Below are 72089 nucleotides of genomic sequence, written 5' to 3' on the forward strand. Positions count from 1 at the left end.
CTTGGCTTTTAAAACTCTTTACAACCTGATCCCTTCCTTCTTTCCTTTCAATCTTCCCATCCTGGACTCCCCGCCACTCTCTCTTTCAGTGACACTGGCCTTCTTCAATTTCCTGGTCCACGATACTCTGTCTCTTCTTATTGTCTTTTCTCACTGACCATATTTGATAGAATAAACTTTTTTTTTTAAACCTCAACTTCCTGGCTTTTCTGGCCTCCTTCATGACTTTACACTGAATATCTCTCGTATGGGGAGAGTGCTTTGGAAGTGTTCTTCCATTTGGTTGTGAATTTGCTGAGGGCAGGAACTGTTTTTGCCTTTTCCCGTATCCCTAGCGCCTGGCCCATAGTAAATGATCAGTCATGCTCACTGCTGGAATTTCTCAGGACTTAGTTTACTGTGTAATCCTCTCTGGGATACTCACGACGATGAAAAGACTGCAGCCTCAGATGAGCATTCGCTTCTTGTTTCTCCTGATGTCTACTCAGCTGAAGACATGACTGCGGTGATTCTGAGAATGTGAACCAATGGTCCTGCCCATTTTCTAGGATGGTGCTGTTTAATATTAGGCTACAGGGAGGCTCGTTACAATTCCTGAGGACTGGGTTGTGTTCTGAAGCATCAGTTTGCTTTAGCACTTGGGCCACATCTCCCGAGGGGAATTACGTTTTCCATGGTGGCCAAGGGCCCTGCCAGCCCTTGAATGCTTATTGGTTGATGCACCTGAGTGACTGCCTGCCAAGATGTGGGTCATGGGTCCCTGCCATCTCTATGTCATGATTCTGAAAGGGTCCTCTCCCACCCAACTCCCCTTTTCATATTCAATTATGCACATACTTCTATATTATGTACATACTATTATATGTATAATATCCTACATATGTGTCCTTTATTAGAACCCAGGCTTCCTCCCCCCTCACTTTGGAGACCCCCAACCCCTAGGTGATGGAGGATTATGATCACGATGAATTGGAAAGGATGGAGAAGGACAGTTAGTTGATGTGACTCTTCAATGACATCTGAATTCATGCTAGTTCCCTATCAGCCCCATTCTTTTCTTCTGGGCCCCCCAAAATCAGACTGTCTACTTCCCTTTTTTTAAACCCCTTAGCTTCCACCCTAGAATCTATACTATGTATTGGTTCCAAGGCAGAAGGGCTAGATAATGGGAGTTAAATGACTTGCCCAGGGTCATACAGCTACGGAGTGTCTGAGGCCACATTTGAATCTCTCAGCCTGACTCTCAATCCACTGAGCCACCCAGCTGGCCCCTCTACTTTCGTTTCTATTATGGTTGACATTTATCTCTATGTCAGAGGATTTCCCACAGTTACTAAGCTCATTGGACATTTTTATTTTTTCTGGGAGGTTAAAAGAGTGAGTTTCCGAGGGAATAGCAGCTTCCAGCTTAGTGGAAGGGAGGATACTTAACCTTTCCACTCTCAATCCCAGCAGGTCCATCACAGTTACTCCATTCTAGTTTTACTGCCTTTGAGATGACCTGAGCAAAGTGATACCAACACTTGGGAGAGAGCTCCCAGACAGCAGGAGATGCTATTAAATGTGTATCAAATGGATCTGGGGGCCGGGGAGAAGATTCTTGTGTTCTACCTGCATTGTATTCTCCATCACTTTCTTAAGTTTAGACCACAAACAAAATAAGGAATCGAGTCCTGATTCATAGCATTTCCCAATTTAAATGCTCACACTGCACATTTAACAATCAGATGTCACGTTTTCGTAAGAGTTGGTTCCAGTATCCCACTGGGCCTATGGTAGTTGAGGAAGAGGAAAAGAAAGGAGGGGAAATCCCAAGTTACAGCATCAAGGGCAGCAGGGAGGAGCGAGAGTTCCTCTGGTTGTAGGGTCAAGCAGCCATGTTCCCATAAGGCACAGAGTTCAATGTGGGACTGCCTATAATTAGAATGCCACTCTTGAAATGTTGCTCTTGAAATAGGTGGCAATTTTCAAGTTTAGCATCATATAATTTTAAAAGCTATTATTGGTAGCCAATGTGGTAAGTTGGACTTGGAACCCAAGGACATTTCATTCTACAACCCAAGAGTTCAAATGTGCTATGCAACCTTGGGTGGGTCATTTGCTGCTTTGTGCCTCGGTTTCTATAAAAAAAAAGTAGAGGCTGGATAAGGTCTCTCTGAATTCCTGACCATATATCAGTCTAAGATTTGGGACCTGAGTCCATTTCATTTTTTTTAACCCTTACCTTCTGTCTTGGAATCAGTACTGGATATTGACTCCAAGGCAGAAGAGTGGTAAGGGCTAGGCAACGGGGGTTAAGTGACTTGTCCAAGGTCACACATCTGGGAAGTGTCTGAGGCTGGATTTGAACCTGGGATCTCCCGTCTCTGGGCTTGGCTCTCCATCCACTGAGCTACCCATCTGTCCCCTGAGTCCATTCATAATCACTTAGTAGTCACTTACTGTGGGTCAGGTGCTCTGCCGGATCCGGAGGAAGGGCTCCAAAAATGAAAAGTGAATAAATAATTCCTGCACTCAAGGAGCTCACAAATGAGCAAGCATTTACTTAGCATTTACCATGTGCCTGGAGCTGTGCTCAGTGCTGTGGATACCAAGAGAAGGGAAAAAAGTCTATTTTATTCGACGTGAGTGGAATCATATTTGTAGACGAGAAAATCTTTGTAAAGTGCTTAGCCCAGTGCCTGACAGTTGGCTGATGCACTATATACGCTTTTGTTGTTATTATTCTAGTCGAGGAATTCACAACATCTTGGGGTCATGGAGCCCATTGACAGTGTGGCAACCCCCTTTTTAGAACCTCTTAAAATCATCATTGAAGGAAGTGCTCCATTTTAGTCAGAGTTGAGTGGAAATGAAGATGTCATTTGTGTTTTTCCACCTGAAATCTGTCCATACACCATGGACACCAGGCTAAGAACTCTGGTCTGGTTTAACCTCATAAATTTCTAGATGAGGACATTGAGGCCTTGGGAGATGGAGCATCCTGCCCCAAGGTACACAGTCTGTTCAAACGAGAGCTCCCAGGAGAATCCAGGCTCCTGGACTCCCAGGCTGATGCTTTCTCTACCATGCCACAGGCTTCTTTCCATCTTGCATTCAGTTTCTTACCAACTGAGAAGGATAAAACCCTGTGATACAGGAAGTCGAAGTCACACAGTAAACTGTTTAAAGGTGGGAGAGTGTTCCTCGCCTAAGGAAACCAGGACAAACAGCATGTGGTCCTTCATCTGGGTGATTGGTCCTAGCTGTGAAATAGGCCTCTGGCAGCCCCCCTTCTCCCTCAGTAAGGCAACCCAGTAGCTCCAAGTGTTTTGATCATCCCAGTGACCTTGTTGCAGCTGGAGCCTGAGTCATTCTAATTAGGAATTTACACTTATGTGTGACCATTTACAGATGGATCAGCAGAACCCCTAACCCCAGAAGCAAATACATTCCCCCAGTGAAGACATGGATGAGTACATACCCTCAAGCACACGTAGACTCTCTCTGTGTCTGTCTCTCTCTCTCCATCCTCCCTTCCCCCGCCCCACCTTTCTTCTTCCAGAATTTCATACTCTCCAGCCCTCTAGGCAGCTCCAACCACAGTAGAAAGGAGAATTAGATGAAAGGAGGCCGCAGGGTGGAACTAGAGTCCAGGAGCATGACTGGACTCGAGCTGGCTCAGCCTGCTGTTTTCTTTCAAGTGAAAGAAAGAGTACCATAAAAGAGGGGGAAAGGTTAAAACCAGAAAGCTGAACAAACAGGGAGAGGCAGCAAGGAGCCACCATCTTGGAAGCATCAAGGCTCATCCAGGCCAGGCCTGCTGTGATGTTCATTTTGAGGGAGGCTTCTTCCTATTAGAAAACATTGGAGAGAAAAGAAAGAAAGAAAGAAAGAAAGAAAGAGAGAGAGAGAGAGAGAGAGAGAGAGAGAGAGAGAGAGAGAGAGAGAGAGAGAGAGAGAGAGAGAGAGAGAGGAAGGAAGGAAGGAAGGAAGGAAGGAAGGAAGGAAGGAAGGAAGGAAGGAAGGAAGGAAGGAAGGAAGGAAGGAAAGGAGAAAAAAGAAGAAAAGAAGGAAAGAAATAAATCCTTCTGCTCATCAAGGCCATCATAGAATGACAGGGTGAAAATGTTTCAGAACCTATCTGTAATTGTTGGAAATCTCTACCTTCTTCTTCTCTACTCCCAAAGGGCACAAGGGGAAAGCCCTATTTATTGACTGGCTTCACTAACTGTGCTACATCTTTGATCAATCATTGGCACCAAAGGAGGGCCCAGATTGGGAGGATCCAGGAGCCCAGTGGGGAAGATTAAGAATCCCCTGATCCACCTGTAGCAGAAAGGAAGGATGCTATGGAAAATCAAATGACTCCTTGAAATGTGCAAAAGGAAAGAGAAGCTACCTGACTCAAGATCTTTCTCTCATTTCACTTTTTTTTTTTACTTTTATTAACTTTATTTTTATTTATTTAATTTTTTAAATAATATTTTATTTGATCATTTCCAAGCATTATTCATTAAACACAAAGATCATTTTCTTTTCCTTCCCTCCACCCCCATAGCTGATGCGTGATTCCACTGGGTATCACATGTGTTCTTGATTCGAAACCATTGTCATGTTGTTAGTATTTGCATTAGAGTGTTCGTTTAGTCTCTCCTCTGTCATGTCCCCTCAACCACTGTAGTCAGGCTGTTGCTTTTCCTCGGTGTTTCTACTCCCACAGTTTGTCCTCTGCTTATGAATAGTGTTTTTTCTCCTAGATGCCTGCAGATTGTTCAGGGACATTACACCGCTACTAATGGAGAAGTCCATCACCTTTGATTGTACCACAGTGTATCAGTCTCTGTGTACAATGTTCTCCTGGTTCTGCTCCTCTCGCTCTGCATCACTTCCTGGAGGTCGTTCCAGTCTCCATGGAATTCTTCTACTTTATTATTCCTTTTTTCACAATAGTATTCCATCACTAACATATACCACAATTTGTTCAGCCATTCCCCAATTGAAGGGCAGCCCCTCATTTTCCAATTTTTGGCCACCACAAAGAGCACAGCTATGAATATTTTTGTACAAGTCTTTTTGTCCATTGTCTCTTTAGGGGTACAGACCTAGTAGTGCTATGGCTGGATCAAAGGGTAGATATTCTTTTGTTGCCCTTTGGGCATAGTTCCAAATTGCCCTCCAGAATGGTTGGATCAGTTCACAACTCCACCAACAGTGAATTAATGTCCCTACTTTGCCACATCCCCTCCAGCATTCATTACTTTCCATAGCTGTCATGTTAGCCAATCTGCTAGGTGTGAGGTGATACCTCAGAGTTGTTTTGATTTGCATTTCTCTGATTATAAGAGACTTAGAACACTTCTTCATGTGCTTATTAATAGTTTTGATTTCTTTATCTGAGAACTGCCTGTTCATGTCCCTTGCCCATTTATCAATTGGAGAATGGCTTGGATTTTTGTACAATAGATTTAGCTCTTTATAAATTTGAGTAAGTAAACCTTTGTCAGAGGTTTTTATGAAGATTTTTTCCCAATTTGTTGTTTCCCTTCTGATTTTAGTTACATTGGTTTTGTTTGTACAGAAGCTTTTTAATTTGATGTAATCGAAATTATTTATTTTACATTTTGTGACTCTTTCTATGTCTTGCTTGGTTTTAAAGTCTTTCCCCTCCCAAAGGTCTGACATGTATACTATTCTGTGTTTACCCAATTTACTTATGGTTTCCTTCTTTATGTTTAAGTCATTCACCCATTTTGAATTTATCTTGGTGTAGGGTGTGAGGTGTTGATCAATTCCTAATCTCTCCCACACTGTCTTCCAATTTTCCCAGCAGTTTTTATCAAATAGTGGATTTTTGTCCCCAAAGCTGGGATCTTTGGGTTTATCGTATACTGTCTTGCTGAGGTCGCTTTCCCCCAGTCTATTCCACTGATCCTCCTTTCTGTCTCTTAGCCAGTATCAAATTGTTTTGATGACTGCTGCTTTGTGATATAGTTTAAGGTCTGGGACTGCAAGGCCCCCATCATTTGTGTTTTTTTTTTTCATTATTTCCCTGGATATCCTTGATCTTTTGTTATTCCAAATGAACTTTTTTATGTTTTTTTCTAAATCAGTAAAAAAATTTTTTGGAAGTTCCATGGGTATGGCACTAAATAGATAGATGAGTTTGGGTAGGATGGTCATTTTTATTATATTGGCTTGTCCTACCCATGAGCAGTTAATGTTCTTCCAATTGTTCAAGTCTAGTTTTAGTTGTGTGGAAAGTGTTTTTGTAGTTGTGTTCATATAGTCCTGTGTTTGTCTCAGGAGATAGATTCCTAAGTATTTTATTTTGTCTAAGGTAATTTTGAATGGGATTTCTCTTTCTAGTTCTTGCTGCTGAGCTGTGTTGGAATTATATAGAAATGCTGATGACTTATGTGGGTTTATTTTGTATCCTGCAACTTTGCTAAAGTTGTTGATTATTTCAATTAGCTTTTTGGTTGAATCTCTAGGATTCTTTAAGTAGACCATCATGTCATCCGCAAAGAGTGATAACTTGGTCTCCTCCTTGCCTATTTTGATGCCTTCAATTTCTTTTTCTTCTCTAATTGCTACTGCTAGTGTTTCTAATACAATGTCAAATAATAGAGGTGATAATGGGCATCCTTGTTTCACTCCTGATCTTAATGGGAATGGATTTAGTTTATCCCCATTGCAGATGATATTAGCTGATGGTTTTAGATATATACTGTTTATTATTTTTAGGAATGGCCCTTCTATTCCTATGCTTTCTAGTGTTTTTAATAGGAATGGGTGTTGTATTTTATCAAAGGCTTTTTCTGCATCTATTGAGATAATCATGTGGTTCTTGTTGGTTTGCTTGTTGATGTGGTCAATTATGTGGATAGTTTTCCTAATGTTGAACCAGCCCTGCATCCCTGGTATGAATCCTACTTGATCATGGTGAATGATCCTTCTGATCACTTGCTGGAGTCTTTTTGCTAGTATCCTATTTAAGATTTTTGCATCTATATTCATTAAGGAGATTGGCCTATAGTTTTCTTTCTCTGTTTTTGACCTGCCTGGTTTTGGAATCAGTACCATGTTTGTGTCATAAAAGGAGTTTGGTAGAACTCCCTCTTTGCTTCTCTCACTTCTTAATAGGTGAGTTAGAAGAGCTCGCAATGGTCATATCTGTATCATGTTCCTAGTTTCAATTCATTCAACCAGTATATACTAATCACTTTCTATATACTAGGCACTAGATGATTGCACACCTGACCTTTACAAATTTCTTTTCCTAGTACTAATGATTTTTTGAAAATTTTATTTAATTAGTCAATTTAGAATATTTTTCCTTGTTTACGAGAATCACAGTATTTCCCTCCCTACCCTCACCCTACCCTTCCTGCAGCTGACATGCAATTCCACTGGGTTTGACATGTGTCCTTGATCAGAACCTATTTCCATGTTGTTGATGTTTGCACCTAGTATTAATGATTTTGGTGGAAGTAGAAGTGGTAAGGATAGGGACTTCATCCACGATTTTATTGGTTTAGAGACCTCCCCAATTCCTTTACCAATACAGAACTGGAACTTGTATTAGAGAGTTGTTTTCAGCTGAGGCTATTAAATGACAGATGATGAACTTGAACCCATGCCTTTGTGACTCTCAGATCAGGTATGTATGCATTATGCTATCCCATCTCCCTAGGAATTGGAGATATAAAGATAAAAACGAAAAAGGCCTTGACAATGAAAAATTGACATTCTACTTAGATGTTATGACATACACAGGTAAGTATATATATATATGCATATATATATACACATATACACACCCAATAATAAGGTCAAAGTAAGTTTGGTGTGCTATCCACATGTGTCTTCTTTAAATCAGAAGAGACACAGCATTGGGAAAAAAAAGATTTTAGAAATTATTTAAACACAGACTCAAAGATTTTAGAGTTGGAAGAGACCTGAGAAACTATTTCAATACAAATCATTTCTTTTTTTTTTAATTAAAACTCTTACCTTTTGTCTTAGAATCAATACTGTGTATTGGTTCCAAGGCAGAAGAGTGGTAAGGGCTAGGCAATGGGGGACAAGTGACTTGCCCAGGATCACACCGCTAGGAAGTTGCTGAGCCCTGATTTGAACCCAGGACCTCCTGTCTCTAGGCCTGACTCTCAATCCACTGAGCTACCCAGCTGCCCCATACAAATCATTACTAACAGAAATCTCAATAGTAATATACCCAACAAATGGTCATGCAGTCAGATTTGCCATCACAGCACCAGCTGCTCACCAAATGTAGTTGAACCTCTGAGTCCTGGTAGTCGCTCGCAGTATTCTCCAAACATGTTTACTTCCATTCCAGCCACTGCAGTCACCATCTGGGGGAACAACCCCTTGAAGAAGAGACTAGTCCTCCCCACCATCAACAGATATCCACTGATAGTGGAGGCAAATCAAGCTGGCTAAAGCAGTGAGGCACATGAGATAAGACATATCATGTTCCAGGCAAGTACAAAATACCTCCATTATCACCTCCCCATAAATCCTGAAAGAGACAATCCAGCACTCCGAACTCGTGTTCCTGTATAACAGTGCTCATCAGACCATTAGTCATAGACCCCAAGTCATCTTCCAGGGAGTCAGTCCTTGTGGGGATGGACTTGTCAAGTTTTTCAGGTTTTTAGTAATATTTTTACCTCTTTGGGAACCGCAATTGCTGAAGACGTAGAAGAGAAAGTTCTCACTACTAAAATACTTGTTATTGTCAAATAATTCAACACCAGAAATGGCTATATTTTTGCCAATGGCTATAATACTAAAATTACAATCTGCCTTCTAACTGCAGGTTGTTGCTGACACCTCCTTCATGTATTATCTTCCCTTTTAGAATGAAATCTCTTAGAGGAGGGACCTGTTTTTCCTCTTTGTTTCCTAACACTTAGCATGTGACTTGCACTTAACAAATGGTTTTCCATTCATTCATTCATTCATTGAAGATATCCAAGGAAGAGAGATCAGCAACCTCTTCTGGCAGCCCATTCTACTTTTGATTACTTTACATTTCAGGAAGTTTTCTTCATGAACCCTAATTCTACCTCTTTACAAAGTTGATGCAAATCCAATCCCTTTGTGTTGGAGGGAAAATGGCTTACCCAGTTCTCAAAATGAACTAGAGGCAGAGCCTGGGTTGGCAGGTTCTTCCTCCTCCTTTTCAGGACTTTTCTTGATATTGTTCTTTTGGGAGAGCTGCTTGAAGATCTTGAGTATGCTCAAGTGGAGCACAGAGGGAACATTTAGTGGCTGGATGGTGGTAGGGAAATTCCAGGGCTCCCTTCAGAATTCTGATATTTCCTGGAGGAGTTCACATCAACACTTTCTGAGGCCTCAATACCGTGTACTAAACTCAAGAAATCTTTCACGTGTCCTCCTTGTGGCTCATCTACTCACTAGGAAACAGGTGAAACAATGTGGGCTTTGTCCCATCAGTGAAAGCAGCTGACCTATCGAGTATCCTGGGTTCTTTCCCCATCTCTACTCCTGATTACTACTGTGTCATCTTGGTCCAAGCAAGTGACTTTTGTTGTACCTTAGAAAGTAGAATCCTGGAATAAAAATAACAGGAGGATCAAATAACTGGATTCTCCCCAGTCCCTACTATAATCTGCTCCATGGGGAGAAAAATGAACAATTTATTCAAAGAGCAACTTCAGTATGTATCTAAGGATGAAAACAATTTAGCCCCTTTCCCATTACCATCTATGTTTCCTGTACAATGAAAATCAGAATTCCCCTTGATGACCCTGAAGCCTCACCAAACCATTAAGTAACTTCTAAATCATTTAAGAAATAGATCATGTTATTAAATATAATTTTTCATTCCTATTTCTGTTGAGAATATTTTTTCGGTTCCCCATGTTTGCATCTTAGAGTAAATTCTATGTTCTTTCCTTTCCTTCATCCTGCCCTACCCCCATCCAATCAGTTGCCAAGTATTGACAATTCTGTCTTCACAGTATTTCTCACAGCTCTCAATTCATAAGGCCATGACATTAGCATATGCCTTCCTTTCTCCTGCCTGCCTCAGTGTCTTTAGGGATTTCCTACTGTAGACCTGTTCTCTTCTACCCTTCCTCAGTATCATAGCTGCCATAATATTCCTACAGAACATAGGATCACAAGCTCAAAAATTTGAAGTTCCAATGGACTTTGGAGACATCCTGGTCCATTTTATGGATGAGGAAATTGACCAAGGGAGCTGAAGTGGTTTGAGCAATGGCACAGAGAAAGGTGAGAATAGAACCCGTGTCTGACTCCCAATCCTTCACTTTGTTCTCTGTACACTTGTTATTGTTTCAGTGACTTGATTTCTTCTTGGATCAACTATAAAGCCCTCTGTCTGGGGGCGAAAACTCTCCAGAGACTTTTCCTGCCACATTTTTACACTCATTCCATGTTACTTCTCCACTCTTTATCTTCTAGCCAAACTGGTGAAGACTTTTTCTATTTACTCCCTCTGGACTTTGCAGAAATTTTCTATGCTTGAACACATTTCTTCCTCATTTCCATCTCATAGCCACTACTATTCCCCAAAGATCACCAAGAATTATCTTTTTTTTTTTAATCCTTAACTTCCATCTTAGAATCAACACTATGTATTGGTTACAAGGCAGAAGAGTGGTAAGGGCTAGGCAATGGAGGTTAAGAGACTTACCCAGGGTCACACAGCTAGGACATGTCTGAGGCCAGATATGAACTTGGGACCTCCCATCTCTGGGACTGGCTCTCAATCCACTGAGCTACGCAGCTGTCCCCAAAGTGCCACCTTTTTGATTGCCCTTCTCCCATCAGTAAGTAGTCCTCATGTGCCCCCAAACTATTACTTTTCATACACTGTGGATCTGGGTTCACTCCTCAAAGTTCTACTTCCACAGGCAGGTTGGGTTGCAAGATGGTACTTAATCATGTCTCAACCCAAGATTCTAGGTGTAACTTTCAGAGGTCTTGATTATTGTTGCTCAAGACCCCCCCTCCCCTTTTAGGGGATTCCTCACTGATTACTTGATAGACTTAATTAGCTTTCAGAAATGGGAGTTAACTAAGGTGGTGGAGTCAGAATAGTTAGTACAAAACATTTTCCCACACCAGGGACACAGTTTCCCACCAGAATAATGAAAGTCCAGGGAATGTGGGCTCAAGCTTGGAGAGGATCTAGGTCAAATTTATACATTCCCAGCTCCTGATTGTCTGAAGGCCATTTCCCCCTCCATGAAGTCCTCATGAAGCTTCCCTCAGGTAGACCTTTCTGTTGGGCTCCTTGTAGAGTCCTGACACTACGTTTCCTTGATTCATCTACTTACTTCATCCTTAGCTCTAGATATAGATTGTGGCATCAACCCTTGCCGTCCCTGGGATCCTCATGAAAAGCCCAAGCCTTCCAACCACTGAAAGTTCATAAGGTTAACCGTGGCCAAAGGTGGGGCTCTCTCTTACTCTTCTCCCCCCAAAGTGATTTGTTCTGATGTGTTCATGTCTTCCCCAATCCCTTCCTCATACACACACACACATACACACACACACACACACACACACACACACACACACACACACACAAGATTCTTTAGGGGATTAGTTGTTTCATTTTTCATTTGTATTCCCAGCCCTTAGCAGAGTGCCTGGTACACAGTAGGCACTTAATAATTATTTAATGTATTGAAATGAATTGAACTGAATTTTGGTAAATTCACAGGAACCCAGCTCCTTTTTCATATGGAGGTGTGTGCAAGTATATTTGACCTCATAATTCCTTGAAAATCCACTTTTGGCCTCTCTGGTAGCTTATTCAGTTAAGCAGATTCTCCAGCCAACTTGGCTAAACAAGTGTTCACTGTGTTAAACACTTCCTAGGTGGTTATCAAGGAGATTATAATTGCAATGTGCTCTGAGGCCTCCTTATGAATTATTCTTTGTGAGAACAAAATAATTGCAGAGCAGACCTTTATAATTTTTTCTGTTTATGTCACAGGCAATAAGGCTTTGTTTGCCAAGAGTCCAGATTCAGGGTGTGTTTTTGTTTGATTAATCTTTAATTTTAAAAGCTTAGTTAAAAAAAAAAGGAAATTTAATTTCAAAGTCTTATGTTGGGAATTAATGCTCGCTAGACTACAGAAGTAACAGGTTTATCTGGTATCCATCTCTCTGGTTACTAGTCTCCTGTTGTAAGCTGTAAGTGTTCCTTATGTAAAATGGTTTGGAAATGATCTTCCAAAAGAAAAAAGGCCAGCTGGAAGAGTAAATAGCAGCTGGAATTTGGAGGAGGCATCTGAAAAAGTGAATTTGCAAAGTCATTTGACTAAGGTGAGTAGACAGAAAAGAGAAGGTCCTTTGTAATTGTCTGCTTTGAAAGCGCAGAGTACACAGTTTCAATACAATAATGAAAATTGGCATAGACCGATGAAAGATAGAAATAGTCAATATTGAAGGACATGTCGTAAACAGGCAGAGGGAAGGCTGATGGTGTAAAGTGCTTTACCTGCTTGGGAAAATAATCTGGAATGGCAGGAAAAAGTCCTTAAACAATTCATGCCCTTTGACAAAGTATTCTTCCTTCTGGTAAAGAGTGACCTCTTGGATATAAAACTCTCTCTATATATATTAAAACCTCTACCTTCTGTCTTAGAATTAATACGGAGTGCCATTTCAAAGGCAGAAGGGCTAGGCAATCAGGGTTAAGTGACTTGCCCAGGGTCACACAGTTGTGAAGTGTCTTAGGACAGATTTGAGCCCATGTGCTCCCAACTCCAACCATGGTACTCTCTCCAAGGTGCTACCTAGCTTCTCCTAGAGCTATACTTTTAAAGTGGCAACAGAAACCAGGAAGCAAAGAATCTACTGATGGGGAAATGACAGAACAAATTTTGGTTGTGAATATAATAGAATATTATTGTGTCATTAGGAATAATGACTATGAAGACTTCTGGGAAATATGGGAAGATTTGTATGAACTGATATAGTGCAAAGAAAGAACATCCAGAAAAATAATAGAGATGAAATGAATGAAATTGTAAGTGTATAAATGAAACTAAAGCATTCTATTAATGAAAGATAACACTAAAAGGAGCTTTTCTTAGGCTGAATATCATGTCTGCTTTGGGTTCCAAAGGTCAGATGAGGAAATGGTCAAACACCCTCATCTTTGGAGCACAGAATTTTGCCTAGATTGACAAGTATTGACAAGTATCATTGTGGAGGTTGATCTGAACTGGTTTTCATTCATTCAAGGAAAGTTCCATCGAGTGGGGTTCTGATTATCATACTGATATTAACTAGTTCTTAAACAGAGCTTTAAGGCTCCTGTACTGCTTTACCTATTGTCTCATTTTACCCCACTAGATCAGACTATATTGGGAAGTAACAAGTAAAAGCAGCACACCTCAGTCATTTCAAAACTACAGTGATTATGATCCCATTTAAAAAAATCCTGATTGGAAATGAGAATGAAAGTTTACAGCAGAAGGTCTATGTGGCCTTTCTCTGTTTTTCTTGTTGTTAGGATGACCATTCAGAGAGTCTTGATTGAATTTTAAATGAGTCTTAAATTTTGGGCCCAGCAAAAGTGAATGTAGACCTCACTTCCTTTTCTGAATCATGGGAATCCCCTGAAGGGGGATGGTAAGACGTATGTCATCTGTTATGGACGTTAGTGTGGAAGGAACTGAAGGGAAGGTCTTTAGGTATCTCAGGCAAAATCTTTTTGCAAAATGGAAGCATTTCCTTCCTGGCTGAAGATAGGAAAAAAGTGTCTCTAAAACTCATTTGGAGCCTCAGAATTAGAGACTTTTGATTATGGGCAAAGTTGAAAACAGTTTGTTTTTTCCTCTTAAGAAAAAGCAAAAGCATAGACAGAAAACGTGGTCATGGAATGGAACAGAAAGAAGCATAAAGCTAGGAGACCTGATTTGCAAGTGAAGCTAGCATTGCTCTGAGGGCTCAAAATTCATATTATTATTTGGAGGTACAGAGTGCAAAGGAAACCAGATTTGGAGTTCAAAGGAACTAAATTTGACTAGCTGTGTGAGCATGGGCAAATTACTGAGCAAATCAGGTAAAGCTCTTTGAAATCATCTCTTCCTTTTCTTCACTCTCTCAGATGGGCCTCAGTTTCCTCATCTTTCAAATGAAGATGTTTGGCTAGATTGCCTCTCAGATCCCTTTTAGCTCTAAAGCCTCTGATCTGGGGATATTCTTTCCCATTTAGGAAACAGATGGCAGAAGCCAGTTTAGCATGGTAGCTTTTGAATTCTTAGAACAACAGTTTTTTTGGTGTTTTTATTTTTTCTCACATGCCTGGGACAAATGGTTCATTTAACTTAACTTTGAAGTGAGGTGTTTGTAATCCATGGAGGCAGGATCTAATTAAAGACCTCCCCACCTGAAGGTTTGTAACCAAGGTGTGAAAGTACTCAACACCACTTAAATAAAAGCCCTAACTCTCAGGAAGTGTGACCTGGGCAGGAAACCACTTGGATGAAGGCTTGAAGCCAGGCTCCTTAACATTCATTGTTCTGATCCCAAGTTTTCTTTCTTTAAAATAAAATGAATTTAAATTAATTTTTCATGAGTTTTCTTTCTTTAAAAAATGAATTAAATTTTTAAAATTTAGCAAACATTAAAAAAAGGAACAAACCCGTCCCTCTGTCTCCTCCTTCCCTTCCCTTTTTCCAGCAAGTTAAAAAAAAAAAAGATCTCAATATATGGTCTGGCAAAAGAAATCACCACATAAAACAAATGTCTCTGTATTTTAAGTTTATCACCTCTCTTTGAGGAGGTGAGTGATGTGTTTTCCATATTATTATTATTTTTTTGGTGTTACCTGTGGCATATTATTGATCAGATTTCTACAGTCTTTCAATGGTTTTCTTTATAATGTTATTATACTGAATAGATGGTTCTGATTGTTCTGCTCATTTTGTTTTTCAGAGATGGATTCTCTCTTTCATCCATGGTGGAAGTGCAGTAGTAAACGCAGCTGATCTCACCACGGATGGCCATGAAATTTTGACCTGCTCCATTTCTGTCCTGGGCTAGTTTCCTCTGTCTTCTGGTAGCCTGCAAGAACCCTTTCCCCAAGAGTTAATGATGTTGGTATTGGATTTTCTTTGGACCCCTGGCTCAGCTCAGATAGGAGAGGGTACAAGATTGCCGTCCCACTTCCACCTTCTCTCTGATTTGGTCCAGAGAAGTCTCCCTACTTTCTTTTTGAAATCGTCCATTTCATCATTTCTTATGGCAGAAACATATTCCATCACATTTCTTCAGCCATTCCCTTATCGAGAAAAGCCTCAGTTTCCAATTTTGAACTACCACCAAAAAAAGGCTGTTATACATATTCTGGCATATAGAGACTCTTTTCATCTTTCTTCAGTTTATTTAGCTTAGAGGACTAGTGGAAGTATTGGGGGGTTAAAGAATATTCCCGGTTTGATCGTTTTGTGGGGCATAATGACTTTTCAGAACGGATGGATTCACAAGCCCATCACCGGGGCTCTAATGTGCCTGCTTTCCCTCCACTCCAATAGCCTTTTTCCTTGTCTTCTTTCATCATCTTTTCCAGTCTTGTAGGCATAAGGAAGAAATTCAGAGTTGCTCTATTTGCATTTCTTTAATTATTAGTGATTTGGACCATTTTTTCACACAGTTGTTCATAGCTCATATTTTTTACTCTGCAAACTTGTGTTCATATCCTTTGGCTGCTTATTTGTTGGGGAACAGCTCTTAGTCTCATAACTTTGAATCAGTTCTTTATTCTTCTTGGATATGGGAACTATATCAGAGAAACTGGTAGCAAATAGTTCCCCCTAGTTCTTTCCTTTCTAATTTTTAGTACATTATATTTGACAAACCCAAATTCTCTATACATATTTACAGAGTTGAAATGAAATTTCACCAAAAGTTTATATATTAAAACACATAATATTATATATAGATAGGATAATTCTCCCTTTCCAGAAGGTTGAACGAATACTATTTGTATCAGTAAGCATGTATTAAGCACCGATTGTATGCCAGGTCCCTGGGATAGAAAGACAAAATTGAAAACAATCTCTGCCCTGAAAGAGTTTAATTCAATATTTAATTCAATAATTTAATTCAATAATTTAATTTAATTCAATAATTCAATATTTCATTAGAAAAAGGTAATGAAATGAATAATGCAATTTAATAGCTTTAATAGATTTATAGATAAATAGATTTAGAAATTTTGCTGTTTGGGAAGGAGAGAGGAAGACCTAATTTTGAGCTCTTTAAAGCCTTATGACATACCTGCCATGAATTAAATCATGCTTCCTAGGCTCATAGATTTGAGATCACAAAGGGACCTTGAAATTCTCTGGTCCAGCCTCATCATCAGTATCATTTTGAATTATCTGAATGATTTAAGGAAAAAGGTGCTAATAATGCCCTTGGCAATATTTCGACAAAGGTCTTTTAAAAGAATGTAATTTAATCTGATTTTTCTGTGACAGAATAGCAGGATTAATAATTTTGATAATGGATGTACATTATAATTTTTTAGGGGGAAGAAGGTGGAGGATTCAGGCAAAACTCTTGACAGGGAGACAGAATTTCAACTACTTTATCGATTATAGCTTTGTCATTAGTGAATGATAAATGGGACAATGAAATGTTGAGTGACTGTGACAAAGGCAGGACTCAGACTTCTTCAGGTCTTCTTGGCTCTGAGGTCAACCGTCTCCATAATACCACAAACTAATAATAGCTGGCATAATTGTAGGACTTTAATATTTCCTGATACGCATTGTTTAAGTAATGAGTTTCACAATGAAAGACTGGGAGCTAGATAGGATTCTTTTTTTATAGGTGAAGAAACCGAGGCTTACATATGCTCAAGATCCCAAACTCGTAAGTATTAGAAGACAAATTTGAGCCTGTCTTCTTGTTTCCACTCCCAGTACTCTGATGACCACTCTTCAGCACTGCCTTTGAAATACTTATTGACTTAAAACAACCACAACCACAACACAAGGAAACTTTACTTTCTGTCTTAGAATCAATAGCAAGCAGCAATTCCAAGAAAAATACTAGACGACAAGGCCTAGGATACTGCTTGGCCCTTCTTAGAGCCCTGTTACTAGTGGAGAGCTTGAAGCCTATGAAATAACCAATAAAATTATTGGCAAAAATGTGAAAGAGCCTGGCTCTAAAACCACTTAGTTGGGGGCAGCTGGGTGGTTCAGTGGATTAAGAGTCAGGCCCAGAGATGGGAGGTCCTGGGTTCAAATCTGACCTCAGACACTTCCTAGCTGTGTGACCCTGGGCAAGTCACTTGACTGCCATTGCCTAGCCCTTACCACTCTTCTGCCTTGGAACCAATACACAGAATTGATTCTAAGATGGAAGGTAAGGGTTTAAAAAAACCAAAACACTTAGTTCCATAGTTTGCTAAATCTTGTAATAGCCTTCACAGACAGAGCGTCCCATCCCACCATAAATAATTCCTATTCCAGCTACTTCTAATTGGACTTTCAAAATGAAGCTCGGGAGGCCCTTTGATTTGGGGAGTCAGAAGATGAGCCTCGGTCCTTTGAGCTGTACAAATGCGCAGCTATTCTTTATAATTACATGATCAGGAGAAAGCAGCTCCTTTGCCTACAGGATATTCCATAAATAGTCAGGATAGTGAAAAGTCCAGAGCTTTGAAACTCCAATCGGGAGGCTTGAGTCAAAGTCCTTGCCCTGTTCCTGTGTGGGACAGAACCCTGCTGTGGGGCATTAGGAAGCATGCTGGGAACCTGGCCTGAAATGGCTGCAGAAGCAGCAGGCCCTGGATGACTGGGACCCACAATGACTCATGATTGCTAAATCCACAAGGGAAGCCAGATTTCCTAGCAAGCCAAGTTTGCTGCTCTGCCAAGTGCAGGGGAGTTGGGATGGGGGTGGGAAGGAACGGACGCATCAGGCCTGGCCGGAGACCAGAATCCAAATCCGCAAGGATGGTACTAAGGAGAGATGACTAAACTGAACAGGGCAGATGGAAGGGGGACCTGGAACCCAAGCTACTTGGGTTAGAATCACTCTGCAGTTGGATGGGCTTCATCATGGCTGGCCATTGCTCTCAGGAGATATTGAGTGGCAGGTCGTGGCATTTTGCAGCCTGGGAGCTGTCCCTGCCTGACAGCTGAGAAAAGGGAAGCCCAGATAAAGTGATTTGACTTGTGTAAGCTTGAACAGATGGAGAGTGGACGATCTGGATCGTAAGTCCTCCAAGGTTCTGCTATGTGCCACCCATGTGCAGCCACTGTGAACTCTTCTATAACGGAAGGCAGCTCAGCCCTCTTTGCCTCTGAAGTCTATGTTGCTGCTATTTTCTCAAAGTGAGTGGTTAAAGGTATTAATGAAGACTGCAGCAGAGGCATGGCTAGGATGCAGTCTGCATCTGTAGAGGGAGTGACCAGATGGACCAGACCACTGGTCCTTGATGAGCTGAAGAGGTGGGCAAGCGTCTCAGAAAGGGCCATCATTGTCATAGAACCTTCTTGAGGTTTATGTGAGGCTAAGGGTACGAGAGGGGACACAAGCTGTATCTTCTGGAGGGACAAGGTGGGAAAGATGAGTAGGAGCATCCGGTCTGAAGAGTTCTTTTGTATGGCCTTGGTATACTGATGAACTCCTAGGCACATTGTCCTGAGTAATAACATTCTTCTTCTTCTTCTTCTTTTTTGAAATACTGTGTATTGGCTCCAAGGAAGAAGAGTGGTAAGGGCAATGGGGGTTAAGTGACTTGCCCAGGATCACACAGTTGGGAAGTGACTGAGGCCAGATTTGAACCTAGGACCTCCCATCTCTAGGCCTGACTCTCAATCCTCTGAGCCACCCAGCTGTCCTCCAGAGTAATAACATTCTTTTTTAAAAATTTTATAATATTTTATTTGATCATTTCCATGTATTATTCATTAAAAACAAAGATCATTTTCTTTTCCTCTCCCACCCCCCCCCCCATAACCGACGTGTGATTCCACTGGGTATCACACGTGTTCTTGATTTGAACCCATTGCCATGTTGTTAGTATTTGCATTAGAGTGTTCGTTTAGAGTCTCTCCTCTGTCATGTCCCCTCAACCGCTGTAGTTGGGCAGTTGCTTTTCCTCGGTGTTTCTCTGAGTAATAACATTCTTAAAGAACTTGACATTTAACTGAGAAAAGGGTGGCAGGGAGGTGGCAAAGGGTCAGTTGAATAGGACTTGATCCTCATTGGTGGAGATTGATTATTCAAATTCCTCCACTTGGGTTAAAAGTGGATGTAGTTGGTAAGAATAGGAGAGAAGAGATCCAAGCTATTCCTGCTTCCTGCATTGAGAATGAAGATGGGTAAATCCAACCTTTCTTCAGGACTCTGGAAAGAGAGACATTGGGAAGAAACTGGCATGTAGAGAACTTCTATCATGTCCATATTCTCATTCTTCTCTCCCAGAGACTTTGGGGGAAGTTTCTCCTTGGGAGATATCTGAAACTCTTGGCTGAGCTGAGTCATTTCATTCCCAATGGGAGAGTTCATGTACTCTGGGTACTGTCTAATGTACATTCTCTATTCGTTCTTTCTCTGATTTCTGTTTTTGTTTTGGCTTTTAATTTTTTTTAACCCTGACCTTCTGTCTTGGAATTGATACTGTGTATTGGTTCCAAGGCAGAAGAGTGGTAAGGACTAGGCAATGGGGTTAAGTGACTTGCCCAGGGTCACACAGCCAGGAAGTGTCTGTCTGATTTCTGTTTTGCTGCTGACTTGGATCAATATTTTTGTTCATGTTGGAGTTTTGTTTGTTTTGTTTCATTTTTGAATTTGCTATGTGTGTTTGTTATGGATCTTGCTTTTCTTAGGAAGGAAGTCAAGTCTTAGGAGCCTCTTTCCCCATTTATGTATAGCAATGAGGAGTTTAGCATGCACCTAAAAATGACTTCCTCTAGATTAATATTTGAGGAAAAAGCTATAATTCTTGTCTAGAACCCCACCATCCCCTTTCTGAGAAGAACTGAGTGGCCAGTCTTTGGACCAAAACTCCTACTTCCTGCCTTGGAAGGAATTCCAGTTTTCCTTGGAAAACGGTGGAACAGAAGATGTAGGGGAGACTATTAGGAGACCCTGGGCAAGTCATTTAACCTCCATTGCTTGGTTGTTACTGTTCTTCTGCCTTTAGAACCAATGCATAGTATTGACTTTAAGAGAGAAGGTAAGGGTTAAAAAAAAAAGCTACCAGCATGTAATGAAAACAATAGCTATGACTCCCAAGATGCTGATGTTCCTACATGTATTCAATATCAGTAGACAATCTAACCACCAGTCACAAAATCTCTTTAAGATTTTCCATCCCATTGCTCTAGTGCATCTTAAATTTGGTATCTCCCAGTTCCAAGATAAAGGAAGTCCTTCCTAACATGTAGTTCAAGCTTCATATCATTTGGAGAAGCCCTGAGTCAAAAAAATCCAAAGGAGAAGGCAGAAGGGTGCTAGTAAAATGCTTAGCTAGAGGAAGGAAGGGAATTAGCATGCAGTGTGCTAAGGCTTTTCTACAAATATTATCTCCTCTGATCCTTGCAACACTGAGATGGAGATGCTATTATGCTCATTTTACAGTTGGGGAAACCGAGGCAAACAGACGTTAAGTGATTGGCCTGGATCATATAGCTAGTAACTGAGGCCCAATTTGAATTCAGATCTTCCTGACATGAAGCCCTGTGCCCCATCCACTGTAGCACCAAAAATAAAAGCACACACATGTGGCCCACTTCTAAGTTTAATTTATACTAATAATGTTCTCTCAATCGCTCCCTTAAATTGAGGCAGTCAGCAAAATTTTAAGTCAAGCCCTGATTTTGTACTATTTTCTGATTTCTAAGGTGTATTTATGTATCTAAGAATCTATGCATCTATCTATGTATCTGTATCTATCTATGTATCCATCCATTCATTTATGTATCTATATATCTATCTATGTATCTCTCTCTTCCTTGTCTCTGTCTCCCTCCCTCTCTCTCTCTCTTCCTCTCCCTCTCTCTCTCTCTCTCTCTCTCTCTCTCTCTCTCTCTCTCTCTCTCTCTCTCTCTCTCTCCTCTCTCTGTCTCTGTCTCTCCCTCTATCTCTTCCTCCCCCCTTTCTCTATCTCCTTCCCTCTCCCTCTCTCTGTCTTTGTCTTTCTCTCTCCTCTCTGTCTCTCTCTCTGTCTCTCTCCCCCTATATCTCCCTCTTTCTCTCCCTCTCTCTCTCTCTTTTCCTCCCCCCTCTCTCTTCCTCCCTCTCTGTCTTTCTCTCTCTTCTCTCTGTCTCTCTCCCCATCCCTCTCCCTCTCTCTGTCTCTCTCTCTCTCTGTCTCTGTCTGTCTGTCTGTTTGTCTGTCTTTCTGTCTGTCTCTCTGACACTCATTTAGCAGAAAGCTCAGCAAGGGTGCTGCTTAAAAAAGGACCTACTGAAGGTACTGTTGTAACACTTGCTGGCATAATTTAGGGCCACAACCTGAGCAGCCACTGTAGAATGGAGCAGCTGGGACAGGACTGGAGATAAAAAGGAAGGACAAGAGAAGGGAGGCCATATTGAATAGTGGACAGGAGGAAGGAAAAAGTCATAGAGGACGTTGACATGGCAGGGGTTGCTGAACCTTAGCCCCAGACGAGGTGCTAGAGCTTGAGACCCAAACAGGGAAGCGCAGGAGTAGTGTGTGAATGGGCACTTCACACGGATATTTTGGCAGTCCAGGGGTTTTCAAGAAGGGATTCTTGTAAGCCAGAGTCAAGAAGAGAAGCAAACAAGTCAGGATTTTTTACTCCAAACGATCCACCCCCTCAAACCACTGGCTCCCTGGTCAGCTGAGTCTCCTCCCTTGCAGTAATTATATTTGGCACTTTCCTTCTCTTAAATGTTACTGTGTTGTGTATGTGTTTTTAAGTAAGAGCAGAGGAACTAGAAGTAACTAGAACCTCCCAGTGACATTATCTATATCTTATATGTATAGAATTGGTTAGAGAGTCAGCTAGATAGTGCAGTGGATAGAGCTTTATCCTTGGACTCAAGAAGATCTAACTTAAAATCAGAGTTCAGAAACTTACTACCGGTGAGACCCAGGGCAAACCACTTACCCTCTGCTGGCCTCAATTTTCTCCACTATAAAATGAGGGTAATACTAGCACCTCCCTCCCAGGATTGTTGTGAAGATCAAAAGGGAGAATGGTTATGAAGCACTTATGTGTGCACATAGTAGGTCCTATACAAACGTTAGCTAATATTATCATTATTATTTTATTATTATCCCCATCTGACTATTTTCCTTTGAAGTCCATCACTTCCACCCTTTTTTTTCTTCCCAACTTTTTTCTATAAGATTGTAAACTTGAGATTAGAGAAAATGCAAATTAAAACAACTCTGAGGTACTACCTCAGACCTACCTGCCTGATGAATAGGACCAACAAATGAAAATAATAAATATTGAAGGGCATATGAAGAAATTAGCACATTAATACACTATCAGGGGAACTGTGAACTGATAAATCCATCTGGAAAACATTCTGGAACCACGCCCAAAGGGTCATAAAACTTTGCATATCCTTTGACTCAGCAATACCACCACTGGGTCTGTATCCAAAAGAGATCAGAGATAGGGGGAAGGTTCCTACTTGCACAAAAATATTTTTAGCAGTTTTCCTCATAGTGTCAAAGAATTGGAGACTGAAAGGATGTGCATCAATTGGGGAATGGATGAACAAGTTGTGGTATACGGTTGTAATGGAATACTATCGCACCATAAGAAATGCTGATGGGATGAGTTCAGACAAACCTGGAAAGACTTGTGTGAACTGATACAAAGTGAAGTGAGCAGAACCAGGAGAACACTGTATACAGTAGCAGCTATATTGTACAATGACCAACTGTGAAAGGCTGAACTGTTATCAGCAAAGGTCCCAAAAAATCCTTTCCACAGCCAAAGATGGAACTCTTGGAGTCGGCCTGCAGAATAAAGCAGAACATCTTTTGTTTCATTTTCTTCAGGAATTTTTTTATTGTGTTTGATAAGTGTCTTCTGTTGTGGTGTGGGGAATATGGAAATATGTAATGTATGAAAACACTGGTATAATTTGTAACAAACATTTGCCACGCGGGGCAGGTGATTTATTTGCCCAGTGTTGCCTCAGTAGTAAGTATTAGGAACAGGCTGTGAATTCAAGTTTCTCACCCCAACTTTCATATCATTTCTGTCACATTGCACACCCACTTGGAGTGTATGGGGTGCTCAGGGAGGGCTAGTATCTCTGGTATGGAGGGCTTGTCATGCCCTCTTAGGGCAGCCTCCAGCCTCTGACCCTCACCTGACACCCAGCTCTTACTTGTGGCTCCCAGTAGCTGCTAGCATGCGGCAGTGGCCACACCCCGGGCAACGGCTTCGACAGGCTGGCCAAACCTTGTGAGGGTAGCCATCGGGTCGCTGACCCCTGGTGAACCAGGGCTTTGCTCACCCAGCATGTGAAGACTGCTTCGGCCGAACAGGCAGAAGAAACCAATAAGAAGGTTCAACGGCTGAGATGGCGACGCAGCAAAGCACTGTGGAATGCTTAGGGCGTGTTGGAGCACAAAGGACAACACGGCCATCCAATGCAACTGAGGAAGTCTCCAGGCGTAACGATTTTTCGTGCCACTGGACCCAGGCTTCCAATGCCGAGAGAGTGGGACTGTCTCTGTGCATCGACTTTTCCACTTAAATCTCTTTCACGCACAAGTATCTTTGTGCACACTCATCTATACACCATAGATGAAATTACACAAAGGCAATCGTCATCCTCGGTTACCGAGAGACTACTACTACTACTACACACCCACTTGCTTATGTTACGCCTGAGGACACTGAGACCTAAATAAGGGAAGGGGCAAACCCTAGAAAGTGGCAAACCAGTCCTTCTTCCTTTGCTTCTGCTCTAGCTCACTGACAACTGTTCATGGAATTTGATGTTGCCCTACCCTGCAGCCTATCGCTCCTTTGCCAGGGTCTCTTTCCTCTGGTGATTACACTGATGAGTTGGCTCCCTATTATTGCCAGGTGGAGACCAACAAGTAGACCACCATTTTGTTGGGCCAGTCATTGAACTTCTCAAGGATGTGTTGCCTTGATCTACAGACTTCTATTGTCATTTGCTTTGGTGACTGCTTCATAGTGATTTCTAAGGATCCTAGATCTGGGGCTGAGTCTAGGCTATCTAGCCTAAATCTCTCATTTTTGTTGTTATTTTCAATTGTGTCTGAATCTTTGTGACTCTCTTTGGGATTTTCTTGGCAAAGATACCGGTGGAGTTTGACATTTCCTTTTCTAGGTCATTTTACAGATGAGGAAACTGAGGCCAACAGGGTGATTGACCAGGGATGTATAGTTAACAAGTGACTGAGACTGGCTTTAAACTTAGGGAGATGAGTCTTCCTGACTCCAGACTGGGCACTCTATCCATTGTGCCACCTTAACTGCCCCTCATTTTACAGATGAGAAAAAAAGGGCCAAGGATATGAAATGACTTACCCAGGGTCATAGGAAGAGAAATTATGAGAGACAGGATTTGAATCCAGTTCCTTTGCTTATGGAGCTGCTGCTGCTTTCCTTACCAAGGGCAGGCTCTTGAAGCCCAGGATTGTTTTATTTTTACCTTTGTCACTGGCCCAGCACATGGAATTGAGCGAGTGCTTCTTTACTGGTTTTTACAAGTGAGTAGAAGCTTGAGTCAATGAACAAAATACCATTCGAAATGGAGCGATTTTCTCCAAAAAAATTCAGGTGTCAATACCATGTGGAGATGTGAATGGGCGAGGATCTGGGAAGCGGTGACCTCGGTCTAATTCAGAGCAAAGCCTTGAACGGTGCCCTGAAGTCATGGGAATGGACCTCTAGAGAGGGAAGAATTTAAGGACCACGTCAAGGCTCAAGGTGCTCAGGTCAGGTGCGGTAAGGTGGAGAAGAAGGGTCAGACCCCCAGCCTAGGCCCGCTTGCCTTTTGAGCATCTGTGTCTACTGGAGCCATGGAAGTGGTTTGCTCTACGAGAAGCTCAGGACCCTTGCTCCATGCCGTGGAGTGGCTACTTCTCTCTCCTCACTGGGGCCTGGTGGCTGTGCAGCCCAGCTGGTAGAGGGCAGGAAGGAAGGGTGGATCTGTCCTAGATTTCCTGTCTTGCTGTGAGTCACTGATACAGAGGGGTTTTTTTTTACTTTTTTGTCTTTAGCTGGCTGCTATCAGAATGGTAGGAATGTGGCCAGAGAAGCCAGAGGGGAACAATGGCCGGGCGGGCGTCATGACAGTCTTCTCACTACTGGTGGCTTCTGTGAAGGGTGGCTCATCTTGGTCAGAAGGAAGTCAAACAGGACTGCCAATCTCTACCTCCAGGATGAACAGTGCTCCTCTATTTACTCACTGTGAGCCACAGGGTGCTGCTACGATATGGGGGAATACAAGGGGTATTTTGGACTTGGCTGTACGACCTTTAGTGCAGTACCCAACACACAGTAGGTGCTTAACAAGTTTTTATTTATTTATTTATTCATTTATTCATTCATTCATTCATTCATTCATTCATTCATTCATTCATTCATTCATTTATTTATTTATTTTTTAAACCCTTACCTTCCATACTGGAATCAATACTGTATATTGATCCCAAGACAGAAGAGTGGTAAAAGCTAGGCAGTGGGGGTCAAGTGACTTGTCCAGGGTCATACAGCTTGGAAGTGACCAGATTCAAACATAGGACCTCCTGTCTTTGGGCCTGACTCTCAATCCACTGAGCCATCTCCCTTCCCCTTAATAAGTATTTATTGACTAACTGAATGATCCTCATCTGTCTAGGCAAGCTGTAAAGCCACTCTGAACCTCAGATATCCATCTACCGCTACCTTGGAGGCAAAACATAAACTTCCTACATCCTAGGCATAGGATGTGTGAATGGTTGACCATATAGCTTTTTATTCAAATTCTATTCTACATAGTGACTAATATGGGAAAATGTTTTACATGATTGTACATGTAAAATCTATGTCGGATCACTTTCCTTCTCAGGAAGAAAGGAGGGGGAAAAGAAAGGAGGGAAAGAATTTGGAACTCAACATTAAAAAGCATGTTAAAATATTTTTATCTAATGGGGGAAAATAAAATGTTCTTTAAAAAATAATAACTGGGGCAGCTGGGTAGCTCAGTGGATTGAGAGTCAGGCCTAGAGATGGGAGGTCCTAGGTTCAAATTTGGCCTCAGACACTTCCCAGCTGGGTGACCCTGGGCAAGTCACTTAACCCCTACTGCCTAGTCCTTACCACTCTTCTGCCTTGGAACCAATACACAGTATTGATTCTAAGATGAAAGGTGAGGGTTTTATTTAAAAAAAACAAAACAAACCCCCCCAAAACCAATAGCCATCCAAAATTAAACTTGAGCTTTAAATTTACACTCTCTAGGCTAATAATATTTAAGGGAACAGATATTCTAGGCTGGCACCCCCTGTTTCGGAGGAAAGCAGGATAGGGATCAGCTTCTGGCTCCACCCTCCTACTTCCCCTCTTGATAGGAATTCAATTCTTTCTTGGGATGTTAAGGGTAAAAATTTCACAGGGGAAGGGGCTAGAGATGTCTATTTTTGCTTCCTTTGAACCACATGACACCGCATGCTAAATAATAATAATCACTAACATTTATATAGTGCTCGAGGTTTTCCAAAGCATTTTACATTTATTATTTGATCCTGTACAGGATCTTTTGAGATAGGTGGTATTGTTATTCCTATTTTACAGATGGGAAAACTGAATTTCAGAGAAGTTAAATGGCCTACCCAGTGCCACACAGCTAATAAGTGAGGCAGGACCTAAAGCTGAGTCTTCTTGACTCCAGGTCAAACCCTCTGTCTATTCACTACTATACCTGGTTGCCAATATCCCAACAAGGAGCGTCCCGGCTTCTTTTGAAGACTTCTATTGTAATAATACACCATCTCTGGAAGCATCCCATTACCCTTGTATATGTCCATATACATGTATAGTATTCGACAATAGGCTTTTGCTCAGATTATAGGAAGAACACTAATAGGCTTGGGAACAAGTTGTGATGCTCAAAGGTTTTAAAAATTTATGCAAGGGGAGGGCATCTAGGTATCTCAGTAGACTGAGAGCCAGACCTAAAGACAGAACATCCTGGGTTCAAATCTACCCTCAGACACTTCTCAGCTGTGTGACCCTGGGCAAGTCACTTAACCCCCATTGCCTAGCTCTTACTACCCTTCTTCTTGGAACCAATATATATTATTGAATGTAAAACAGGAGATAAGGGTTTAATAAAAATAATAATCTATGCAAAGATTTATTTGGAGCCTTCAACTGAATGCCTTTTTTTTTTTAAGGTTTTACTTCTTTATTTTTGTTTCAAGAAAATATTCAAAGTAGAAGCATGTCAGGAAATAACTAAAGTGTACAAAAAAGCATTAATAAATTTCATTAAAAATAACACTAGCTGCAAGATAAAACAACAACAACAAAGATGGTGTATGATCTAGTTTCTTACTTCCTGTGTACATTTAGACAATTCACTTCACCTCTCTGGCCTGTTTGGTCATCTGTAAAAATGAAGAGTTTGTAATCCACAATCTCTCAGATCTCTGCCAATTCTAAATTTAAGATCCTGTGAAGTCTGGTCTCCTCACACTTGGCACAGATATCTGCTTTCTTGATTTCATCATTTAAAAAAAACAACATTTATTTATTTATTTATTCAGTCTCTCTCTCTGTCTCTATCTTTGTCTCTCTCCTTCTCTCTCTCTCTCTCTCTCTCTCTCTCTCTCTCTCTCTCTCTCTCTCTCTCTCTCTCTCTCTCTCTCCACAACATTGAAGGCAATATCCATCAAAAGACACAGATTATATCTTTTGTGTTTCCATTTGTCAATTCATTCTTTGGAGGTGAACATTCATAAGTTATTCTTCAAATATTAAGTCTGTGAGTGTATATAATGTTTTCTTGGCTCTTCTCATTTCAGTCTTCATTATCTCATGTAGTTCTTTCCAAGATTTAAAAACAATGAATCTGCTCATCATTTCTTAAGGCTCGGTAGTATTACATCATAAGCAAATACCACAATTTATTTAGTCATTCCCCAGTTGATGGTCATCTCCCTTGATTTCTAGTTCTTTGCCACCACAAAGAGAACTACTATAAATATTTTGGAACATTTAGATTCTTTTCCTTTTTCTCTGATCTTCTCGGGCACATGAACTCAGCAATGGTATTGGTATTGCTTGTTCTGAGAATGAACATAATTTTATTGATCTTTAGGTATAATTCAGAATTGCTCTCCCAAATTCTTAGATCCATTTACAGTTCACTAACATGGTATTAGTGTCCTCATTTTTTTCACATTCATTCCCTTCAGCATTTGTTATTTTGATCATCTGTTATTTTAGACAATCTGATGAGGGTGAGATGATAGCACAGAATTGTTTTGGTTAATATTTCTCTAATAAGTGGTAATTTAGAGCATTTTTCATTTATCTATATATGGCTTTGCTTTCTTCACCTGAAAACTGTTCATATCTTTTGCCAATATATCCATTTGAGGATTGTTTTTATGCCCATAAATTTTACAAAGTTCTCTCTATATTTTTGATATGAAACTTTGAGAGACCGTTTATGCACACCCCTCCCTCTCCAATTTTATGCCTTCCTTCTAATCTTGGCAACATTTGTTTTATTTGTTCAAAAACTTCTCAGCTTAATGTTCTCAAAATTATCCATTTTATATTTCACAATGCTCTCCATCTCTTTTTTATTCATAAATTCAAATTTTAGGATCTCTACTTTGGGGTTTGTTTGGAGATTTTAAATTTGTTCTTTTTTTCTAGATGATCTAAAAAAATTGCATTCCCAATATACCAATCTGTTCTTTATTTTATCAATATAAGCATTGAACAATATACATTTTCCTCTAATTACTACTTTTGCTGTATGCCACAAGTTTTGATATGTTACCTCATTAATATTGATCTCTTTACTTGAATTATTCATTGTTTATATGACTTGTTCTTTAACTTACTCAGTTCTTTAAGATTGTTATTTTGTCTCCAGTTTTTACATTGCATTTACATGGTCCCTTATTATATATAATTTTATTGCATTCTGCTCTGAAAAGGATGGATTTAATATTTTGACTTTTCTACACTTAATGTTTTTGTACCCAATATGTAGTCAATTTTTGTAAAAGTATTATCTACCACTGAGAAAAAGTATACTTCTTTATATTCCTGTTCAGTTTTTTTCCAGATAGCTATCATGTAATTTATCAAAGATTCTATTCATTCCCTGTGACCTCTTTCTTATTTATTTTTTAGTTAGATTTATCTAATTCTCAGAGGGGAAAATATAAGCCTCTTACTGTTATTTTTGTATCTCTTTACATTTATAACTTTTATATTTTCCTTTAAAAATTTGCATAACATTTGATGCATGTAGGTTTAATATTGACAATGCTTCATTATCTATGGTGCCTTTTAACAGTATAATTTCTGTTTATTTTTCTGATTATATATGAATATATTATCTTTAACTTTGTCATGGATCATTATTGCTATTAGACTCAGCCGAGGTATAATATATTCTGTTCCAACCTTTTTTAAAAATCTCTCTATGTCTTTTATTTTTCAGTGTGTTTCTTGTAAACAGCATATTGTCAGTTTTTAAAATCTATTCTACTATCTATTTCCATTTTATGGTTGAATTTATCCCATTCACAGTTAAACCTGTAATTACTAGTGGTATATTTCCCTCCATTCTTCCCCCCCCCACACTATTTGTCCTTCTCTTCCTCTCCTTTTGCTGTATCCCTCCTCAAACATTCAGTTTCTTTTGTTCACTACTCCTCCTATTCATGCCCCTTCTTAGAACTGCTCCTTTATCCTCTCTCCTTGTCCTCCTAGTTCTAAATCAACCCACTCTCCTGAGCTTATCTCCAATGTCCCTTCTCCCTTCTCTCCTAATTCTTATCTATCTACTCTTCTAAAATTCCCCTTCTTATCTTCCTACTCTGACTTTTTATTTCTTGTTATATATAAATTCCCTTCCAAAAATTCCTCTCTCATTCTGTTCTGAGTAAACCTCTCATTTCCTCACCGTCTCCTCCTATTTCTTTATATGCATTTCTTTCCAAGATTCCCCCTTTTCTTATCCCCGTAAGCCCTCTTTTATCTTAATCTACAGTCCTTTCTCTTAGTCTCTAAAGGAGACTCTTAGTTCCTACCTTATCCTAACTCTGCACCCTATTGTTTCTCTCTGTTAAAAAGATTTTTACCCTTCTAGTTGATTATGTTGTCCTCTCTTTAACCCATGTCTGATGAGGTTGGGGTTCTAGTGCTATCAACCCTCCACCTCTTCTTCCCCTTCTCTGTAGCAGTTCTTCCATTCTCACCTCCTTTATATGAGATAATTTTTCCATTCTACCTCTTCTTAACCTATTTTATTATTTTTAGCTCATTCCATTATATTCACTTTGATCTCAAGTCTTTTATCTATATATGCTTTTCAAACTACCTATGTAAGAATATCATCCTGAAGGGTTATAGAAAATACCCTTCCATATAAGAAATAAAAAAAAATGACCTTGCCAAGTCCCTTATATTTGGTCTTTCATTGTTACTTTCTTATAATTCTTGTAAACTGAAATTTCTATGTATTTTGATTCCTCCCCCAATTATTAAAATTTCTTTGGTTTGTTAAATGTCTATTTTCTCCTTGTATAATTATGCTCAATTTTGCTAGATATGTTATTCTTGGTGGTAAACCCAGCTCCTTGATTCTCCAAAATAGTGTTCCATGCCCTTCTTTCTTATAATGTTGAAGGTACTAAGTCTTGTAATTCTAACTGTAGCTCCACAGAATTTTTTTTCTTGTGTTGTTGTTACGTGTAACATTTTTCTCCTTAATTTGAAAGTTAAGGAACTTAGCAGTGATGTTCCTATGCATTTTCATCTTGGGGGTCTCTATGATGATGATGATTGATGAATTCTTTTGATTTCTATTTTTACTCTCTAGTCCTAGAACTTCTGGGGTATTTTTCTTAATAATTCCTTGGACAGTGGTGTCTAAACTCTTTTTTTTTCATCATGATTTCCCAGCAGTACAACAATTCTTATATTTTCTTTTCTCAATCTATTTCCCATTTTAGTTGTTTTTATAATAAGATGTTTCATATTCTCTTTTTTTCATATTCTCTTTGATTATCCAATTCTTTTGATTTTGCTTTGTTACTTCTTATTGCCATAAGAAGTCATTAGCTTTCCCTTGTCTAATTCTGATTCTTTATTTTTAACCCTTTTCTTCCATTTTAGAATCAATAATGAGTAGCAATTCCAAGGCAGAAGAATGGTAAGGGAAAGGCAATGGGGGTGATGTGACTTTCCCAGGGTCACAGAGTGAAGAAGTGCCTGAGGTCATATTTGAACCTAGGACCTTCCATCTTTGGCCCTGGCTCTCAATTTACTGAGTTACCATGTTGTCCCCTTTCCAATTCTAATCCTTAATGAATTATTTTCTTCCATGAGTTTTTGGATTTCTTTTTCCAATTAGATGATTTTTTTCATAAATTTCTTTGTTTTCTTTCATTACTCTCATTTTTCTAGTTTTTTCTCAACCTCTCTCATTTGATCTTTGAAATCTTTTTAGAACTTTCCTAAAAAATTCCTTTTTGTCTTTTTCTTTGCTGTTTTAGATATAGGTATTTTAACTTCATCATTCTCTGAATTTGAAACCAAGTCTTCTTTGACTTCTTAATAGCTATCTATAGTTGAATTCTTTAGCTTTGGCCCTTTCATTTCTTTTTTAAAATTTTAGTGGCCAAACCAATAGGCTTACCTGTTAGTTTTACTTTTGATTTGGGTTCTCTTCTCAGTGTGTGTGTATGTGTATGGGGGGGGGGGACTCATTTTTTGTGTTTGGATTTTCTTGGACCTTTCTTAGTTCCTCTAATATGATCCAGGGCCAAGTGTAGTCTTTCCCTTCTCCACTACTTCACTAACCCCCCCACCCCCACCCCTGACCACCCAGTATTTCTGCCACTGCAAGTAGACAGCTCACATTTCCCTTGGGACAGTAACCAGGGATTCCACTCTCCTGTGGGTAACCACAGCTAGCAGAGTCCCAGCCCTTCAGCAACCACACCAACCAGTGAGTGTTCTATCTTTGTTCCTGCTCTTCCAAAGCCACAAACTGGGACAGAGCCCGAGTCTGGGCAGCATGCCTGGACCCTTGAAATCTCTCACTTTTCACTGGTCACCATCCAGCTGTAGGTGAGTGGGGATCCCTGGAGCCAAGGTCACAGTCTATCCAGGTGCTCTCGGGGCTTGCCTCCTGGGGACTCTACTGGTGTCGACCCCTGGACCATAGACTCCTGGGCCAAGCAGAAAAGATGAGGTTGCTTGCCCGGCCCCGAGCTTGTGGCTTGTTTATTCTTCAGTGCTTGCTCCTGGGCCATGCCATGGCCAGAGATGTCAGAGGCCTCTCTTGCAAGGTATCCTGGTTTCTCTGCTTCACTCTGGACTCTTCCATTTTTGCCACTTTTAGCACTGATTTTGTGTAATTATTGCTGATTGTACAGAAGTTTGGAGGACACATCGCCGTCTAATGCCCTACTCTGCCATCTTCCCACCAATGACCATCTATCTGAGAAAAGACCCGAGCCGTTAAGTAGACTGCAAGCTCATTGGATCAGAAGCGTGATGTGATCTGATGGCTTGGGGTACCCAGCAGATAAATAAAGGTTGGTGAGGCAGCTTAAAAGGCACACATGGAGCTAGATCAGAAGATCATAGATTTAGCGTAGGAAGGAAACCTTAAAAAGTCATCTAGTCCAACCCCTTCACTTCGGTGATGAGGAAAAGAAGGCTAAGAGCTAATGTGATGTTCTCAAAGTCCCATAGGTGGTAAGTGGAATAGAAGGAATATGAACCCAGCTCCTCTCATTCCAAGTCTAGAGCTCCTGACAATCTGCAGAAAGGATTTTGAGGTCCACAGAGGGGAGAAGGGAAGGGAGTAAACAGTTATAAGCACCTTCTTTGTGCCAGACACTTTATTTACAAAGATTTTCTCCTTTCATCTTTCCAATGTCTCTGTGAGGTAGGTGCTGCTATTTTCCCTAGTTTATAGTGGAGGAAACTGAGGCAAACAGAGGTTAAGTGACTTGGCCAAGAAAATATAGCTAATAAATTTCTGAGAATGAATTTAAATGTGGCCTTCCTAATTCCAGGCCCCATGCTCTACCCACTGAACAATCTAGCTACTTCTGTTTAACAGGAGAAAAAAAAAATTAAACCCTTACATTCTGTCTTGGAATCAATACTGTGTATTGGTTCTAAGGAAGAAGAACAATAATGGCTAGACAACGTAGATTAAGTGACTTGCTCAGGGTCATACAGCTACCAAATATCTGAGGCTAAATTTGAACCCAGGACCTCCATTTTTAGGCCTGGCTCTCAATCCACTGAACCACCTAGATGTCCCTGGACAAACAAACATTTATAAAGTGCTTAGCACAGCATCTGGCACATAGTAGGTGCCATATAAATGCTTATTTTTCATTCTTTTACTCATTTGTAAAGTAAGGAGGTTGGATGATGAGGTGACATGTTAAGTTTCTTCCAGCCCTATTGCTCTGGTTTTACAATTCCATTGCTGGTACTCTTAGGCATGGAGGATATTAAGACACAATTAGAGTCTTTGCCTCAATGGGTTTCCAGTCTTCCTATGTGATACAACATATACCCAATATACAAGGTAATTTTAAGGAAGAAGGAAAATACTGAAAATTGACTACATTGATTACTAAGAAAAAAATATATTTTTTCAAATTACATTTCAAAGACAATTTTTAATAATCATTTTTGGTATGTTGTGATCCATATCCTTTCCCTCCCCTCTTCTCTCTCTGAGACAGCAGGTAATAAATAAGATACGCCATATGCTATCATGCCATCGCTATTTCCATGTCCATCATGTTATAAAAGAAGGCACAGATCACATAAAAGAAAAAGACACTCATGAAGGAACTAAGTGGAGAACAGTATGCTTCAGTCTTCATTGATTATAGAAGTATGTTGAATTTAATTCTATTCAATCAGTAAATATTATACTCCTTTTGAAAGCTAAACACTGTGGAACAAAATGGGAACTCAAAGAACAAATCAAGCATTCCATGACCTCAAAAAACTTACAATTTTCATCAAAAATATGCCTTGAAGAAGAACAAGCTCTTTTATAATAGAGAGAATGCTGGACTTGCTAACTGAGAAAATTTGGATTCAAATTTCACCTTATAGACTTACTAGCTGTGTGACCTTGGGTAGGTCAACTAAAAGTCAACATTTATTAATCTCCTATTCTGTGCTAGATACTGAGCAAAGCACTAGAGATACAAAGAGGTAAAAACAGTTTCTGATGTCAAAGAGGTCGCAAGGCGACAGCATGCAGACAACTAGGCACAAAAAAGATAGAAGCAGGATAAGTTGGAGACAATCAACAGAGAGAAAGCAATAGCATTAAGGAGAGTTGGGAAAGGTTTCTTTTTTTTTCTTTTTTTTTAATTTTATAGTATTTTATTTGATCATTTCCATGCATTTTTCATTAAAGACAAAGATCATTTTCTTTTCCTCCCTCCCACCCCCCGTGGCCGACGTGTGATTCCACTGGTATCATACGTGTTCTTGACTTGAACCCATTGCCATGTTGTTAGTATTTGCATCAGAGTGTTCGCTCCGAGTCTTTCCTCTGTCATGTCCCCTCAGCCATTGTAGTCAGGCAGTTGCTTTTCCCTGGTGTTTCTATTCCCTCAGTTTGTCCTCTGCTTTTGGATAGTGTTTTTTTCTCCTTGATCCCTGCAGATTGTGCAGGGACATTACACCACCACTAATGGAGAAGTCCATTACGTTCGATGATACCACAGTGTGTTTGTCTCTGTGTACAATGTTCTCCTGGTTCTGCTCCTCTCACTCTGCATCACTTCCTGGAGGTTGTTCCAGTTCACATGGAATCCCTCCACTTTATTATTCCTTTGAGCACAATAGTATTCCATCACCAACATAGACCACAATTTGTTCAGCCATTCCCCAATTGATGGGCATCCCCTCATTTTCCAATTTTTGGCCACCACAAAGAGCGAAGCTATGAATATTCTTGTACAAGTCTTTTTCCTTATTATCTCTTTGGGGTACAAACCCAGCAGTGCTATGGCTGGATCAAAGGGTAGACATTCTTTTATCGCCCTTTGTGCATAGTTCCAAATTGCCCTCCAGAATGGCTGGATCAGTTCACAACTCCACCAGCAATGAATTAATGTCCCTACTTTGCCACATCCCCTCCAGCATTCATTACTTTCCTTTGCTGTTATGTTAGCCAATCTGCTAGGTGTGAGGTGATACCTCAGAGTTGTTTTGATTTGTATCTCTCTGATTATAAGAGATGTGGAGCCCTTCTTCATGTGCTTATTAATAGTTTTGATTTCTTTATCTGAAAACTGTCTATCCATGTCCCTTGCCCATTTATCAATTGGGGAATGGCTTGATTTTTTGTACAACTGATTTAGCTCTTTATAAATTTGAGTAATTAAACCTTTGTCAGAGGTTTTTATGAAGATTTTTTCCCAACTTGTTGTTTTCCTTCTGATTTTAGTTACATTGCTTTTGTTTGTACAAAAGCCTTTTAATTTGATGTAGTCGAAATTATTTATTTTACATTTTGTGATTCTCTCTATGTCTTGCGGGAAAGGTTTCTTGTAGGAGTTGTGATTTTAGTTGACACTTAAAGGAAGCCAGGGGAATGGGAGGCAGAGATGAGAAGGGAAATTCCGGGAATGGGGGAAAACTAGTAAAACGACCAAGTTGAGAGATGAAATGTAATGTTCAAGGAACAGAAAGAAGGTCAGTGTTACTGAATCTCTGTGTATTTAAGCTTGGGAGAGAGAGTAAGATATAAGGAAGTTTATATATATAATATATATACATATATTATATATAATATAATATAAGGAGGTTTTATATTTGATCCTGGAGATAATAGAGAGCCACTGGAGCTTACTGATTGGTATGGTACAGTCAGGGTGAGATCACTTTCAGGGCTCAACAGAAAATGAACTCGAGTGAGGAGAGACTTGTCAATAGTCCAGGTTTAAGGTGCTGAAGGTTTGCTCCAGAGTGGTAGCAGTGTCAGAGGAGAGAAGAAGTAATATGGGAGAGAAGTTAATAATATAGACAACAACAGATTACAAATGAGGTGTGAGAGTGAGAAGTCAAGGATGATACTTAGCTTAGGAAACTGGGAGGATAGATATTTCCCCAACTACAGCACAACTGGGAAACCAGGGATAGGGAACAGCTAAGGAAATTAGTAAGAGAGGATAGTTAGGGGAGATGGGGAAGATAAATCTCATTCTAGACATGTTGCGATGAAGATGTCTATGGGACATTCAGTTCAAGATGTTTACTAGGCAAAACAAGAGGTCTTTCTGGATCTTGCTTTTCCCATATGGAAACTGAGGAGGCTGGATAGGCTGGCCTCTAAGATCCCTCCCAGCCCTAAATCCATGATTCTGTGTAGTGAGATAGGTAAATGTTAACACAATTTGACAGGTAACACTAAGAATGGAGCGCATTGGAATGAAGTTAGGTGACACAAATTATGTATGTATGTATTTAATATATGTTATCTATCTATCAATCATCTATCTATCCATCCATCCATCCATCCATCCATCCATCCATCCATCCATCTATCCATCTATCTATCTATCTATCTATCTATCTATCTATCTATCTATCTATCATCTTTCTATCTATCTATCTATCTATCTATCTATCTATCTATCTATCTATCTTTCCATCCATCCATAGACTATCTATCTAACCTTCCATCTATTTATCTGTCTGACGGTCTAGCCAAAAACAGGAACTTAATGGTTGTTAATTAATTGATGCATTGATTTATGAACAGAATCTGAGTTAGTCTAAATTGAATCAACAAATAATTATCAATCCCTCATTATGTGCCTGGCACTATGGAAGTGCTTGTGATACAACTCCCCCAAATGATGGTTTTATCTTTGAGGTATTTAGCATTGACATGAGGGAAAAGCATGAATGATAATGAAACATGTATTGGATTCCCGGATATATGTGCAAAAGCAAGGCAGCCCATCTACTGAATATTTTAATAGGGGAGTGGTAGCCAGGGAGTGGTGCATTGCCATCTAAGAAGTCACAGGGATGGTGAGTGGCACCAGAGAGCCATCCCTCTCATCACTTTTTCCAGAAGCAATGATAGAATTGATTTGGTTACTATTAATATTATTATTAGGTCTAAAGTAGGAGATGAAAAGGGGTGTGTGGATAGGGCAGTCATTTCAAAATCAGTTGGGTTCTGCAGATGACTTGAGAAATATTTCAGTGAACTCATTGGCAAGGGCAGAAAGTGGTTATATCAACCTTGTGGACCTTGGGCAAAGCACCTCTCAGAATCTTGGACTGGGTGACCTCTAATTTATTTGAGGAGTAATAGGATGCTCCACATCAATCATACAGTGAGTTGTTCCCCTCTTCTTCATCCTATCACTATTGGATGATCTTTCAAGGTGAAAACAAGAATCTCCTCCTTTCCTCAGACTGGGATACTCACTTGATTTTATTGATGCTCTGGAGGTCAGAAGGGAAATGTATATGAATGAGGTGGGGATTTGCCTAGTTTCCAAGGCTACTGGACTCCACAGAAAGGTTGAGAAACAAGAAGCAAACTCCCCAATCCCAGAGTGATCCTGGCATGGGCTTCTTCTGCCTGGAGTTCTGCCTTCCTTCTGCCTAGGCAAGCCCTTTCCCTCTACTACTACACCATAGAAGTGAGAGATTGATGGGAGCTAGAGACAGTGGACTAGGTAAATATGTCACATTCTTTCCTACAATTCTGTAGCCTCAAAAACGTTGGGTTCCTGACTCTATTTACACAGTGAAACAATAAACTCTGTTTTTGCCAAGTGAATACTCAAAGGCCAGATTGAACAGTTGAAAAAGGCCATAAATCTTTAAATAATAAAGGGCTTTATTATGTTTGCCAGTAGTAGCTAATTGCATTCCAGCTTTATCTATGTCGAACATAGGATCAGGGCATTTTGAGCTGAAAGAGACCTTAGATGCGATAGAGTCTAACCCCTTCACTTTACAGATGAGGAAATTAGGCGGCTAGAGAAGAATGACTTGTCCAAAGCCACAGAGATTAAAAAAAAAAAAATAGAAGATCCAGGCTTTGAAGCCGTGCTAGGAGTCAGCATGAGGGAGTAACCCAAGACTGGGAGACAAAAAACCTGAATTCAGATCTACACTTTACTTCTGGCTACCATTGTGCCCTTAAGCAACTAAGTTGGACTCTGGCTTATAGTGCTCTCTTCTGTAAAACAAGAGAACTGGGCTGGAGGATATTGAAGGCTTCATCCAGCAATTCTTGGTCTTTTCCATTCTCTCTATACCCAGTATCTAACCATTCCCCTAACTTACCTTTTCCCAACTGGAACGGAATGTGTTGCCAGTGGCAGTTCGTAGTTGGCAGTGGACATCATAATGCGTACAGAGTCCTTCGTCTTCATTCTGGGTATTCCAGTTCCAGGGAACTGAAAATTCTAATTTCTGCACATGAGTTCTCAGTCTGCAAACAGATAGTTAATGAAGATGCTCCAAGGCTATTAGGAGGCAGCCACGGTTTTTATTTTATTTTGTATCTGTAGGGGTTTAAAAGGGTAAGGCAGGCAATGGGAAATTTAAATAAATGTCAGTGATTTCAAGTTTCAGGAGAGTAAGGATTTGGGGGGGGTATAAATCAGGTGATGCTCAAGGCAAAGGTGCTGAGTTGAGCAGTTTTTATTATTCATGGTTGACTTCATTGGGTGTAGTGCTGGGAAAACATTTATACCATTGCAGAATACTCACAAATCATCTTTATTTGGACAGGAGTGCAGTGAAATGGGATGACCACTGGTTTGTGAGTCAGAGGGCTTGGGACCTCTTTTCTGTTGCTAACTACCTATATGACTATGGGCAAATCACTCAGCATCCCTGGGCCTCAGTTTCCTCCTCTTTGAAACGAAGGTGGTCCCAAAGAATGAAGTTCAGAAACAGAGAATAGTTGTTTCTACAACATTAAAGTGCAATATTAAGTTCATTGTTTGCTAATTCTTAAAATTCTAAAACTGAAATTATGTACTTTTATTTTTATAATTGCTATAAAGTATCAACTTGTACTTTATAATTTCTATAAATCATGAATTGGGATTTTTGAGGAAGGTAACTTTTCTGATTTAGTGGGAGGAACTCTGCCAGTCAGAACTTGTTTGCAAGAAGAAATGCTTGAACATTTAATAAAATAATCATAAAAAAATGAAGGTGCCCCACCATATCGTTTCTAAGGTTTCTTTCAGTTCTTTATCTCTGAAGTCCTAATTTGAAGTCCTGGGGTGTGTGCTGGAGGCCATCCTACCCCCACTGGCTGGCAGCCCCCATTTCCCAAAATGTGACCTTGTCAGCCAGTGGGGTTAGGATGGCCTCCAGCAGGGGAGGGCCAAGATTCTGATGTTCTTGCTTACTCCTGGTGGGAGCTTCAGGAAATCACTTCATTTCTTTTGAGTCTCAGATTTTTCATAATTAAAAGATAACATTGGACTAGCTGGCCTCTAAGGTCCCTTCAAGCTATAATTAAAGGATCTTCTCTTTCTTCTAATTGATTTATTCCTCAATGAGAGGGTAACCGTCAAGCTTATTTGTAGAGATTTTGACTATATAATCCATCATAAAGCTTCCCCACCCTCTCCACACAATTCAGCTTTCAAATCCAAGGACCAGGCATGTGACGATTGGACATGTCGACACCAAACCTGAGTGGAGCAGGGGAAATGTTTGCATTTGGAGCCAAAAAGAGGAGCTGGGGCTTCAATATAGTATTTATTACCTAATTTACCTTCCACAAGACTGGTTTCTTCATTGGCAAAAATGGAGACAATACGTGAGCTTCTCACATCATAGGGTTGCTCTAAGGAAATGGTTCTGTAAACCTTTAGGTGCTATAAAAGTATGAGATGGTTCTTTAGTCAAGTCACCTAGACTTTCCCAGACCGTTTCCTTCTTTGCCAAATGAGGGGGTTTGACTCTACTATCTCTAAGGTATCTTCCAGGTCTAATTCCTGTGACCTTACACAACTTAGCTGTTGAATAAGGCAAACAAGTGAAGTCATCATGTACAACTTGGCCGAAATCAAGAAATGCTAGATGGGGTGAATGCATTATCCTTCCCACAAATCTGGGACATCTGCCCTAAATCTACTGAACCATCACGTCTTAGAATTGTTAAAGCTTACACAACTGGAAGGACCTGAGAGAGCTGTTTCAGCTCTCCCTCATTTGGAGAATGCCCTCTGTGGCATCTTTCACAGGCCGTCATCAATTCAGTTCCAAAATGGTGGATCTCTATTTTCCAAAGTGACTTTGAATAAGTTATAAAAAAAGGGTAACATCTTTAAAAATATATATTTTACTCCTGGTTTGTCTGATTATGGTGGAGGAGTTTTGCTTATGTGTTAGATCATCAAAGATGGAAGACATCTTCAATATAAATTAATCTTACCCCCTTATTTTACAGAAGAAGAAATGGAAGCCCCAAGGAAGAAGCCATGCAGCCAATAAGGGACGTGTGGCTTTCTGGATCCTATAATATGTTAGCAGATAGTTATACCAGAAATGGAAGTTCCATTTATCTCGTTGCTTTCTCTTTAGAGTACCTCACTTTATCTAAAAGTATATCATGAGCCATCTATAACAAAGCTTGTCTTGTTGTCTTTCGTTTGCTTCCCAGTGCTTTGGATGGTGTTTATTCTAAGCTTGCTGACTTGGTGACTTGATTGGAATTGGGAATTTCTTTGTGAAGTCTTGATGCTAAATGCTGAATGTATTGCAGGAATAAGTTCAGGAGCAGATATTTTTCAAACTTCTTTTAGGGAAAGATGTTTAATTTTCTCACCACATTGCTTGGGTCATTGGGGGATGGGGAGGGGAAGTTTGTGTCTGCTGATAGGGAATCGTGTGTGTGCATGAGTGTGCATGTTGTTGGGGGACAGGGAAGGGAAAGAGGGGCTGTGCTTATCACTGAATCCCTAAGTGCAGTCAGCAGCTAGACTGCCTGTACTCAGAGGCCCAGTGGAAACACCAGCCAACCTCAGGGCTGAGGAATCTAATGTCAAAACCAAAACAAAAGAAAAAGAATGCGTTGATGCCCCGATGGGTTCCAGTCTACTGGTTGGAGCCTCCTGTTATTGCATTTTTAAAGGACACTCAGCACTATAAATGAAGCCATTAGAGGGAATAGTTTTGAGGGAGACAGGGGAGGCATAAAATGAAAACAAAACCTTCATTTTGCCATTCACAGAAAATACTAGTTTCTCAAGTCGGTTCTTGTGTCTAAATAATAATTCCTTCCTTTCTCATTCCCCTTGGTTCCTGTTTCAGGTAACATGGTGCACTTTTCATCACTGCTTTCTCGTTCATTGCTTATGAAATAATTTCAGGTGCCTGAAAACTACTTAGTGAACTAGCCTCTAGACTCCACTACCTCTTCCTTCCACCATGATGATTTTCAGAGCCATTTGTCAATCCTGGTGAAGGATGTGTGTCTGTGTCTGCGTCTCTATGTATGTGTGTGTCTGTGTGTTTGTGAGTAGGGCACTTCTAGCTTCTGCCACTTTCCTCCCTGCTTCCCCCCACCTTCCCACTCATGGCCATTCTATCTCCTGCCTCTTTTTCTTTGAACACAGAATTCCCCAGACTTGGAGTCTTCTTCCTCCTCACTTCTACCCTTGACTTCCCAGGAGTCCAACCTCCTTTTAAAGCATAACTCAGGGACCCCCTCCTAGTGGAGGACTTTCCCTTCCTTAGCTCACTGGTTAATAACACCCTTTGTATAAAAAAAGTGGATTTGTGGCACAGTGTCTATACCTTGTCTTTTTGTGGTTATATAGACATCCTCCCATCTCTAGGCCTGGCTCTCAATCCACTGAGCTACCCAGCTGCCCCCTTTATTAAATCGTAAATGGAGTATAACCTGTTTTGGTGGCAAGCTCTTCTAAAACTTGAGTCACAGATTCTTCCCATGTTTCTATATGGAGTGTGGATGTATCAGAGGGAGGGAGCATCAAATGGAAGTGAGATCTTGCCTCTGATCTCAAGAGGCAGATATTGTATCACAGGAGCACAGATGAATATAGAACTTACTCCATATGAGCCTGTTGGTGCATAGAAGAAGGAATCAAAGAAATAACTCAAATGGGACTCTGAACCATGACCTCGTTCCAAGGCTAGACAGTGTACCACCTCCTTAGCGACACTTTCCCGTCCCCTCGTTTGTTAGCCCCCTCTCCCCTTAACTCATCTTGCATTTCCAGAACCACCGTCCCCAGCTCCCAGGTAGAATATCTGTTTCTGACAAGTCCGTAGCCCAGTGCCCTCCACTCAGCAGGCAGTATCAGGGTCCATTGGGTTGAAGTGAATCTTGCCAAGAGGTTTGAAGGGTCAAGAGATCCTCCCCAGCTGAGAGGGTCACAGAAAGACTGTGGCACTTAAGCTTGGCCTTAAAGGAAGAGAAAGATTTTGAGTAGTTGAGATGAAGGGGGAAAGATGTGGGAGTCTCCTGTGGATGCAGTGCACACCCTCTTTGGCCCTCCGAGGTGAGCTCTCCAATTATTAGGGATCCCACCCAATTTTTTCACTGATTATTCAGTTATTTTTCAGTTATATCTGACTCTTTGTGACCCCATTTGGGGTTTTCTTGACGGAGACACTGGATCCAGTGCATGGGGATGAAAAATGGTTAGGGTTGGTGAAGTAATTTAAAAGCCAACTAGTAGGGGCAACTGAGTGGCTCAGTGGATTGAGAGCCAAGCCTAGAGGCAAGAGGACCTGGGTTCAAATTTGGCCTCAGACACTTCCTAGTTGTGTGATGCTGGGAAAGTCACTTAACTCCAATTGCTTAGGCTTTACTGCTCTTTTAACAATTCTTAGTATTCATTCTTTGTGGAAGGTAAGGGTTTAAAAGAAAAGAACCAACTAGAGGGATTTCTATTTTATACTAGAGGTAATAAGGCTCCACTAGACATTATTGAGTGGTAGTGGTGATGGGAAGGGGGATATGACAGAAGTCTTATGAAATGGGAGACTCCAGTATTGTATGTGGAATAGTCCTCCACCCCCTTCGAAGGAATTTAGCTTAAACTTTTATTCACTACATCATTCTATTCAGGGCTCCACTCTCTCTTTTTTTTTTAATTTATAAAAACCCTTACCTTCTATCTTGGAATCAATACTGTGTATTGGTTCCAAGGCAGAAGAGTGGTAAGGGCTAGGCAATGGGGGTCAAGTGACTTGCCCAGGGTCACACAGCTGGGAAGTGTCTGAGGCCAGATTTGAACCTAGGACCTCCCATCTCTAGGCCTGGCTCTCAATCCCCTGAGCTACCCAGCTGCCCCCCAGGGCTCTACTTTTGACACTGAATTTCTTTCCAGAACTATGGGACCCAGCAGTGCCACTTCTCTGAACGATTTCTCTGGCTCTTAACTTGGTTCTCTGATTGGTCAGTTCCTTGAAGACACTTCATGTTAAGGAAAGTGTCCAGGCTAGCTAAGTTCAGTCCTTCATTCCTCTCTGGGTTCTGTGTTGGACTCTCTAGACTAATTTTTTCTCCTCTGTGATCTAATTGTTTTCCTACCCTGAAACTTTGTACCATCCTAGTAGCTTTCTCCTCCCAAATCCCCTCTTCCAGCCTCCTTCCAGATGTTCTCTTCCTCATTACTATGACAGCCTAATGAGGGCACAGCTGTCTTTTCTTGCATTTATATTCCCCCATAGCCAGCTCATTGCCTGGCACATAGTAAGCACTTAGTCAATCTTTATTGACAATACCTAACCAAGCACTCTGTGCCTTGACAAAATAGGATAAGTTTCAGTCTATCCCTTGAATACACCCTCTGCTTTCCAGACTTCATGCCTTTGTTTACCCCAGAATGTCCTTCCTCTCCCTTTTCTTTTATCAAATCCTTACCGGTTGCCTTCAAAGCCCACTAAACGCCACTCCTCAGAGGCAGATTTCCTTGTGCCCTTCAGACCACACAGATGTTTTGTGCTTCCCTAAAGTATTGCAGACATCTATCTGAGTCCTATGCCCAAGCTCTAAGGAGTTTTTGGACAAATATTTTCCCAGTGGACACAACAGCTAGGACAATTCCTCATCTGTGGAAGTCCTTGGGTTCTCTTATATGTGAACTAGTGGTCTTCAGACCAGAAGAGTTTGCAAATGATGGAGCCCTTCCACCAATTACAATCTTAGCTCTGTGAGTTCTTATAAGTACTTAGAACATATTTTCTGACTTAAAATTTAAGTCTGCTTCTTTGTCCCCAATGCCCAGTAGAGTATAAGATCCTTCTGGGCAGGAATTGGTGATATAAATATGCTACATCCCCAGCTAAGTGCCTGGCACCCAGAAGATGTATAATAAATGCTCACACTCATGAAATTTAAAGCAAATTTGTTGCATTGAATTAAGTCAAAAGGAAAGGAAATGAGGAGGAGGGGAGATTAGAGGAAAGAAAAAGAGAAGAGAGGGGAGGGAAGGGGAAGGAAGGGAAAAAGAGGGAAGAGGAGGAGAAGAGAGGAGAGAAGAGAAGGAGAGGAAAGGAGAGGAGGGCAAAGGATCATAGACAGCAATCACATCCTTGGCAGGAATCACTGAAAAACTAGCTCTGACTTCACCTTGCCTAGGTGGTGGACAATAACCAAAAGTAATATTAAGGGATGAACTCTGATTCCTGGAAAAGGGACTCCAAGAGAATAAAAAAAGATCAGATAATACAAAGAAGGATTTTTTGGAAGGAATAAGACTATACCTTATTAGTCTTGTCTCTGTTGACTGCTCTAAGAACCAGAATGCTCAGTAAGTGTTTCTGGAATCTCTTTCTTTATGTTCATTTTCAACACAGTGCCCTGAAGCCAGATGATTTTTTTTAAGTTAGAAATTGTTATAAAATGAGTTGAGTAAATTTCAGGCAGTCTGTTAGACTAAGTTAAAAATAAATTCGTAAGTCTCTGGGTGAAAAATGAATGTTATCTTTGTGGCTATGACTAATTTCTAACTGTTAACCCTTGTTGGTTTAGATTCCAGTTTCCCCTTCTCTGCATTTTTTCCCCTCTCAGAAATCTCATGAGTGTCACATGCAAGACACAAGACACAAAGAGAATATGATTCCCCTGCATATTTTCCCTTCAGTGCATGGACTGCTTGGAGTATTTTGTGTTTGTCTTTTAGTCTCCATCTTCTGACCCAATGCCTGACTGTCTGGTTCCTTTCTCTGTCTTTTATCCAATGTTTCTCCTTGCAGTATCTTTGTGTGTGTATGTGTGAATACATGTGTAATTACATATATGCATGTATGTACATATGTGTTCCCTCCAGTGCATGGACTTCTTAGAGTATTTTATGTTTGTCTTTTAATCTCCATATTCTGACCCAATACCTGACTGGTTCCTTTCTCTGTTTTTCATCCAATGTTTTCCCTTGCAGTGTCTTTGCGTGTGTATGCTTGAATACATGTGTACTTAAAATGTCTTTTGTAAAGAAGAAGGATGATGGAGAGAAAGAGGGGAAAAGGGTGAGAGAGAATGAAGGGATTATTCTTCTCCTCCCTTACTTCTGGGGGGAGATAAGCCAGGTCCTGTCCCCTTGAAAGAGGAGTATGGCTCCACAGAGATATTTTCTGGGAGATGGAGGACAGACAACTAGAGTGGGATTGCCCCGATGAGATGGCAGGATGCCTCCCTCAGAGGAGCCCAGGGCTCCTGAGATCAAATCTGTCTGAGAGGCAAGATGATCTCCTATGCTTCTGCTTCCCAAAGGAACATTAATTATCAGGCTTTTCAGGGGCTCGGAAGTGGTCAACTGCCAAGAAAAGATGTCAGCTTCCTTGATCAGACAATCTTGAATCTCTGGGGTCTAGAAGTCCACCCTCTCTTGTGAGAGGTGAGACCCTCCCAAATCTTTGATCCCCTTAGCTATGTTATTTAGAGACAGGCCCGAACCTCAAATCCTAAATGACGAATAATTTATTGAGGTTAAAGTAGGAAAGGAATGGCAGGGATATGAGACAGGAAAGTGGGTAAAAGATAAGCCCTAAAGATTTTCTCCTCTTGAAGGTTGGACTTTCAGAGTTTGGAGGCCAAAGACTTCTCTGCCTTGACCTCTCCTTTTTTCCAAATGCTTTCTTGCTTCTACTCTCAGACTAGCTAGACCTTGAAAGTATGAGTCCAGGGACAAGTATAGGGAGAGAGAGAGACAGACAGACAGACAGAGAGAGACACAGAGAGAGACAGACAGACAGACAGACAGAGACACACAGAGAGAGAGAGAGAGACAGACAGACAGAGACAGAGAGAGACAGAGAGAGAAAGAGAGAGAAAGAGAGACAGAGAGAGAGAGAGAGAGAGAGAGAGAGAGAGAGGGAGAGAAAGAAGGAGGGAGAGAGAGAGAGAGAGAGACAGAGAGAGAGAGAGACAGAGAGACAGAGAGAGAGAGGGAGGGAGGGAGGGAGAGACAGAGACAGAGACAGAGAGAGACAGAGGCAGAGAGACAGAGACAGAGACAGAGAGAGAGAGGGAGAGAAAGAGGGAGAGAGAGAGAGAGAGAGAGAGAGAGAGACAGAGAGAGAGACAGAGAGAGAAAGAGAGAGACAGAGAGACAGAGAGAGACAGAGACAGAGAGAGAGAGAGAGAGACAGAGAGAGAGAGAGAGAGATCTCAGGAAAGGGTCTGGGTGACTCTGTTCAAAAGTCCAAATCCATAATCCCTCTTGAGGATTTTAGACAGCTGTAATTAAAAGTCTTAGTGGAGGTGTTCAGGGTTTCAGAAGGGACAGTAAGTCTCCAAAGAAGTAAGACTTCTCAGCTTTCAGGAAATCCACCTCTCTTCTAGAACTACCTCCCAGTCTGGAAGTGAGCTGCCAGTTGGATTTCAAGCTTCTGAGTTTTCCTTAGAATTCTCAGCTTTTCTTCACTCCTTCTCCACTCTCTCTTCAGCTGGTCCCTCTGAGAGACTGGACTCTACTAAATGCAGAATCTCTCTTCTCTTAGCTTACACTGTCTGGTTCCTTTCTCTGTCTTTCATCCAATGTAGTGTCTTTGTACGTGTATGCATGAATGCATGTGTACTCACACGCATATATATGCACATGTGTTAATATATGCATATGTGCATGTAAGTTTACATATATGTACAAGTGTGTGTGTGTGCACTCACACAGGACCTGTGATTTCACTGATAGTGGGAGTTCCCCTCTGAGGAAATTCCCTTTATCAGTGCAGACCATTATCTGCTGTTGAACTTGAAATTATATTTAGTTGTTGAGAGGATTGTGAGGTGAAGTTACTTGCCCAGGGTCACAGTCCAAATAGTTAGCATGTGCCAGAGGTCAAACATGAACTCAGATCTTTTTGATCATGATTTTGGTCTCTAGCCACTATTTCTTGCTACCTCCATCTCTCTTTCCCTTCCTCTCCCATCTTCTCATTCCTTTTCCCTCTTGCTCTCCCTCACCACTTTTTTCTCTCCCTTTCCTTCTTTCCTTTCCTTTCAATTACCATATCCCTCTCTTTCTATCTCTTTGTCCCCCCTTCCTTTATCTTCTTCTTTTGCCCTCTCATTCTTTCCTTTTTCCCTCTCTTCCCCTCCTTCCTCCTTTTCTCTCTCCCTCTCCTCCTCTTCTCTCCCTTCCCTGCTTTTGGACTAGATCTATAATTTTATTCATTCACAGAATTCCCAATCAGGAGACACTCTCTAGTAATCCATAGGATTAGCTGCTATTGCAATTTATGGTCTTGGTGAGTTGCTTCATTGACTGATGGATTGAGGGACTTGTCCAGGTCACTAAGCCCATACATGTCGGCAATATTAGGTCTTTCTGACTCTGAAGCCACATTCTGTATTTTCTAGGCCTCCCTTTTTTGTCGTTACAAATTGAAATGTTCATTTGGCCACAATTGAGATGTTTTTTCCTAATGGCACTTTATTTCCATATGCGTTTCGAGAATGAAATGAGGTGTACAGTAGAATGGCATGAAGAGGCAAAAATCACCTTACTTGGGCAAACCTGGGAGTGTCAAACAAACCACAATCAGTCTTTTGCTATTTCCTGGAACAGCTTTATCTTGCTTTGTTTGTATAAGAGGACTATCAAACAGGATGTGTCTCCAAAGGTGTCAACACAGAAAGCACAAAGTGATACCAGCCGTTTGCCCCATTTTAGGCCCGCTTTATGGAGTGATATGAAATGTTTTCTTTTATCCTCCTGTTCTTATGATTTTTGAATACTAGTCTGCTTTTATCTTCTTATATATGGGGAGTTTGATTTAAATATTCTGCTCTCATGAGAGACCCAAGAGTTGTTTGGTTATGCCACAAGCATTTGTCAATCACCTACAATGGGCCAGGAACCTTACTAGATTCTCCCATACCAAGAAAAAAAGAAACAAAAAAGAAAAAGAAAGAAAGAAAGAAAGAAAGAAAGAAATAGAAAGAGAGAGAGAGAAAGAAAGAAAGAAAGAAAGAAAGAAATAGAAAGAGAGAGAGAGAAAGAAAGAAAGAAAGAAATAGAGAGAGAAAGAGAGAGAGAGAGAGAAAGAAAGAAAGAAAGAAAGAAAGAAAGAAAGAAAGAAAGAAAGAAAGAAAGAAAGAAAGAAAGAAAGAAAGAAAGGAAGGAAGGAAGGAAGGAAGGAAGGAAGGAAGGAAGGAAGAAAGGAAGAAAGAAAGAAAGAAAGAAAGAAAGAAAGAAAGAAAGAAAGAAAGAAAGAAAGAAAGAAAGAAAGAAAGAAAGAAAGAAAGAAAGAAAGAAAGAAAGAAAGAAAGAAAGAAAGAAAGAAAGAAAGAATGGAAAAAAATCTCCATCCTAAAGCAACTTCTGGCCTAATGGGGGCAGGAAAAGTATAAACTGTCAGCTTCTTAAACATGCCTGTCTGTCCCCTTCAAGAACCATTCCTTGAATTTGATCAAGATATTCCAAGTTCTTTAGGGAATGGCTCTAATGACTAGGTAGGAATAACTTGTCTCTAAATTTCTGCTTCTGATCGAAATGTATGTATGTGTGTGTATATATATATATTTATATATAATATATATGTATATATGCCCCCAAACATTTTGTTGTTTTACTCTCATGAAGCTTAATGATTCCCTCCGCAATCCCTTATATGCTCGTCATTTGCCTAATGGTGTTTTTCTTCTTTTCATCGTGTCAACAAAACTTCAGCCCCATACCTATCCAAATGATCATCCATTCCAAATGAGCAGGGGTGGAATTAATGAGATTGTCTTGTAGGCAGAGAAGTCTGCTGTGATAGTAAAAGTCATATACTTCATTTCAAAGCTAAAAATAAATAGTGTTAGGGCTCTGTTCCTGTCATGGGGGGGGGGTCATTTTCCTCAAGTTGTCCCTGATTTTTTCCCGCATCTTCCCTCCATTCTCAACTTTTTGAAAAGAAAGCAGAATGAAAAACAAAACAATCCCTATTGTTTCATTCCCTATTGATGGTTCCCATTGCTGATGATAGAAAGACATGTGGCCATCAATAGTTGTCTGAGATTTGGAATATTTTAAAGTTTGGGGCTCCTTTTACAGAGATGCTCAAACTTGATCCTATCACACACACCCCCCCTCTACTCTAGAGAGCAAAGAGTCACTATAAAATGAATTCTTCAGTTTCAAGAAACATGGCAAAATGATGGAGGGTCAGTCTTGGACACAGGAAGACATGAGTCCATTTCTTGCTTCTAAGACATACTGGCTAGATCACCATGGACAATTCACTTAACCTCTCCATGCCTAAGACAACCATTTAAGACAGCTACAGAAAACTGGTCAGCCTGCATCAATGAAGGAAGTTTCTATACTGACAGTTCACCCAATCAATAAAATCCCCAGCTCACGGCAAAAAACAGAAATAAACAAAAAATCTGGTTCACATATTTTTCTACTTAAAAAGAAATGAGTAAATGATACAGAAATTAGGGCCAAATACTTATGCAGTATTTGTTCCTAAAAAGAGCCCGACAAGGAGACAGTCAGAGAAATTCTTTGAAGTTTGCTTACAATTCTTACTTCTTTTGAATCATTTTGTCTCACTTTCAAAAAAAGAGTAATTCAGCATTACCTCAACAAAATGAAATAAGTCTTCTCTACTTTTCTTCTCTGCTTTATTTTTGACTGTCTATATATAGAAAATAATATATAATTATATTACTTCTATATTATATTTATATATATCATGTATATATATAATATAATTATTTATGCTTCCTTATTTATATTTGGGTAGTCAAGTCATTCAACTAGGGTGTATTAAGCACCCACTATATGACAAAAACATGCCAGGCTCTGCAGAGAAATGCAAAAGACAAAGAATACCTGCTCTCAAGGAAATCTCATTGGAGAGAGAACATCGAAACATATACATTATGTCCATGATAAGTTGGAGATAATATCAGGGAGAACAAGCTGAGAAGAAGGAGGACCAGTAAAAGCTTTTTGTGTAAATTAGAACATTAGCTGAACCATCTGGGGTGGGCATGGATTAGAGGGAAGGAGAGTGAGGAGGGAGAGAATGTGGACCTGAAAATTAAAATTTTAAAATGAATGTGAAAAATTGTTTTTACATGTAATTGGGGAGAAAGAAATTTTTCCAAAAATTGATCACAGGTATAAAATGCAAATAAAATGAATAAAACATGATATTGATAAATAGGCTCATCACAAAACTGAGGATAAATATTGGATGATGACTTGTGGGGACAATGTGAGGGTTTTTTGAGATTGGAGGAGAGAAACGAGCCTGGGCAAGAAGAGTCATCTAATTAGGTGAGATAGAGGTAATGACAGAAGGCATCTGAGTGGTGTGATGAGAGAAGGGAAGAATGAAGGAGTTTTGAGTGAATGGTCTTAATTTTTTCAGTGAAATATGAGACAAAATTCTCAGCTGAGAGCCAGGAGGAGGAAGAGGAGGAGCCATGGGACATCTGAAGAGGGTTAAAAAAATTTGGATGAGCTGTGATGGTGAGTGAGATAATGAGTTCATAAGGCAGGTAGGTATAGGATTGCTTAGCCGCAATGAGCCACACTTCGGGTTATGCAACAGATTTGCAGTGGACCCAAGTGCACAATTTCTTCCAGCTTTATTTATTGTTACATGAACAAGAGTGAAGACAGAAAATGGTAGGAGCGATCCCAGACTGGGATGTGAAAGCCAAGATCTCCCATAATCTAAACAATCAAGGAATTAGAGAGAAGAGGATAATGCAGAGTTGACCTTGTTCACTGGGGAAGTCAAGATGAAGAAGAAAGGAGAGAGTATGACCTGGGGAACAAAGAAGAGAGATTGCTGGTCTTGGGAAGGATGAAGAACATGGTTCGAAGTTACAAAGCAGAGGGAGAAATGGGATAACAACGGATTGTAAACAGGTAAAGGAATTTCAGAGTTCATGGGCATGGAGGTGGTACGTTTGTGGATGATGACCATTTCTGTGTATAGATGAGGTGGAGTGGAAATAAAGAAGTTGAGAAACTGGCACGTTCAGGTTCTGAGCAATCATCAATATGTATGCTGAAGTTCCCTAATATGAGAATAGAAGTTGCCAAGGAGACAAAGACTCTGAGCCAGGCACTGAGCTCATTGAGGAAATAAGAAGAGGATCCTAGAGGTCAGTAGGCAACAGCTCCCAGCAGTGTGATTGGATGACAGACATGGATTAAGTGGACCTTCAAGGAGGAGGGACTACTGAATATAGGTGGTAGAGGGAGAGCCACATCAGCCTGTGAGTCGGATTGTAAAGATGTCGAAGTGTTTTTACATCTCAGTGATTTTATGTGATTTGCAAAAAAGATCTCTCAGCTAGCTTTATTTAATACTTTTATTTTATATTTAATTTAATTTTTCATATTTTAAATTTAATTTTAGCATTTAAATTAATTTTATTTATTTAATAACATGATTTATTGTCTATTACTTTATATTACTTCATGCTTTGAAGCTCTATTACATTATTGGTTGGCTCTCAGGATCCTTCAGTCCACATAGATGGAAACTTGGTAAAAAGTCTTTGTGAACGGCTGTGGCCAAAATATTCTTGGCCCTTCCTGTCCATGAGTGTCTCAGCTCAGCTAGACTGGCCTTCAGACAATAGATTATGGCCTATTACCTGGTTTAGATTCAAAGTCTTTCCTTCTTGGCATGAATGGTTGGAGTGTGTGTTTAGGTTGTATTAACTAGTTCTTCACCATTCTAACCATGTCATCTATAACTCTAGGGATCTCAAAGCACCCCCAAATCTCGAGTTAGATAACATCATAGAATCCATTACATCCAAAGAAGCAACTGGTAGAACAGTCAGTATAGGACATGGAGTTAGAAAGACCTTAGTTCAAGTCCTGCCTCAGAACCCTCACTGTGACCTTGGGAAAATCACTTGATTTTATTGTGCCTTAGTTTCCTCATCTATAAAATGGGAACAGGAATAGTCCCTATTTCACAGAATTAAATAAGGTGACATATCGAGTGCTTAGCAGACCTTACTTTGATATATCAATGGTATTATTATTATCATTATTTTCTTGAAGATCCCCAATGAAGAATCCATGACCATGACAATATTTTGCAGTATTTTTTTAATCTTATCTTCTATCTCAGAATCAAAAGTAAATATTGGTTTCAGGGCAGAAGAACAGTAAGGAAAAGATAAATGGGGTTAAGTGACTTGCCCACAGTCACATCCGACATCCCGTATGGCACCCCTTCTCATTGCCTCTGTTCTAGTCAGGCTCATATCTTTGCCTTCTTCTGCACTCCTATTTCTCACTCCAGCCTCCGTTTCTTTTCTCTTTCCCTCTAATGCTCGCACCCTCTATTCTGCCGAGCCATGCCTGTCATGTCCTTCAAAGCCGAGGGTCCAGCCACGCTGCATCGCAGCTCTTTCCTTTTTATTCCCTTCCTAGTTTATTATCTTCAGATATACAGACTATCCACACGTCCTTCTCCTAGGGAATTTTTCATGAAATTCTTTCTGGCTATACAACCCCGAAAAGGTTATAGAATTTCAAAGCTAGAAGGGATTTAGGCCTCCAACTGGACCTAAATAGGGATGCACATAACAATGTACTTGAACCAAAGGTGCCCAACCTTCATTTGGAGACTTCCGGTGGAAGGGAAGCCCCAAAGTCCCCAGCGAGCCTGTTCTCTTTAGGACATCATCTCTAATGGCTTAAGAGTGTTTCCTCACATCTGAGAAAAATTTATTCCCTTCAACCTTCACCTCTTGCTTCTAATTCTGTCCTTTGGGGTCAAGCGAAACCCATTTAATCCCTCAGTCATGGGACAGCCATTCCTGCGCTTGGATGTGGCCAAAATGTCCCTCAAAGTCTCCTCTTCTCCAGGCTAAGAATTCCAAATTGTGACTAACATAGGGCGTGAACTCAAGACCCTTTGGGACTCTGCTTGCTCTCTTTGGGTGGTCTGCAGATTATCAAAGACCTTCCTAAAATATAAGTCCAAGATGGAGCACGGTCCTCCGGATGTGGTCCTATCGGGCTAAAGAATGCAGAACAGCCCTTATCTCCTGCCTACTGGTCCCTCTGCCTCTACTGATGCAGCCCAGGGCTGCTCTAGCTGTCTGAGTCACCAGCTCACACATTGTTCATCTGAATCTTTGAAGGCTTTCTTGCAGGCATGGCTAGAATACGCACCCTCTGCTTCTCTGCCTCTCAAAATCCTTGTCACTCCTCAGTACTCAGCCCAGGTATCACTCAGGACCAAGAAAGCGCTCAGCAAGACCAGAGAGTACTTCAGTTCCTCAGACTCGGTATATATGATGTCCTTCTCCATGAAGCCTTTTCTGATCGCCCTCCTCTCCACTGAAAAGTGTTCTTCCTTATCCGGGGCTGGTCTGTCTATACACAGGATCTTTCTTTTATTGATCTTCCCAATCCTGCTGCCTAATACTATGCCTTCTAGATAGCTTTTAAAGTTTTAAATAAAGTTTTTAAAAACTAGATTGATCAAACTTTCAAACTAGATAAAGTTTTAAAAAATGCGTGTTGAAGAAAGAACTGACTGTATGTAAGCTTAAAATCAACATGAAAAAGGAGATAAATTTCCTATTAAAACAAATGTAAAATGCTCTGGGCACCTGTGTGGTCTGTTTCATTTTTCCTTTGCAGCCGGTGCCTGGCCCAGAGTAGAAATGGCTCTTGGTGGTTGATGATTAATGAACGATTAATTATCATTAATTAATATTACCTTATTATTATTAATATTAAATATTGCTAGGAAGTTGAGAATGCTCTTGGGCTTCTGAATTTTCTGTGCCTCTTTGACTTGGCCTCTTTTGGATAACTTAATAAATGACCATCATAAGTCCTTGAGAAGCTTTATTATTTTCAGCAGTTCTCAGACTTCATAATCTGAGAACTCTTTTAGAAATTAAAAAAAAATACAAAGATGATCCTTCCCCATCCCACCAAGAGGATTTATTTATGTGCTATGTTATATCTAATATCTAATATCTAATGAGATAATATCTAATAATATTTATTATCTAGAAATGAAAACATCTTAATTTGGTAGAAATTTCAACATAATTATGAAAATATTTTTGACTTTATGAATCCCCTGCACAAGTCTTGGGGCTTAGGGTCCCAGGCCCACTCTTTGAGAACTGCTGGCTCAGAGAGTTGCTAACTATCACATAGACAGTATGTGTTGGAGGTGTGACTTACATGTACGGCTCCTTGACACCAAGCAAGGCCAGTTCACTAGCCACCACCCTGCACTGCCTCTCGGAGATAAGTTTTCAGACTTATCCGTTTCCTGCCAGACGCTTTCAGGGTCCCAGTTGAAAGATAGAACATTTTTGTGTTCCTGATTTTTTTTTTTGCATAAGAAATCAGATATTTCTTATTTATATAATTGATAGAAAGTTTCTGAATAACTGATAATTTCCTGAAATACAACTACAATTCCAGATGCTTCTAAAAATCTGCACAAAGCCTTAAAATGAAGTTTTCCCAGGAGTATCAGTCACTTCTTTAGCTCCTGATCTTGGGTCTATTTTGGAGATGATTTGACCAATTGGAGGGCCAATACATGGCCTCATACCATTTGAAGAGAATACAGTACCTGAATGAAATGGGAACCGTGATATGTTCTCAGGAGGAGCTTCCTTCCTGTTAGTTTTCCTCCCTAGTTTGGTAGATCCATGCAGAGTAGTATTCAGATTCTTTGGAATGAAGCACAACCTGATTCAGTTTAACTATCACAAGACATACTGATTCCTCTTTAGAAAGGAGCAGAAAAGCCAGTTACCGTGGTCACATCCCACTCTGAATTCCTGGTGCTGGAGGATTGTCTGATAAGCATTTTTGGCAACCAATTCAAAGGTTTCTTGAGTAATCGAGGGGAGAAAAGGAGAAAAGCTAACAACCCCCCACGCATAAACTGACCTGAGAACTTTATCTTTAGTCAGATGGCAAAGTAACTGTCTTCAGGGATGGTGGGCTCAATACTGATGAGGAGGTCCAGCTATTTAGATAAAGCAAGCTTTATCAGAAGATGAGTTTTTCTTTTGGACACTCCGTCTGGCTTTGAAAAACTTCAGATATCTACCAGGAACAAGGACGGACAGGCTTTGCTCATAGAGCTGTGGGATCTGTTTTGAGTTTCTGATAGTGAAGGCTTGTTTGTATTTTCTATTGTGCTAGATAGGGCTGAAAAAAGTCCTTGAAAAAGGTATGTGACGGTAGTGAGATTCCATTTGATTCTTAAAGCCCACTTTGCTTTTTCTCTTTTTCTTAATATTCTCTTTGAGTTGGATCTTACTATATTAAACAGAAAAATTAGCATGGAAGCCAATCCTTGAGAGTCATCATGTGTTATGCAAAGAGTCCTGGACTTTACAGAGTCCTTGGTTCCCGCCTTGAAACTGCCATTGACTTTGTGCCTGGGAACAAGTAAATCAATTTCCCTTGCCTCTTTCCACATCGATAGGATGACTGAGTTATGGTCAAGATGATCTTTAAAGTCTATTTGGGCTCCACAGTAAGAAAGAAGCAAGCTCAAGCAATTCATTGGTCATCAAATATAACATCGCAGTTTCTACACCTTAATATTGTTTCCCCATGAATTTATTCCTGTAGAAAACGACTATGTGTACAAAATAAATTATGTATAATCAACATGGTACAGTTAAGAGGATGTATTTGGAGGATCTGGGTTCAAATTTTACTTCTGATGAATTAATATGTGTGTGACCTTGGGTAGATCACATAATGATACTGTTTCATAATTTCTTTGCTCATAAACTGAGGCAATGGGACTAGATGACCATGGCAATCTTTCAGCTATGACCAAACTGAAATAGCTTCCTGGAGAGCACTAGGGACAGTGAATGTGGCTATTGCCTGAGAGCTAGAATGGCTAAGGTCAGAGATAAATCCCCAGAAAGGTTGCCATTAGGATAATTTTTTTTTCAGTAATGGTAACTCATGAAGATTGTCTACTTAGGAAGTGGAAGGATTTAACTTTTATTTTTAGGAGTAATTGCCCATTTAGAGGAAATCATAGATCCTTAAGGTATCAAGGTATAAGTAGAGGCCATTTGAATCGATCAATCTAACCAATGAATTAACTGCCCCTCACCCTCACTTCACTGACAATACCTAACAAGGTCCTCTATACCCCTGTTTCAGTATCATGTGAGATCTCCTCTATGGTATCAAAGAAAATGAACTAGGTGTGGAAAAAAAAGTTCTTAATTCATTTGAAAGGAGTAAAATTCAATGGAGGAAATGAGATGATGCTAGAGGAAGGGTATTAGAACTGGCTGAAGAGTCAGTCCTGCCCTGTGGTACTTGGATAAAAGTAGCAAGTTTTCTTAAGACCCAAAGAGGCCACTGCCAGTTCAGCCTCATGATGGAACATTTCTAGCCAAATCCACGAGAGGAAATTGCTTGGGAAATGGGGAAAGAAAGAGCCTCTGTCCCTTCCTTGCCTCTACAGTCCGGACCATAGGATGAGCTTGTGGACAGAGCAAGATGTGAAGATTTTGGACTTTCTGGGCATCCAAAGATTGTCCCTCAATGTTGGCATCATGAACAAAGGACAAACTATATCCACTGAGGAGCGATAAGTTCAAGATTCTCTAAGGAACCCTGCAGAAAGCTAGGCCATGCCTAAGGGGAACTTCATGAGGTTAGACAAGAAGCTATGAGCTACTCCTTAGCCGCAAGGTAGGAAAATCTACCCCCACCCAAACACGCACACACACACACACAGCTCTAAGTACACTTTCCTCTTGATTCCATATGTATTGATGAAAGAATATGTTCCCAATTTAGGAGGATGTTTTTATCTACTTCTCTTACTTTGGTAAAAATCTGCTCCAAAGCTTATTAAGCTGGTTAATTGATATTGATAATAAGCTGGAAAATTAGCTGGTTAATTGATGTCAACTGATAAACACTCTGGGTGTGCTCTAGTGGGGGCTCACGATTCAAGTAATATTGCTTGAAAACCACCTTAGCTCCCTAAGGTTGCCCCTAGAATCTACTGGGGAATAGTGACATCTGCATTCTGGGAATCTAACCGGTTATCCGAGTGAGGAGATTGAGGCAAGAACAAGTGCCACAAAAATACAAGTGTAGTTACACAGCATGGCAAATAATAGAAATGTGCTATTGGATTGACCATAGTGGAAGTCTGAGGCTAATTTGAAGGGTCACAATGTTAGCCTACTTATGAATGTTCTCCAGAGCTTTTATACATTTACTATAAAATGACTAAAAACCCTTTGTTCAAAATAATCCTTTCGAGCAAATAGTACAAATGTTATTCAATTCAAATAGTTGCAAGATAGTACAGTGGATAGAGCTTGGGGTTGGGAGTCAGGAAGACGTGTTCAAATGAAGACTCAGACCCCCAGTAGCTATGTGGTTCTGGGTAATTCACTTGCTTGCCTCAGTTTCCTCATTTGTAAAATGAGCCAGAGATGGAAATGGCAAGCCATTCCTGTATCTTTGCCAAGAAAACCCCAAATGGGGTTACTAAGAGTCTCAAATTACTGAACAAAAAATAAAATATTCAGTTTGACAAACATTTATTTATGATCTGCTGTATGCTAGGTATTGTGCTAGGTCCAGGGAATACAAAGAAACTGGCCAGACCCTCAAGAAGCTGTCATTCTACTGGAGAGAGAAAACATGAACCCAGTTAAATAAACAGGACACAATCTCCATAGGGTGAGAGTACTAACATTTTACAACTGAGGATATGAGGATTCAGATAAGGGAAGTGACTTTTTTAATGGCTTTTAAACAATAAGGTAGAGATTCAAATCTAGGGGGTTTTAATGCTTCAGTTCCATTCTTTTTCCAAAGCATGACTGTCTTAGTTAGGAGTTCAAATAACATAATGAACGTGGCTATAGATAGTGTCTTATAATAGGCTTTAGTGAATGATGAGGGGAAACCAAACTTATCAGTTTCTACAGTGGCTTAGTGGATAGTGCTGGGCTTGGAGTCAGGAAGACTGAGTCCAAATCTGGCTTCAGATACTTCCTAACTGTATGACTCCAGGCCAGGCACTGAACCTCTAATTGTTTGAAAAAAGGATCTTCAGGATTGGCTAAATTAGAAATGGCAACCATTCCATTATTCTTGCCAAGAAAATCTGTGGTTTGCTATGATCCATGGACTCAGGAAGAGTCAAACACAGACTATTGAACAGCAACAACAATATAACATAGTTCAAAGAAGTCAAGAATGCACTTAAAGAGTTCCCCTTCCCAAATCAATCAGGAACCCAAAGAATATCATGACAGCATTGGGAGTCTTTTCTATAGAAAGAGGGATGTGAGTTAGAGCAGATGATGTATCTCCTTGGATGAGTAATTGGGTTTAATATTTTTATTAATTGAAATATTATCTTTTATATATTATATATAACATATCATATATAAATATATATAATATTATATGTAATATTACATAAAATAATAATAAATTAATAGTTTAAATTACATGTCTAAGGAGAAACTAGATTGCTGAGTGGATAGAGAGCCAGTCCTAGAATAGAAGGTTCCTGGGTTGAAATCTGACCTCAGATATTTCCTAGCTGTATGACCCTGGGCAAGCCACTTAACCCCAATTGCCTATCCCTTACCAATCTTCTTCCTGGGGACGAATACTTAGTATCATTTCTAAGAGAAAAGGGTAGAGATATTTTGAAAAATGAATAAATGAATGACATTTCTAGAGTCATGTAGATGAAGGAGCTTACTTATCACATCATAGGCTTAGATGCTGTTTAGTCTTCAGAGTAGTTGTCTTTATTTTAAGGTCAAGTACAGAGGCATATTCCCACATTTGAAGGCATATATGTGAAGGCCAAAGAAAGCTCTAATGGCTCCTACACTGGACATACATTGACAGAAGTCTTTGTACTGGTACTGGATCATGCTTCAGAGGGGAGATTAATTCTTTTCTCATAAACCTTAAAAAAACAAAACACTTATCTTCTGTCTTAGAATCAATACTATGTATTGGTTCCAAGGTAGGAGAATGATAAGGGCTAGGCAATGGGGGTTGAGTGACTTGTCCAGGGTCACATAGCTACGATGAGTCTGAGGTCAGATTTGAACCCAAGATCTCCTATCTACTGAGCCACGTAGCTGCTTCTATTGTCTGATAATCCTTTAGCTGCCAAGGCGATTTCACTATGTTCCTTTAAAGCTAAAGTAATTCATAGCCATATGAAAATGAAAAGACTGAGTGGATAGGGTTGAGGGCTGGGCATTTAGCTCATGGCGTTGGGGTGATTTGTTGGTAGAGAAATGATTAATTGTTCTTCTTTCCTTAGTCTACATTTAGATTCTCAGGTCAACCTTGAGGGAGTAGTGTGATTTTCAAGTAATATTACTCATGAGCCCCAACTTGGGTACTGACAGTGAATTTGTCAGTTGACATCAATTAATCAATCAGACTCAATAAACTATGAGAATTAAAATTGGGTTTGACTCAACATGAAAGTTATAAAAGTGAGATTGTGGTCGCCATTTATAAAATATTATCCCTTAAGTAAAAAAAAAATATTGTTAGCAGCTTTTATTACATCAAGATAGAGATAGTGAAAGTGGGACATGTAGGGAGACAGAGTCTTGTCTAGCCCACAGCCTAAGTGCTGATCTGGTAAAGCCCAGCTCAACCCCCAGCAAGGGTTCTCTCAAGTCTCGATCTCCATGTGAAAGTCCCAGTGAATCTATAGTCAGAAATCCACCAACATAAGCCTCTTACTTCATCCTGAGTCACTCACCTAGCAAGCCTCTCCAGCATAGAAAGCTCTTATCAAGGAGGAGTCCAGGACAAAGTGACTGCCTCCAAGAGTCTCCCCCTCAGCCTGCTCACCAACATGGAATGAATGAATCAGTCCATGGCCTTTTATCCCCCCTTTTCCACATCACTTCCTATCTATCCCCCTCTTTATAGGAACCAATTATAGTCTCTCAATTTGCCTAGCACTGCCCAAGGGGGCGCAGTTCTTGTGGCCTTCAGGGGTGTGAACTAGTAAGTGACTTGTGAGTTCTGTTACCTAGTGATTTATGAAGTGCTAAGTAGGGGTACTTCAAATTCTTTATTTGATTAAATTAAAGGTTGCTGATTGATTGCATTTAAAAATAAACTAAGGGGGGCAGTTGGGTAGCTCAGTGGATTGAGATCCAGGCCCAGAGATGGAAGGACCTGGGTTCAGATCTGACCTCAGACACTTGCCAGCTGTGTGACCCTGGGCAAGTCCCTTAACCCCCATTGCCTAGCCCTTACCATTCTTCTGCCTTAGAACCAATATATGATATTGATTCTAAGATGGAAGGTAAGGGTTTAAAAAATAAATTAAGATATTTCAATTTTTTCTTCACAAAACTCAGAAATAATTTGATAATGAATTTAATAAGCTACTTAGTCTCCTCTAAATTCTAGATTCTTTGACCAAAATTTTAATTGATTGACCTCAGTTCTAACTCTCCTAAGGAGTCTTCTTGCTTAAAAAAGAACCAACTAAATATTTAGAATGCCATTTATTTGTATTTATTTTTGTCTGGAAGGCAAACCTTGAGGCCAAATGGAAAAAAAAATGTTTCTAAGAATGCATTTCCCTAGCTCCTTAGTCCTCTTAACTCTGGAATCAATGAATCCCTGCCAAAATCTGGGAGTGTGACTCTACGAACTGTGTGCCTTCCTTTAGACCTCCTTCATTTCATCCTCATCAGGAAAAATGCAGGCAGAGGAAACAGACAGAGAAGTGACTCTGAGGTCTGTTTTACTGAGCAAGGGAAAGAGGATGAACAAAAGGAGAACGTTCATTGAAGCGAGAGAGTGAGATGGGCCAAATAAAGGGTGGAGAAATTAGTCCCCTGTCCCCCATCTGTTTGCAAGGGCGAACGTTTGAGGCATCTGTCAATTTCAATCATGGTTTTACCCTCGAATCTCATTATATTACCTCTATTGAAATACTGGGGCCATTTTCATGTAGGCATTATGTAGCCTTTACGGGACAGCCTGCGGATATACTTTTATTGCTGTAAAGGTGTAGTATTGCCTCATTCTTTTTACTTTCATCCTTGCTAAGAGTCTGCTCTCCTTCAGTTGTGGGGGAGCCTGAATAGCAGACCTCCTCCTGATCTCAGGGATCACATATGCTTATTCAACTTCAAACTCCTTTCAAAAGCAGGTTTTGATGGCTCATTACAATGCAGAGATAGCTGGGTTCAGAACTGCCAATGGATTTAAAAAAAATGAATGCTTGTCTAACTATTTAATAGGGGATAATGAATCAATTCTTTTTTACCCATATAGTCCCAAAGAGCCTGATCCGAAAAGAAAGCAAATACGGTATAAGGGCTTTAACTAGAGGACAGCAAAACTGCCTTTCCAGACAAATGCCCAATTTCCAGAATAGCCTGAGGGTTTTTTTTTTATCTCTTTGCATTAAAGGTTGGGGCTCCCCCTTGTCTAAAACAGATAATAATTCCATTGATTAGTTTAGGATTAAGTAAATAGACACTCCTCATAATCTGGGAGTTAGTTGTTAAGATTAAGTTTCCTTATAAATTTGTAGTTTGGTTCCTTGACTTCAAAATGCAAAAATAATTGACTTAGTCATTAATCTCTATAGACTTTTCTTTTAAAATGCAAGATTTGCCTGCAAGTGAGAATTCTGAAAAAAAAAATAATCATACCTTTCACTTGGAAATTTGTAGCTTGAAGTATTCAAATAGGAAAAGTTTAAAACCCTTAAGAATATTATCCCTTTTCTCCTAGTACATTCCTAAATCCTGATGCTATTACTTTCACATCATTTCACCAGATTATCTTTGACTTAAAGAGTCAAAATAGGCAACTAATTATTAATACCCAGTCTACTCTTATTCCAAAACCAGAATCTTAGTTCTGATTTTCATGAAGTCATTTACTTAACTGGAAGTTTGCTGATCTACGGTGCTCTGTGAAATCCTTAATTTAGCTTTCAGATTTGTCTTTACTGCTTCACAAGAGTAGAAATGTGATAAATCAATGTTTTCTTAAGCTTTCTATTTTTAGATGTGGACTGGAGGCATTTAAATTTTTGTCTAGGTAAAGCTAATTATACTGGGTTAATTCACACTTCTTATAATTGCATTTAGCTTTCTAAAAAAAAAAATCAATGTTCCCCTATTTTTCTTCCTGAGACATTCTTGGTGCTAGTGGAAGGCTTCTTTTCCCTCTCTCCTTTCCCTCTCTTTCCCCTGGTCTGTAATTAACCCGAAGGATCTCCCTGACATTCCTTGCTCCTCTGCTGCTACCTTTCCATCTTCCTATTTTCCCTCAGAGCTGCTGAATGTCTTCTCTCTCCATATAAGCTCTCTCTCTCTCTCTCTCTCTCTCTCTCTCTCTCTCTCTCTCTCTCTCTCTCTCTCTCTCTCTCTCTCTCTCTCTGTTTTCTGTCTTTCTCTCTCTCCTCTCTCTCCCCCCTCTCCCCCCTCTCTTCTCTCTCTCCTCTCTCTCCCCTCTCTCCCCCCTCTCTTCTCTCTCTTCTCTCTCTCTCTCTCTCTCTCTCTCTCTCTCTCTCTCTCTCTCTCTCTCTCTCTCTGCATTTGTATTTATATACACTTAGTGATAGACTAGAATGAAATATCTATTTACTATGTATCTATTATATATCTACTATATCCATTCATTTATCTATGTATGTATGTATGTATTGTATGTATGTATGTATGCATCTATCTATCTATCTATCTATCTATCTATCTATCTATCTATCTATCTATCTATTATCTATCTATTGAGAACATCCTAGTGGTGCAGTGATTAGAGAACTATGGACCTGGAGTCAGGAAAATCTGAATTCAATTAGAGCCTTAGACACATAGCTGTGTGACCCTAGTAAAGTCACTAACTCCTGTTAGCTTTAGTTCATCTCTAAAAGTGCAATAATAAGATCATTTACTGCTAACGATGTGAGGATAAAGTGAGATAATATTTAGAAAGTGTTTTCCAAAACTGAAAGTGTTGTATATGAGGTACTAAAAAAATTGATACCATTTCAACTTTGCCTAGATATAGATTGAAATTAAAATTTTAGGTTATATTATAAATTATATGTTTATGTATACTATAATAATTTTTAGAGATATAAGTGTATAATGAATATTTTCAGGTAATTTGAGGTTTTTACAATTCTAGGGAAGAATATCATATTATTAGCAGTGTGACCCTGGGCAAGTCACTTCATAATGTTTCTTTCAGTTTCTTCATCTCTAAAATAAGCTAGACAAGGAAATGGTGAATCACTGTCTCAAATGAGGGCACAAAAAATCATATATGACTGAAATAATTGAACAACAGCAATGCTTATTAGTGGAAAATGTGTGTGTCCGTGTGTGTATACAGACACACGTATATAGAATATTAGATTTATTTTTATAAATAAAACTATCAACTCCTCCACTACTATGGCATATAAAGAATCATCTAAGCCCATATAGTGTTGCTATTAATATAATAGAGAATTAAAAGATGTCAAAGAAACAATTATCAGCTGAATATTGAAGACAAATAAATTCTACTGAAAAGTTGATGAATCTTCTTTGCAGATTCTCTGTGATTAGTTGATTATTATTATTATTAATTACAAAAGCATTTTGTACCTTTCAATTTGTCCAAGAGCTACCCTATATATTGCCTTATTTTACCATTAGCTTGCAAGAATTCCATGAAGTAGGTCAAATAGTCTGCCTCTAGTTCTATAGATAAAATAGTAGTGAGCCAGATGGGTACCATTAAACAACACAACTAGAAACAGAAAAGACTCAGGCATTGGCATGGATGCAATCAGCATTCGAAATGATCAGAATGAGAGAAGTCTGAATTGCAAGTAAATGATCACACTGAAACCATAACTTTTATGGATTATCAAATTTCTTTAAGCGATAGAGACAGCTTTATTGACAGATGAGCCATTGACTTTTATTCCCCTGTTTATAAATGAGAAAAATCCCATTTTTATTGGTGATCTTGAATCTTTCTGATGAAATTGATGGTTTTTAGGTTATCTATAGCAATTCTAGAAGAAGTTCAAAGAATGGTAAATCTAGAAGGGACTTTAGAAGTCATTTAACCCAATCCCATTATTTTACAGATAAAGAATCAGAGTTTCAGAGAAGTGCCCAAGTTCACATAGTTAGTAAGTGGCAGAGGTGGGAACCAGTCCTGAGCATCTTTACTACCTGATTATGGCCCTTCCCACTGTACCACATAGAGCTTTAGCTCATTTCCTTTCCTGCCTGGTTGCTTCCTTTCTTTTCCTCCTATATCTCTTCTGTCCTCTCTATCCCTCTGCCTACCTTTCTGCTTGCCTCTTCTTCCTTCCTTTCTCCTGTCCTTCCTTACCTCTCCTTCCCTTCCTTGTCTTTTCTTGACTTGTCTTATGTAGTTGGCCAAGTATACGATTGCTTACCGAAGGCCATGAAAAAATATTATTTTTCCCTTTGGTTAAAACTTTAAAGCTACTTTTAGACCAAATCTATTCACTCATCAATATTCATTGATTTCTTCTTTGAGAGGTTTGCTGCTCAGTGTCTTTTCCAGGAACTCTTTGAAATAAGAGCACAAGGACACCCTCACTCACTGTCCATTTCCCTATCATTTGGGGGCGTTTCTGCTTGATAAGGAGCATTAAATGAAATGGTTTCTGGGATTCTACACTTCTCTGTGCCTAAAACAATGACTTTGCACTAGACAATTATCTGGAAAATCAGAATCTGGACAACTTCAAATCTTTGTACAGATAAATTAAAAGTGTGAGCTTTCTTTTCTGCATTTTCTACAAATATGTCAGGCTGGTCACACATTTGAGGTTATTTCAATAAAAGGCAAATCACTGAGGGTTCACATCATAGCATGTAAAAGAGTTTTCAAATGCCATTCTTGCAATAGCCTCTGCAATCTGTTGGGCAGTCAGGACAAATGTCAATAGACCTCTTGCCCCAGCTGCCCCCTGCCTCCCCAACCCAGTTTTATAGATGCGAAAGAGGACAGTTAGAGTAGGTGTGTACACTACGTATGTCCCCAGAGTTGATATTCAAGGATATGCCATTCCTTAGGCAGTATTGCTTCCTCTGTGGATGCAGATTACAATCTCTTTTTGACTTAATGGGTGGTCTTCAAAATATGCTTGAAGCAAAGTCATCAGAATATTGACAATCTGGAAATGAGCCACTCTAATCTTATAATAAGCATGTCTGCAGATGACACATAATAATAACAAATAAGAATAGCTAGAATTTATTTGCCACCTACAATGTGCCAGGGATTGTGCGAAGCACTTCATAAATACTGTCTCATTTTATCTTCATAACATCCTTAGATGCTATTATTATTTGTAGTATATACACGAGGAAACTAAAATGTGCAGATGTTAAATGACTTACCCAGGGATTGATTGCAAAGCTAGTATCTATCTGGGGGGCTGAATTTGAACTCATAATTTGAGTCCAATCCCAGTGGCACTTCCTAGTCTCCTCTGTAAAGGGTAAAAATTATGGTTGGGCTGAATATTTAAGAGTATGGTCGCCAGGAATTTAATTACTTAATTCCAAATAAATTACTCAAGTCAGAATGACTTTTATGGTAGTTTATTTACAAATAGGAAGAGTGAAAGTAAGAAAAATGAGAGAGAGAGAGAGAGAGAGAGAGAGAGAGAGAGAGAGAGAGAGAGAGAGAGAAGAGAGAGAGAGAGAGAGAGAGAGAGAGAGAGAGAGAGAGAGAGAGAGAGAGAGAGAGAGAGAGAGAGAGAGAGAGAGAGAAACTCTGGTCTGTTCTGAACCAGGCAGGGCTTCAGAGGTTCCAGAAAAGGGGGGGCACAGAGGATTAATTAAACAAGGTTTCCATCCAAGAGGCCTCCTCCAAGAGGAGGAGCCTCTCCAGAGGCTAGGGCCTCCAGAAAAGCCAAGGAAAGGAAGTCAGCCCTTTTCACTCTCCCGTGTGTCAGTTCAAAGGGAAGCAGTCTGAGGTCTCCGGCTTGAGACCCGAGCTCCTCCAAGGCTAAGTTCAAAGGCAAAGAACCCTTCATAGAAAGAGACCACCAAATTTAAAGACAGTTCTTTGCATCACTTCCTGTGCCTTTGATCCACATTTACATGTATCAATGGTGGCTTTAACTTTGCTTGGGACTGCCCAGGGGCAGTCAGTTATTTTTGATTTGTCACTCACTAGCACACATGGGTCATAGACCTTGCCCCCCCCCCCCACTTGAGGATTAAGTTGAGGTGTATACATTCCTGGTGGCTAAAATCTAAAGAATAGATAGGGGAGAGTTAATCCCATCTTCACACCTCTTTCTGATTTTGTGGCCATAAGCCAATACGGTAACTTAACCTGTACGAGCTTCATTTTTCCCTTTGGTAAAATAAAGATAATAATAACATTAGGATTGGCCTTACAGGGTTGTTGTGAGTATAAAATGAGATGCTATTTTTAAAGCACTTGAGAAATGCTATAGAAATATTATGTATTGGCATAGTTTTGATTCTCATTCTTATCTTCTACTCAACGGGACTCAGGAAGTACAATTCAACCTTGGGACTAGTTGCTATTTTATTGGCATTGGTTAGACTATTGTTTGAGTTGGCAAAATGGTTGCTTTCTGTCACTGAATAAAAGTATTGGCAAGTCAGCTTATCACACGTGGGCTTCCCTGTCATAAACAATGTTTGGGAAAAGTCTAATGGCAGTAGCTGATAGGACTGTTGGGAATCTATAGCTATATATCACTCTGTTCAACTCTGTGGAGATAAAAAAGAGGGAGAAGACAGTTCCAGCCCTCAGGGAGCTCACAGTCTAATGCCATATTGATTGAAATAATTTATTACCATTATTTCTATTATTAATCACTTAATCATAGTACTTCAGAGTTGAAATGAACCATAGTAGCTAACTAATCCAACCAATATGTCAGAAAAATCTTGAATGTAACGTACTTGACAAATAGTATCCATTTTCTGCTTGAACGTCTCCCAGGAGGTGCTCTCTATTATCTCTAGGGATAAACTTTTTTTTTTTTTTAACTATTAGATCTAATTCTTAGGATGTTTTTCCTGACCCTGAGCTGAAAATGGACTCTTTATAACATCTATCCCTTGATGAGATGAAAATGGCGATGACTTTGCCAATGCCTCATAAGGAGCCTTGGTTCATCTCCCTACTTAGCCATCAACAAATAACAAATATTTATTGAGCAGGTACTCTGTGCCAGATGCCATGCTCCCCAATCTTCCCCGCTGTCCTCATGCCTTTTCTCACTTTGTTTACTCTACCATCAATCCCTTTTCACGCCTTTCTGTCAAGGCAAATACATTTCCTTTGAAATCTTACTTAAGAAATGCTTCCTTCCTACTTCCCTTACTATTCCATATTTTGGCATGAATGATTCACTCTATCTTTGTTGCCCTCCTGAACAAAGATGGACACGTCCAGGATTTCTCATCCTATGAGAATATCTTACTCTCTCTGAGACCCTTATCAAAGTTCCAATATGAGGAGTTGACAGAATCTTTGGATTAGATGGGATCACAGAGAAATCTAATCTAACACATCCCTGGGTGATACTCCTCTTTGTCTTTTTCCTTCCTCTTGGTGGGACATGGTGTAAAAATTAAATTATATATATAATAATAAGAATATTATATTTCATGAGGTTTATTAAGGATCATTAGAAATCAAGGAATGAAGAGGATACAAAATGAAAACCAAGTGCCCATGGCTGCTTAGCCATTCTCAAATTTTCCCCACCTTTCCACCATCACTGCTGATGCTACATCATGCAAAAAGCAATGTCTGGGAGGTGTTACTTCCAGTTATATACCAATAACGTGATTTCGCCAACCTGGAGATGCAGGAGAGATTATTAGGAATTTTGCGAACTACTAGAACTTCTGGGGAATGAAGTCCAAAGGTTCAAAATCTCCATCTATACAATGATTGGGTGAGAACTGTGAATCCTGAAAAAGATTCATGTGTGAGGATTGATTGGCTCACATAAGACTATTAAACTTTCCCCCAAAATCATTGACTAGAATGGAATGGAATAGAATGAATGGAAGCTGTTCAGCCAATTGATCTAAGGGGTTAAGGGGTGGTTAGTGTAGTTTTATCCCTTCAGAATTAACTCAGTCCCCAGTCACTGAAAAACCACCCTCCCCCCAGGTATTTCAATAACCCTAATCACATGGTATATGGCACATAGTAGGTGTTTAATAAATGTCAATTTACTGACATGACAAGTTGGACTCAGCTATAGATACATGGCTTATCTTATTCAGATGTGTTGTCAATATCATAACTATGGAGGAGAGAAAGAGACAGAGAGAGGGAGGGAGAGAGGGGGGATCAAGAAGGACAGACACACATATATACATGCACAAACATGTATATATACACACATGTACACACAGTCCATATATAAACACAAATATATAAACCTGTAAATACATGTATATAATATACACAGGTATATATACTTATAATACCCATATTATGGATATATACACATGTATATGTATGCATGTATATATATGTATTATATATGTATATGTATATATGTATATATATAAACACAGACACACACACATCTATATTGAAGAACAGGGTAAAAGAGAAAAGGTGGGACAAAATGGCAAATGGAATGGAAAGAGCTTTCTCTAGTCTAACAATAATTTCCCACATAGAATTCATAGGCATGAAACTAGGAGAGTAAGACTGTGCCTCTGGGCAGAAGGGGGTTAATGAGGCTAGCAGAAAAGTGGCAGAGATGGGTGGTATGGTGAGAGCGGAGCAGCTGGCAGTTAGGGAAGGGCTCTGAGGCTAAATCCAAGGAACGGCTGCTGTGGATCCCACTTCCTCAAACCATGAGAAGGAGGCGGCCACAGCCTGATAGGTACAAATCTGCTGAGTGGACCTCATTCTTTCTGAAGGACACGAGGAGAGGAGCAGCCATAAAGGGTATTAATTTGCTGATTTCTGACTTTTTGTTTTTGGGGCTGATGAAAAGTTCTTAACAAATGAACTTAAAATGTATCTGGAAACTGGGTTGGGGTGACACTAGGGATGGGGTGATGACTGCTGGAATTGGGGAATTTCTGTGTGTAATAGATGCTTTCACAGACACATAATACTTGTTTACACATATACATACATACATATGTACTACCAACAACCATGGAATTAACAAGGGAATAAATAAGCACATGCACACATGTATACATATATGTATAAATATACACAGATTATATATACATGTGTATGTATGTATGTATGTGTGTCTATTCATCCATCTATCCATACACCCCTCTCTCTCCCTCCCTCTCTCTGTCTCTTTCTCTCCTCCATAGTCATGATATTGATAACACATCTGAATAAGATAAGCCATGTATCTATATCTGAGTCCAACTTGTCATGTCAGTAAATTGACATTTATTAAACACCTACTATGTGCCATATACCATGTGATTAGGGTTATTGAAATACCTGGGGGGAGGGTGGTTTTTCAGTGACTGGGGACTGAGTTGATTCTGAAGGGATAAAACTACACTAACCACCCCTTAACCCCTTAGATCAATTGGCTGAACAGCTTCCATTCATTCTATTCCATTCCATTCTAGTCAATGATTTCGGGGGGAAGTTTAATAGTTTTATGTGAGCCAATCAATCAACAAGTATTTTTAAAGGGTCTGCTATGTGCCTAGTTTTGTCATAATTGCTAAAAATAAAATTAATAAATATGAAACAATGCCTGTTTCCATGGAGCTGGCCCATCGTCTTTCCCCTGCTGCCCAAACACATCCTGATATGGGATTGAACATCCAAGGTGACTGTGGGAATTCATATAACCCTTTGAGGATTACAGGATATCTTACAAATATCATCTCCCTTGATACAGTGACTTTGGGAAATAAGGGTTCTATGATTATTCATTTGTATTTTACTATTGAGAAAACTGACATGTTAAGGTCACTAAGGTAGTAAGTATCTGACATTGGATTTGAATTTGGGTTTATCTGTGTCCAAGTCTAATCCTAAGGGTCACCCACTTGCCTCTAAGTAAGCTCAGTAGCTGAGTCTCATTGTGAATGCCATTGATATAACATCACACAATGACCCACAATGGTTAAACCTGAAAAAGGATCCTTTCTACAACAGACCAGAAATATATTGTTTAGCCTCAATAATTGTTAAATTTTAATTGTGGTTGGACTCTGAATATTATATAGGTGATCACCAGGGATTTAATTTCTAATTCCGCAAAAATGAATTACTAAAGTAAATGGAACTTATGTTAGTTTATTTACAATAGAGGGAAGATATTAAGGAATGAGAGAGAGGAAACTCTGGCTTCCTCTGAGCCAGGTAGAAATACTAAGGCCCTAATCAGGGAAAAGAGTCTCAAGACAATGGGCCTTTTTCGGAGGTTTATACCTCCGAGAAAGGCAGGGTTACTAAGTCTTTTACTCACTAACAGTGACCCTTTAAATGGAAAACAGTCTGAGTGTCCATCTTCTGGTTGCTCCTCAAGGGTCTGCCTTCCAGTCTCTCCTCTGAGTCAGAGAGCTCTTTGATCTCCTCAAATCAAATCTCCTTTTCTGACCCTTTTTGGGTTATTTAACATCTTTTTTAGTTAGTTCACCTTTGTAGTTACTTAACACCTTTTTGTAGTTAAAACGGGTAGATCTACTTAAAATACTGAGTTACAACCTTTTTGTAGATTAAAATCTAAAAATAGATTGTGGATTACAATTCAATCTTCCCAATAAAGGAAGAACTAAGCATGTTCATTGTTACAATCAGGGGATTACAATTTAATCTTCACAATAAAGAAAGAGCTAAGTATCTTCATCGTTATAATCAGGAGGTAGCTAAATCCAATCTTCACACCTGGTCTTCTAAGAGGAAAAATTGTCTACCTACAAAGTATCCCCCTTAACTTTTGGTTAGCTCTAATTGCCAGGACATTTGTTTCCTCATCAAACCTATATTTACATTTTACAATTCCCATCTACTTCTATTCCTCTGGGGCCCATTGGAGCAAAATTAACTACTCATCCTTTTTCATATTTTAGTAATTTATTATTTATATATTGTTAACATTCATTTAAAAAGATGAGTGCCTAATTCTCTCCTTCCCTCTCTCTACTCCTTAAAAAGACAATCAATTTGCCTTATAATGATTATACATGTACAGTCATGCCATACATGTTTTCATATTGGTCATGTTAAAAAAAAGCAAGAAAAAGAAAGTAAAAATATATGCTTTTACCTGCATTCAGACTCTATCAGTTCTTTCTCTAGAGGTGGCTAGCATTTGTCATTATATGTTTTTGGAACT

The sequence above is a fragment of the Monodelphis domestica genome, chromosome 8 (assembly GCF_027887165.1).
Source record: "Monodelphis domestica isolate mMonDom1 chromosome 8, mMonDom1.pri, whole genome shotgun sequence".
Taxonomy (NCBI): domain Eukaryota; kingdom Metazoa; phylum Chordata; class Mammalia; order Didelphimorphia; family Didelphidae; genus Monodelphis; species Monodelphis domestica.